Source organism: Acomys minous (assembly GCF_964271855.1).
Source record: "Acomys minous genome assembly, chromosome: 14".
Classification (NCBI taxonomy): Eukaryota; Metazoa; Chordata; class Mammalia; order Rodentia; family Muridae; genus Acomys; species Acomys minous.
In genome coordinates this window covers 3,332,326-3,403,945 of record NC_140496.1, presented here as the reverse complement: position 1 = coordinate 3,403,945, position 71,620 = coordinate 3,332,326, and the positions used below count along the sequence as shown (strand labels likewise).

The window sequence follows — 71,620 nt, the reverse complement described above, 5'->3', positions numbered from 1 at the left end:
TTGGGAGGGTGCGTCTCTCTTCTGCTTAGGGACTTTGCCTGTGCACTTTGTTGATGGAGGAAGATGCTGTTGTCTGGGCCGCATCTCTGTGGAGCTTCCTCTAGGATGGACGGAGTCACCGCTGCACCCAGGCATCTTCTGTTCTGCTCACTCTGGACAATCGTGGTCTACATTCTGGGCTTATGCTGACAACCCCTGCAGCCTCAGTGCTGCATTGCTCTTTCTGGCTGTCATTTCTCACTAAACTGTGAGGTGTTCTCGTTCTCTGACTGCATCTGCCCCACCCCCACCCCCTCTCATTTCCAAACACAGTGACTCACGTAATCCCAGGCAAGGACATATATTTTTGTTCTTTTTTGTTTTGTTTTTGATGGGCCTCATGCATCTCAGGCTGGCTTTGAGTAGGGCCTGAAAGTGAAGAAGACTGTGTGCTCCTGGTTCACCCCCTGCCTCACACCTGAGTGCTGGGAGCTCAGCTAAGCACCTTCACGCCTGGTTTATTTTGGTTATTTATTATTTATTTATTCATTTATTTATTTTGCTCCTTTCATTAACCTATTTTCTCCAAAGTCTCTCGGTTTCTCTGGGTGTTTGCAATCTTCTTTCTTTCTTGGCTTTTTGGACTATATCGTGACCCTTAGTCATCAGGCATCTGGTCCAGAAGTGTGACATTGATAAGTGGGTGGGCCTGCCTCTGGTGCCACGACTTCAGGGCGGAAACTCGGATGCCAAGGAGGCATTTGTGGATGTGAGAGCACCTGCACACAGGTCTCTTCTCCACTTCCTCCCCTTCAAGCCGGATCTCCCAGAAGCCACCAGAGGGAGGTGATGCCGAGCACCGAGCCAACTGCTTCCTCCATGAGCTTTCCTCAAGAGGTGAATCCGCTGGGGCGAGATGGGCAGGAGGACCAGGCCATGGCCGGGCAGGTTCCAGGGGAGGCCTGGGCTCCTACATAGGAAGGCTGTGACTTAACGCTTGCCCTCATCCAAAAGCAAAGAGCCTGAGCTTCGGAGCCATGGTGTGGCCCATCCTCCGCACACAAAGCTGTCCCGGCGGTGTCTCTGGGCACCGTGTGAAGACTGCGTATTACTCAGATGCTGGTTTCTGCGCTGCAGCGGATCTGGGCACAGGCCAGACTCTGGCAATACTATCCTTCGGTTGCGTCATATTTTATAAACGTACATTTCCCTCACCTTCTGATTGGTTAAGGAAAGAGCTGAGAGGGCAACAGCTGAGGCTAGAGAGGGAGGCAGGACTTCCGGCGGAGAGGGGGACTCTGGGAAGGAAGCGCAGATCGGGGTAGTCACCAGCCAGACGTGAGGAGTGACAGGAGATGGGAAGAGAATCTAAGATGGACAGGTAACGGGCCACGCAGCAGGCGTAGGCCAGGCCTAGAGAGCCAGGTTAAAATAGCTGAGGATCTGCCCAGCTGTAGCGCCATAAGCTTATAATGAATATCAAAGGTCTCCATGCCATTATTCCATCCACTGAAAGCCACAAAGAAACTCCTGTTTTACGTAGCTACAGGACCGCGTGTCCTGGGAGACTGGCTGTGTGCATGCGGCCACCTGCTTCTAATTTTTCTGACTTGAAAGATTCTTTCCCCCCTTCAAGTTATCACAAATAAGAACTGTAATTACAGTCAAACTAAGGCGGTAGGGCCGGTGGGGAGGGGACAGCAGCCAGCTGTCAAGGCACAAAGCTGACCAGGGCACTGCACTGACTATTGGTGGCTTCTGGTCTGTATGACCAAAAGCCAAGTGCGCTAAGGAGAACGCTCCTGTGCCATGACCGCCTGCTGGTACACGGGGCTTTACTCTTAAATAATATGTTTCATGAGTATGTTAGGAAGGTGGGTGAACCTGAAACCGTGCGAAGAAGTGCAGACTCACTCAGCTGCTGAGAGACGAGGGCACCGGGGCCCACACAGGGAGGAAGCTCGCACCGCTGGGGACACATAGCAAGACCCTATCTCAAAAGCTCCGAGAAAAAGAGGTTTGGGGGAGTCCCAAGAACACAATGCTTGAAGTGTCTGTCACATAATGTGTGACAGGGGCTGGAGAGATGGCTGAGCGGTAAGGATGCTTGCAGCTCTTGCACAGGCCCCAAGTTAGGACCCCAGAACTCCACCTCCAGGGGATTCAACACCCTCGGGACTTTGTGGGCATCTGTGTACACATACACACACACACACATACACACACACACACACACACACACACACACACATACACACACACTAGGAAACTCAAGGCAGTCCACCTCTTCCGGATCAGGCAGCCAGGCAGAGAAAGTCTGAATAACTGTATAACTGTATTGGTTACTTTTTTCATTAATACCTGACAAAAACAACTTATGAACAAAAGGTTTACTTTGGCTCGTAGTGCATGGACACAGTCCGTCACGGGGGCCGGGCAGGGGCCCCCAGCAGCAGGAGCGTGAGGCAGCTCATCGCATCCATAGACAGGAAGCTGGCAAAGCTGGCCCTCGGCTTGGCTCGCCCTCTCCCTGTTCTCCAGCCTGTGGGATGGTGACTTCTACGCTGAGAGTGGGCCTTCCCACCTCAATTAACCTAGTTGAGAGGCTGCAAAGGTGTGTCTCCACGAGATTCTAACTCCCGTTAAACTGGAGACCAAACTTAACTGTTGTCCTCCAACCCTTTTCTCTGTCAAATAGGATGCAAACGCAGGCTCTGGTCTAGAGGAACAAAACTGGGGAGCTTGGCAGACCCAGCTCCTGGGAGTCCGCCTCTGGGAGTGAGCACAGTGAAGCCGGGAACACCCATCCAACAAGTGTTCTTTTGTTTTCCACACTGGACATATTTAAACCATCAGAATCTTATCCCAGAGCCTCTGACAAGAAGCACTTACATGTACCAGAGAGCGTCCCTAAGGCGAAACCAATCGTCTTTTCATGTCTGCAGACCTAATTACACACACACACATGCACGAGTGCGCACACACACGTACACATGCAGGTGCGCACACACATGCACACACACACAACACACATGCACACACACGCTCATGCACAGCACAACACCGCACGCACGCACGCACGCACGCCTCCGTCCATATTGAAATGGTTTGCTGACTCCGGAAGTCAGCATGGCCCTGACTATCATGGCTTTCCTCGTCTTTCTTAGAAGAAACGTACAAGTGTCAAAATTAAGTAGAACCCCAGATGTTTTCAGTCAAACATAATCTAGGAAGTGCAGAGGTATGTTTCCATGGTGACTGAATCCAGCTGAATCCAGCCACCATCTTGTCACTCACATGTACCAACCCTGTCCTCCAACAAAGAGTGAAGCAGTCACAGAGATGAGGGACCCAGAGTCACCCAGACAGTGACAGATGTGGCGTCAAAGGCCAGGGGAAGGTGACCTTGAAAAGACCCAAGAACCAAAACTTTTGTGTTCCCCCGGGCAGCTTCCAGCTCTCGCAGGCACAAGTAAATGTGGGCAAAACTGTAAATGGAGCTGAAATAAAGAAATTTTTCTTCCACTTTTTTCTATAATGACCATTTTGATTCTTCCATTTGTTGCTTTTGTTGTGGTTTTCAATTACCAAATACTGAGAAATTTTGATCTTGATTTGAAAGTGAAGTCAGCCGGCCTAGAGACTGCCAAACACCAATCAAAAGCTATGTCCTTGGCCCTTGACTCAGTCGCTGCCACAAAGCTCTCCCACCCACAGGTGCGACACGCGCCCTGCCATATCCGCGGTTGTTCCAGCCTCAGCCTCGGATCTGACTATGGAGCATCCTGTGGTGGTGTTTCTTGCAGAAGAGGCCAGGCGCTGGTCACAGTTCAAAGCAACTGTCTTCAGGGTGAGCAGGCCAGGCCTCCTAACAAGCTACAACAGCACCTGAACTCTTCCAATGATTTGATTTGTTTTTTTGTTTTTTTTTTTTTTGTCCCCTAAGTTTCTTTATTGCTGTCCCTTTCATTGAGGGGGGACATCAGAGACCCTGGAGAAAGAGCTGGATTTCTCCGCCTGTTGAAACAATAGTGAACTAAGAGGGGTGTTCAAGCCAACCAGGCATCTGGACAGGAGAGTGTGACTAGCGCCGAATGCCAAGACTCCCCTGGGGCCGCACCAGCGGGGCCACAGCTGTGGGGAACAAAGCTAATCCACTCAGCACTGCCGTGACACTGAGAACCAGAGGGCGGCTTCTGAGAGGATGGTGCCCTTTAAGGAACCTTTCAAGTTTAAAGCTCAGGGGCTTCAGTGAGTGTGACAGAGGCAAAGAAGTAAATATCTTTAGCCACACACCAGCTGGGCTGGGTACCCCGCAGCTCTCCCAACCCCAGACCCCAACTTCAAAGTGTAAAACGCCAAGGAAATAACTAACACCCCTGCAGCCTCGCATGTGACTTCCAGACTCACTTTTGTCCCCGTGAGACGAAGGAACTACTGGACAGTCGAGCAAACAGCGTGCTGATAGTGCGGGGTCTCTCAAAGCAGCCTCTCCTCCTCTGCTCTTTCTAGAAGGCCAGCGGCCTCTGCCCAGGCGAGGAGGCGCCTTGTCTGGTAGAGTTTTTAAGCAATTAGCCACAGCAGTGAACCAGTGACTGCTGGGATGATCTTGGTGAGCCACATAACATTTCTGAGGTCCGCTGTCCTCCCACGGGAGCTGGGGGTGTAAGAGTGCTTGCCACAGGGCTTATTGAGGCTGGAAGAGGGGTGGGGGTGGGGTTCTGATGACAAACAGGGCCCAAATAAGCCTGGGGACTGATGTTAACACTGCCTTCTTCCCTTCCAATCCAGTGACACTGATTAAATCAGTGTCAACAAGATGACTTAACAACCTATCGATTTGGGCAAGTCTGCAAAAGCCATATATCAAGCTGGCTGCTTGACATTTAGTGGGTGAAAATTGACCTTTTCCTCCTCGAATTTCAGGCAATGATGTCACCCACCTAATCCCAAACCCGTGGCTTCTGCTGGGATCAGAAAGAATAATTTATGAGAGGCTCACTGTGGGTGGCAGTGGGGCGGGGTAGGGGGAGGTGGGTGGGGTGGGGGTGAGGGGGGGGCAGACGGCCAAGCACAGCCCAAGGCTCTGTGTGATCCAGCTTTGTCTGATAGAGATGCTTCAAGTGGCTCCTGTGTAAATACATGTGTTTCCTTACACACGTGTGTTTCCGGGCCACAGGTTCAGGGACTCCAAAGGCAGCACGTTGATACAGTCTATGTATTTTCCTTATCACGCTATCCACCTGCCCAGGTAACTAAGCCATGCTATCCTCCAGCCTGGAGCTGGCTGCCTGCATTAGGGTAAAATAGCTCTCCATGGATACCTAGCCACAGGCTATAAAAACCTCGCCCACCCGAGAGGGCTCTGGAGGGGGAGTAAGTCATAAGACTGTAAAGTGTTTCCAGCTGCAGAACCCTAGGAATCCTATGTGGAAGGGCTAAGCCAATGGCCTCCACACGGAAGGCTGCAATCGGTGTGAGCTTGGGATGGATGTCGGTGGCCTCAGACGAGGGAACATTCCAACCGGCCTTACTTCCTACAAGTGTTAAAGATGACTAGCAGCTGACTCAGGGAGGGTGTGTGAAGTCCCCTTAGGGGTGTCCCCGGCTTAGGTAGGACTGAGCCCTTACGAAAACATGACCCAAGACTCTGCTCTCCTGCATCTTCCCAGGAGCAGTCCGTGTCCTCTGAGAGGCACTGACGCGGCTAGGGGTGATGCCATGGAAGCAAAGCGGTGGTCAAAGAGGATCCAGAGGTTCTGGGGGGAGGGCGCATACATACGTTCTGAATAGGGTAGTCACAGTAAGTCCGGAGACAAAGGAACAGTTAGGCAAAGTGTGTGGGGCAGGCCATGCAGATGGGACCGGAGGAGCCATAGAGAGCAGCACTGACTGAGTGGATGGAGGCCCAGGCTGGACAGCAGATAGATGAGGGCAGGGAGAGGCGAGGTCAGAGGTCAAAGGTCAGAGTGTGAAGGGACAGGGCAGTGAGAGCTACAGATTTCGGGAGCCCTGGCTTCTGTTTTCACTCTAAGTTGAACCAGGCAGGAGCTGTTGGAACGCTCTGAACAGAAGCAAATGTGGTTTGAATTACATTTGAAAGCATCACACTGGCTTCTGACTGCAGGTCGGACAGAAGGAAGGCAGAGGATGAAAGGGGAGTTACTGCCAATGGCGCAGGCCAACGTTTCCTCCTCCTCCTAGACGCCTCCCATGAGCGCCCTCCCTTCAGCGCTGCCATGCAGATGGCTGAGCAGCACGGGCCTTGGGTCCCCTGCTTCTCCTCCTCCACCCTTTGCCAAGCCCTCAGAATGCTTTCCAATGTCCTCTTCTTCCCTCCCTGTTTAGCTTGAGTCAGCTCGGCTCCTTCACAAGCTCTGCTCCCAACTCTCCAGCCTTTATTCTCAGTCACCTTATTGTGGAGCGGGGAGTGGGTGGGAGCATCACCCAACGCGCGTGCCCCCACCCCACCCCACCCCCACCCCCGCCACATACAAAACCATCCCCTGCAGACAGCTACATCTGGGCGCCATATGGACTCAAATATCAACACCCAAGTTCAAGTCCAGCTGCAAGAAATGTGACACCAAGAAAACGTGGCCCCAGGGCCAGCCAGACGCAGCAACTACCTCCTCGCAGCAGCGACTTAAGGGGGGATGTGGGGTGCTGGGCCCTCGGACCTCAGCACCACCCTTGTCCTCCTAAGGCGAGAGCACCATGCTGGAAGCACCCAGCAGCTGCTGTGGATCGGGGTGACCGGTCCTACAACTCTGACTCCATGGCTTCTCTGAGGAGAGAGAATGCTGCCTTTGGCCTTCAGTGCTTACTGACAACGCTTGGAGTTCGTGGTAACCCTGCGGCAGGGAAGGAGGAGGAAGTGAAGAGGACCCTACGGAGACATTACCTCTTGGCCACCTAAGCAATCCGTCACCCTAGCTGTGAGTCACTGCAAAGCACCATGGGTAAAAAGCCAGCGCCCTGAAGGACTTGGGTGTGAGAAAGGCAAGCCTTACCCACGAGTGCCACGTGGTGCGTGGGCGCCTGGGCTGATGAAGAGTAGAGAGATTCCAAGTCCTCAAGGACCTGGGGGGGTTGGCTGCGGGGTTCCGGGAGGGCAGGAACTCATCCCATGCTTTCCGCTGACCCAGCACAAGACACTGAACATGGGTGGACACCGGGGAGATATTCAGTTTTCGATAAAGAGGTGCTAGGAAGCTGAACTCAGTCCTGAGAGGCCTGGCAGACAGGGTAACATACAGGGGCTGAGGGAGTGCGGTGTATGCGGCCTGGATAGCATGTTTGTCCAGCTCAGGGGGGTGGGGGTGGGGATGGGGATGTTCTGCCCATGGTACTCTACAGAGAGAAGACCCGGGCGCTCCGGAAGGGGGGCGGAGAGAGTAGCGCCCCCCCTCGGCGGAGGCGGCCGCAGCACGCTTTGCTTCAGTCCTGCGCATGCCTCGGACGCCAAACCTCGGTTCGGATCTTCCCATTTGTTGGGCATCAGGGAAGGGTGCTTCCGCGTTAATGCCTTCACGGGGTCACGTGGCGAGCAGTCACATATGTTCCAGGATTCATGGTCTCCCAGAAGCAAGCTCTGATTTCCTTTTTGACCTTGCAGAGTTTCTGGTGGGTTCCCTCTGTAGACTCAGCAGGGTGGAAGAACCCCGGAGAAGAACGTTGTCACCCATTCCACACGGAGACGCTCCTCCCAAGTCTTTGTGTGTCTCTCTTGGTGTGGGGTTGTTTACTGTCGCTTCAGGAGAGCAAGTCTCCAACCCTCCAGGCTGCCCGCTGGAGGCAGCCACCACTGCTAATGCAACTTACAAAGCCAGAGGCAGTTGATCTGGTAAAAGGTCTGCTCGTTTTCTAACCCTAATTGTCCCTAACTGCCACTATAAAGCTGGTCCTAGTGATGAGGAGGAGGCGGCTGTGGTTGAGCTGTGACATCCCAGGGAGATGTGACCCTCTTCGCCAAATATCTGCATCAACCACCAGCCATCAGGCCCAGTGTGGTGTAATTACATTTTGGAAGGGGACAGATGGATGACATGTTCCTGTTTATGATCAAATTCTACTCCATAAAGTGTGAATTTATTTGATATCACCCTAAGCATATTGAGATGAACGGCCTGTTTTTTCTTTCTTTCTTTCTTTCTTTCTTTCTTTCTTTCTTTCTTTTTCTTCTTTTTTTCTTTTAAAATTTCTCTCTGGGATGTTTCCCCCCTCTGATTTGTTACAAAAGCATCCTAAGAGGAAAGGCCAGAAAGCCAGCTTTTAAATCTGGCCGTAAATGCAATAAACGAACCAACATCAAGAGCGAGGACACCAGCGCTCTGTCAACAGGGACAAGATAACCCCTAGAAACAAACCCTGCCCTAGCGCACGTTCAGTGCAGACGGATTGTTATAAATAGCGTAGGGCTGGGAGCAGCTTTGTCGACCTAACTCCAAAGCAAGACACATGATCTGGCCCAAATTTTAAAAATAGAGGGCTGTCCAAGAATAATAGTACCTCGCTGGGAAAAGACTTTTTTATCTTAGAGAGTCATAAAAATATAGAGAGAAAATAGTATTTCTGCCAATTTCTCCAGTTGCATGCTGGGAGTGGCAGGGTTTTACTGGTCCATCTGTAAGCCATGAGCAGATAGGGACAGCCAAGGGTCAAGCAGACTCGGGGGAGCCGTGGGAAGGTGGAAAACAAAGAGGCAGAGAGGGCGGTCAGCCCTGGAGACTCAGGGGTCACTAGGCGCCATGTCTGTAGAACCCTTCCAGGACTCTTTTTTTCTGAGCAGCCCTGTGGTCCCTGCAGTGCCCTCTGATGAGCTATCCCTCCGACACCGTCTTCCCCAGCCATGATAAGATGTCCCTCAAGTGTCCCTCAGACTCAGCTTGGGGGATTGTGTGTCTTCCCCGGGACCGCACCGGTCTTTCTGGTCAAGCCAATGGCTTGGTGCTTTAATTGAAAATCCCTGATTGTTCTATTTTACCAATAAAGACTCAGGAGCCAGGCTATGGTGAGAAACCTGCCAGCTCAGAGAGGCAGAGAAAGCACCCAGCTGACCTTCCTCCTAAGCTCACGTCCCAATGCAGAAGGCCCCAAGTGCTCACTAGCTCAGCTGACAGCCCAGGAGGAACAGGCCAAAAAAAGCCAAGGCCAAAGGCTTGCTAGCTCAAGGCCCCAAAAGCCAAAGGCCGAGGAGCTGAGGAGCTCAAGAGCTAGAGAGCTAAGCGCCAAACTAAAATCCCAAGCTGAAGAATCAAAGTGTTGGGGCTGGAGCGACGGCTCAGAGGTTAAGAGCACTGTCTGCTCTTCCTTAGGTCCTTAGTTCAATTCCTAGCAACCACATGGTGGCTCACAGCCATCTATAATATGATCTGATGCCCTCTTCTGGCCTGCAGGTGTACATGCAGGTAGAGCATTGTATACAAAATAAATAAGTCTTTAAAAAAAAAAAATCAAAGCGTCAAAGACTAAAGACACAAGGAGCCCTTCTGCTTCTACACGCTGTCCTAAATACCCCTCAACTCAAAGTCCCTCCTACACTTTAATCCCTGTCAGCTGGTTTCTTGCTCGGCCTCTTGACCTAGGGTTAATTTTATCAAGTCCTGGGTACAGAAAGCTCCAGGATTAAAGAAGGGTGTGTGTACATCTGGCTGAACCACACCTTAATCACCTGTTTACAATAAACAGAAAGCTCTTGGATTAAAGGTGTGTTAGGGCTCAACCAGCACAAGAAACAGGAATTTACTCTTCACAATCCCAGGGATCACAACGGGATCAAAGGCTTGTACAGTGTCTCAGTCAATGTTTCACTGCTGTGAGGTGACACTGTGACCATGGCAACTCTTATAAAGGAAAACATTTAATAGGGACTGGCTTACAGTTTCAGAGGCTTAGTCCGTTATCCTCACAGTGGGAAGCAGGCGGTGCGCAGGCAGATACGGTGCTGGAGACGGAGCTGGAGAGTTCTACAGTTTTGATCCGCAAGCAGCAGGAGGAGACCGGATGAGTTGACACTGGGCGTGGCTTGAGCGTATATAACCTCAAAGCCTCACCTCCACAGTGACGCACTTCCTCTAACAAGGCCACACCTCCTCCAATAAGGCCACACCCCTCCAGTAAGGCCACACCCTCCAAGGCCACACCTCCAATAAGGCCACACCCCCTCCAATGAGGCAAGGCCAGGGTTCCTAATAGTGCCACTCACTGTGGTTAAACAGTCAAGCACATAAACGCATGGAGGCTGTTCCTAGTCAAACCACACATGCAGCGAGCAGTTTACCTGCTGAGCTACCTCCCCAGCCCCAGCATTCTGCTTCTTGAAAACCGGGTGCAGCAGACTAAGGGCCTTTCTCCATAGACAATTAGCACCCTCCGTTTTCATGCTACGAAGTTGAGAGAGAACAAACAAGAAGATGAAAACACTAACTCAGATATGGCGGCGCATTTCCCCAGCTTGGGGTACTTATCTTGAATTATTTTTGCATTCCCGGGTTACTAACTCAGACCTATAGATTTTAGAACACAGAGAATACGTGGTGACAGGTCTGCTGCCACACCAAATTACAGTGAGGATGATCAGAAAAACCAAATCGTCAACTGGGATCTCCAATGACGGCAGGAAAATCATACTCTCCAAATTTGTAACCAGATTCCACATTCGCTTGGTAGATGATGTTGACATTCGCCAGCTAACTGCAACTGTGTTTGTTTATTTGTTTGTTTTTTCCTTATTGATTGTATATACACAAATGTATGGCTTATTTTAAAACAGGCTATTGATGTAAAAAATAAAGTTAAATTTAACAAACTGAAAAAAAAATAAAACTAAGTGTCCCCACTAAACAAAAAACAAACAAATAAATAAAACGGGCTATTGGGAATGTTGTTGTTGTTGTTGTTGTTTGTCTCAAAAGATTATCTTTTGAGATAGAATTCATATAAAAATAGTCACTGGAAAGCAGGTGGTCCAGTGGCACCCCATACGTTCACAACATTGTGCCACCACCTACGTCTTATCATTAGGTCCCATGACTAACAAGCAATCTCCCGGCCAGCGGCTACAAACATCCGTGTTTCGTCTCTTTGAGTCTACCTCTTCTGGGCATCGTATGTATTTAATATGTGGGGTCATGTAAGGTGGGAACTTACGCACCTGGACACACTTAATTCATGCGCAGGTCACAGACCATAATTTCTTTATTGGTCCTTTGGTGCATAGCGAGCTGCCTCGGCTCTGTGCCTGCTGTGACAGACGGTGCTGATAGGGACACGTGCCAGCATGCACTTGCTTCGCTCCATTTTTAACTTCTCAGTCAGACGGCTACCCTGTGTTTGACTGTGTTGGAGGGATGTGTATAAATGTGCTGTGTGTGTGCATCAGTGTGTGTGTGTGTGTGTGTGTGTGTGTGTCATATGTACGAGTGTACATGTGCAAACACTCCCTTTCACTTGTGCATGCACTTGTGGAAACCAGAGGTCAACATTGGGTGTCTTCGTCTGTCACCATTTCATCTAGACTAGATGGTCGGGAAGCCCCAGGGTCACTCGTGTCTTGGCCCCCAGCACCTGGTCACGTATGCACGCTGCCATGCCTGGCTTCCTGTGCGGATGGAGGGTCATATATGCACAATGCCATGCCTGGCTTCCTATACATACATGCAGATGGTCTGAACACGGGTCCTCATGCATACACAGCACATACTTTACTAAGTGAGCCATCTCCCTGAGCCCTCTCTTTACATTTTGAGGCCAGTTGCTTCATTGTCTTCCATGGCAGATGCGCCATTTCGTGTCATCCTCGGGGGCATAGAAGCCTCCCTGTTTCTCCATGCATCCATGCCGACATCCTGGTTCTGTGTTGTTCGGCTTTAGTCACCCTAGCTTGTGTGACTCATGGTGGTTTTGATTTGCATATGCCCCGTGACCAACAGGGCTGAGGACTCTGCTGGCCTCCCCTGTACATCCTTTTTGGGAAATGTCTCTCAAGACTGTTACCCATTTTTAAAAATTAAGTCACTTTTTTTCTTTTTTAAGTTCTATCTGTTCTTCGTACGTCTGGCTACTAAGCTCAAATTTTACTACATTTATTTATTTATTGTGTGCATTGCATACACGTGGACACGTGTGTGTCACAGCGCGTGTGCAGCAGACAGAGAACAACCTTCAGGAGCTGGTTCTCGTCTTCCACTAGGTGGGTGCCAGGGATTGAACCCAGGTCCCCAGGCTTGGCAAAAGGCTCCTACAGCTGTTAGTCATCCCACTGGGCCCTGGATGCTAAACTCTTATCAGATAAAAGAATTTGCAAATATTTTTCCATTCTTTATGCCATTTTTTTCTTTCTCTTTCTTTCTTTCTTTCTTTCTTCCTTCCTTCCTTCCTTTCTTTCTTTCTTTCCTTTTCTTTCTTTCTAAACGTATTTGGTTATTTTGCCTGTGCTCCTAACGGCTGCACTGGAGTATTCAGCCCTTGCCAGGGATGGCAGGCCCTGTTTTGGTCACTAGGCTGCGGTCATTCCTTCCTAGAACACCATGGTTCTGTTCCCACACCAGCCTAGAATATGGGGCCTTCTGTCGTTCTCAGCCTCCTGGGGAGCCCAGCCCTGAGACAAGGCTGAGAAGGCAGCACAGGCAAAGCCCATCCCCCACAGGACCTGTTCAAACCCTGTGGAGGCCAGAGGGGTGCCTCCTCCTGCTGCGCCCCTCCCCCCACCTCCATACACAGTCTGCCTTCCACAGCCGACCGTGGATCCACGGGGCCCACTAGGCTAGCGTTAGGGGTGCCATGGGACCCATTTCCTTTGCAGATCACCGAGCTTGGGGCTTGCCCCTGTGAGGTAAAAGTGTGCTCCTACCATCTCAAGTCGTCTTCTCTCACCACTTTCCACAGAGGCCCCAGCTATAGTGCGCCCATGTATGTATGCATATAGATGTATGTGTACCCACACGCACACACATCTGCATGTGTGTATGCATATAGATGTATGTGTACCCACATGCACACACATCTGCATGTATGTATGCATATAGATGTATGTGTACCCACATGCACACACATCTGCATGTATGCACGCATATAGATGTATGTGTACCCACATGCACACACATCTGCATGTATGCACGCATATAGATGTATGTGTACCCACACACACACACATCTGCATGTATGTACGCATATAGATGTATGTGTACCCACACGCACACACATCTGCATGTATGCACGCATATAGATGTATGTGTACCCACACGCCCACACATCTACATGTATGCATGCATATAGATGTATGTGTACCCACATGCCCACACATCTGCATGTATATATGCATATAGATGTATGTGTACCCACATGCACACACATCTGCATGTATGTATGCATATAGATGTATGTGTACCCACATGCACACACATCTGCATGTATGTATGCATATAGATGTATGTGTACCCACATGCACACACATCTGCATGACCGTGAGCCACTCAACGTGACTGCTTCACTTCTCGGGACAGCGGGAGCTGCTCCAGAGTCAGAGGCAGGGGCCGCCATCACTAAATTGCTACAGAATGACTTGAGGGGACAGGCTGCTGAGCTTTTCTCCTCCAAGCACTGTGCTCTCCCCACTGGATCCTAACTGAGGACTCCAAGTCCTGCCTGCCCCTGCGTCCTGCGCCACTCCCCACCGGGTCCTGTCCCTTTGGCTAGTTTGACAGCAACATTACATTGTCACCTGTCCCTGTCTCCTTCATCCCTGGTGTTTGACAACCTCATTACCCAGACCTCTCTTCTTCCTGCCACAAGTTGGTGTCTCAAGACCCTTGTGGGCCTCAAACCAGAGTCATGATTTCTGGATTTATTTCCCACCCATGAGCCTAGATAAATACTTCTAATTTTAGACAGGAAGTTCTTAATTTCCCTTTTTAAAAAATATATTGTACTTTGCTCATTTCCCTGAAGGGAAGGCTCTGGTGCTTTGTAAGAAACTTTATAATAAAGGATTAAAACAGTATCTAGAGAACAAAGCAAAACAAACCAGGAAATCCTCCGAGGGAAATTCCACACTCCCTGAGGGTTCTGACGTGATGCCCTTCTGAGGAAGGCCCGACATGTTGAGCCCACGGCATGCTGGGAAGGCCGCCCTAGAAGCACCCTCTACAAGTTGGATTTGATGGAGTTGCCAGGCTGCCGCAGGACCTGTGGGGTAAAATGCACCTGCAGAAAAGGTCTAGACAGCAGCAGGATGAGGGAGTTTGTTGTTGAATCTGACTTTTATGAGTTTCGTTCTCGTTGCTAGAAAACACGTATCTAGCTCCTGTCAGGGCCATAGCTCATGCTGGGGCCTCATGAAGCATTCTGAGAAACCCACGTGAGCGTCAGGAAACTCCAGAGCCGGACTCAGCAAGAGTCAGCAAGTGCCCTGGCCTTGTCGAGTGTGGGAACCAGAGAGCAGGAACTTGAAAATTGTGCTGAAAGTGCCTGTGGGTGACGGTTGCCAAACAGCGTGAAGGCCACTGAGCTGTGCACACTGACGTGGCTGAGACAGAAGTTGGGGACAGTGGGGCATGTACCCACTGTAATGTACCCACTGTGATGTCCCACTGTAATGTACCCACTGTAATGTACCCACTGTGATGTACCCACTGTAATGTACCCACTGTGATGCACCCACTGTGATGTACCCACTGTGATGTACCCACTGTGATGTCCCACTGTGATGATGTACCCACTGTGATGTACCCACTGTGATGTACCCACTGTGATGTCCCACTGTGATGATGTACCCACTGTGATGCACCCACTGTGATGTACCTACTGTGATGCACCCACTGTGATGTACCCACTGTGATGTACCTACTGTGGTGCACCTACTGTGATGCACCCACTGTGATGCACCCACTGTGATGTACCCACTGTGATGCACCCACTGTGATGTACCCACTGTGATGTACCCACTGTGATGCACCCACTGTGATGTACCCACTGTGATGTACCTACTGTGGTGCACCTACTGTGATGCACCCACTGTGATGCACCCACTGTGATGTACCCACTGTGATGCACCCACTGTGATGTACCTACTGTGATGCACCCACTGTGATGCACCCACTGTGATGCACCCACTGTGATGTACCCACTGTGATGTACCCACTGTGATGTACCTACTGTGATGTACCCACTGTGATGTACCCACTATGATGCACCTACTGTGATGCACCCACTGTGATGTACCTACTGTGATGCACCCACTGTCATGTACCCACTGTGATGCACCCACTGTGATGTACCCACTGTGATGCACCCACTGTGATGCACCCACTGTGATGCACCCACTGTGATGTACCCACTGTGATGCACCCACTGTGATGTACCCACTGTGATGTACCCACTGTGATGTACCCACTGTGATGCACCCACTGTGATGTACCCACTGTGATGTACCCACTGTGATGTACCCACTGTGATGTACCCACTGTGATGTACCTACTGTGATGCACCCACTGTGATGCACCCACTGTGATGCACCCACTGTGATGTACCCACTGTGATGTACCCACTGTGATGTACCTACTGTGATGCACCCACTGTGATGTACCCACTGTGATGCACCCACTGTGATGCACCCACTGTGATGCACCCACTGTGATGTACCCACTGTGATGTACCCACTGTGATGTACCCATTGTGATGTACCTACTGTGATGTACCCACTGTGATGTACCCACTGTGATGCACCCACTGTGATGTACCTACTGTGGTGCACCCACTGTGATGTACCCACTGTGATGCACCCACTGTGATGTACCTACTGTGATGCACCCACTGTGATATACCCACTGTGATGCACCCACTGTGATGTGATGTACCCACTGTGATGCACCCACTGTGATGCACCCACTGTGATGTACCCACTGTGATGTACCCACTGTGATGTACCCACTGATGTACCCACTGTGATGTACCTACTGTGGTGCACCCACTGTGATGTACCCACTGTGATGTACCCACTGTGATGTACCCACTGTGATGTACCTACTGTGATGCACCCACTGTGATGTACCCACTGTGATGTACCCACTGTGATGTGATGTACCCACTGTGATGCACCCACTGTGATGCACCCACTGTGATGTGATGTACCCACTGTGATGCACCCACTGTGATGTACCCACTGTGATGTACCCACTGTGATGTGATGTACCCACTGTGATGCACCCACTGTGATGTGATGTACCCACTGTGATGTACCCACTGTGATGTGATGTACCCACTGTGATGCACCCACTGTGATGTACCCACTGTGATGCACCCACTGTGATGTACCCACTGTGATGTACCCACTGTGATGCACCCACTGTGATGCACCCACTGTGATGCACCCACTGTGATGTGATGTACCCACTGTGATGCACCCACTGTGATGTACCCACTGTGATGCACCCACTGTGATGTACCCACTGTGATGTACCCACTGTGATGTACCCACTGTGTTGTACCCACTGTGATGCACCCACTGTGATGCACCCACTGTGATGTACCCACTGTGATGTACCCACTGTGATGTACCCACTGTGATGGACCTACTGTGATGTCTACTGTGATGTACCCACTGTGATGTACCCACTGTGATGTACCCACTGTGATGTACCTACTGTGATGTACCCACTGTGATGTACCCACTGTGATGCACCCACTGTGATGCACCCACTGTGATGTACCTACTGTGACGTACCCACTGTGATGCACCCACTGTGATGTACCCACTGTGATGTACCCACTGTGATGTGATGTACCCACTGTGATGCACCCACTGTGATGTGATGTACCCACTGTGATGTACCCACTGTGATGTGATGTACCCACTGTGATGCACCCACTGTGATGTACCCACTGTGATGCACCCACTGTAATGTACCCACTGTGATGTACCCACTGTGATGCACCCACTGTGATGCACCCACTGTGATGCACCCACTGTGATGTGATGTACCCACTGTGATGCACCCACTGTGATGTACCCACTGTGATGCACCCACTGTGATGTACCCACTGTGATGTACCCACTGTGATGTACCCACTGTGTTGTACCCACTGTGATGCACCCACTGTGATGCACCCACTGTGATGTACCCACTGTGATGTACCCACTGTGATGTACCCACTGTGATGGACCTACTGTGATGTCTACTGTGATGTACCCACTGTGATGTACCCACTGTGATGTACCCACTGTGATGTACCTACTGTGATGTACCCACTGTGATGTACCCACTGTGATGTACCCACTGTGATGTCTACTGTGATGTACCCACTGTGATGTACTCACTGTGATGCACCCACTGTGATGCACCCACTGTGATGTACCTACTGTGACGTACCCACTGTGATGCACCCACTGTGATGTACCCACTGTGATGCACCCACTGTGATGTACCTACTGTGATGCACCCACTGTGATGTACCCACTGTGTTGTACCCACTGTGATGTACCCACTATGCCTGTAATCCCAGACTAGGAAAATAAAGGCAAGAGAATCAGAAGACCGAGATTCTCCACAGCTACATAACGAGGTTATCTTTTTCTGCAGGAAATCCTGTCTAAACACAATTTTTAAAATGCACAAAATACAATTGTCAATGCTCATGTAGACATCGGTGGGATTGAGGTGAAGCCATATCTGTTGTTCACAGGTGTTTCCATTAATAAGGGGCAACAAATCAATTCTCATGTTTCTCTCAAAGAAATCCTGCAGTTTGGTCATCAAGGTAACTGAGTCAAGGCAAAAAGAAATGTAAAGGGAAGCTAGCTAAGAGGAGACACAGGAGTTGGTGTCCATGCAATCACACGGAGAGCCGTATGCGAGACGACAGACACGCATGTGCATGTGAGAGCACACATGTGTTTGGAACTTTCTGGAAGCACGTCTAACAAAACGGCCCTCGTGGCTACCTTATCTGTCTTAAGATCTGTCATGACAAGTTCCTGTATTTAAAAGTGGGACCCGGGCAACTGGAGAGGTGGCTCAGCAACAAAGAACAGGTGCTGCTCTTCCAGAGGCTCCTCCTCCCCCCCTTCACTTCCCAGCACCCATGTAAGGCAGTTCACAAGCATCCCCACCCCACCCCCACCCGCGGTAGCCCCAGCTCCAGGGAGTCCGACACCCTCTTCTGGTTTCCACAGGCACCTTGCACTCATGTGAACACACACGTGAACACAATTAAAGGTAAAGTGTTTTAGAGTTTAAGTTATATAAGCTAGAGATGGAGTGCAGCTTGGTGGTGGTGGTTGCTTGCCCAGCATGCTCAAGGCCTCAGACCCTCTAACAGTCAGGCAAGTAAGACGAATGAACGCAGTGGAGGGCCCAGGAAATCAAGAGGCCCACACAGCTGCCTGCTGCTTCCCTCCTCCACATTTTACAGCTACTTCACTGTTTTCTAGAATGTTTCCATCAGAAGAGGAAAGAAAGTAATAGTAAAACCAGACGTGGAAGCTGGGACGTTCTAGGACTCATCTGCAAGGACCTGGCTAGGACTCAGCTGCAAGGACCTGGCTGTGGCCAGCAGGCTGGGGTCAGTCCCAAGACCTCAGGGCTTCAGGTCCGTTGCTCTGTCCGATTCCCACACTGGCAAGGCAAGAGCACTTGACCCACAACCAGCTGAATGCTGTCTCTTGTTTCCCACTGGCTGTGGAATCTGCAGACGCCTCTGGCTGCCCAGAGGGGCTGGGGAGCCTCCAGCATAAGCTGTGACATTTATAACTCCCGCTGGAATTTCCATGTCCCCAGGCCTTGCCTAGCCCAGGGATGAGTCACAGCTTCTTAGAATGGTGAGGCCATTTTGGAAACAGCTGCCAAGGAGCAAATGCATGTAAAAATAGCTCTCCCGCCCTGAAAAAAAAAATGAATTGCTTATTTTAAGAAGAAAGCGTGGCTTGGATCTGTCCTGCTTGCATCTTTATCTCCTGGGCACAGTGCCAGGACATCTGAGAAAGGCCTGCTTGTCACATGGGAATGCCATCTGCACTGACATAGTCGCGCCCATGGTGGGGCCCTTCACCAGGGTCAAAGGGTCCTGAGACCTGCATCCTAGGCGGCCTGGACTGTGGGGTGTGAAGTTCTGCTTTCTCAACAGACCTGGCATACGTTACTTTCTTCTTGTGACCAAACATCCAAGGAGACACTGTTGAGGCCAACACACCAGGGAGTAGCTGGCACTTGGGGCTACAGCAAAGGGCTAATCAGAGGCAAGAGGTGGGAAGCCTCAGACAGGAAGTGGGAAGCCTCAGGCAGGAAGTGCGACCAGGCTATTGCTCACAAGCCCAATGCTCGTGGTTGTATACCTACCAGCTAGTCCCCAAGTCTAGAAGGTTCCACGGTGTTCTTTAAATGGCACCACCAGGTGAGGACCAATGTTCAAACTCACGGGGACATGTCACATTCAAAGACTTCCGACCACTGATCCTCATCGTGTGCTTGTGGGGTGGGCACAGTGGCCCGGAAGCATGCAAGAGGAAGGCTCTGAACTTTATTTTCCTGCTACAGAAAAATGGGTGATGGTGTCTTGGCTCAACCTGTCAGGCAAGACACTCTACTTGGCGTTGGGGTGCCGGCCTCTCCCCACCCCCATTGTATTTGTTCTTCTGTTGTGAGGTCCTATAGTAAAGCCACAGTGCCAAAGATAGGAATGCAGGCCTGATGTCAGTCCTGCTGTGCACTATGTGAAGAGTGGTGATGATGATGATGGTGGTGGTGATGGTGATGATGATAATAGTGGTGATGATGATGATGATGGTGGTGGTGATGATGATGATGGTGGTGATGATGATAATAGTGGTGATGATGATGGTGGTGATGATGATGGTGGTGGTGGTGGTGGTGGTGATGATGATAATAGTGGTGATGATGATGATGATGATGGTGGTGATGATGATGATGGTGGTGATGATGATAATAGTGGTGATGATGATGGTGGTGATGATGATGGTGGTGGTGGTGATGGTGATGATGATAATAGTGGTGATGATGATGGTGGTGATGATGATGGTGATGATGGTGATGATGATGGTGATGATGATGATGATGGTGATGATGGTGGTGGTGGTGATGATGGTGATGATGATGATGGTGATGATGATGGTGGTGGTGATGATGATGGTGGTGGTGATGGTGATGATGGTGGTGATGATAACATTAATGATAATAATAACAACAACAACAATAATAATAAATGAAAAGAGATGGTTTGTTCCAGGTATGGTGGGCAAGGCAGGGATATCTGGGAGTGTCCAGAGTGCACATGCCAGACTGAGCTCAGCCATGTGAGGAGAGGGAGAGGGGAGAGAGGAGAAGTAGCAGCCAGAAGGCCAACAGTACCAAGAGGGCAGGTAACCAAAATGGTTGGATTATATTATACAGGAAAGAGCAGCCCATAGGGAGGGCTGAGAGATGCTGGGAGAACCTGGTGGCCAGGTCCACTGTGATGTGTTAAATAGGTACCTCCGCCTATTGTCCTGGGTCTGAGGCCTGACACTATGTAGTAGTGGGACGTCCAGCCTGGACAGAGCAGTGCAAAGAAACTGGTGTCCTAGGAGGACAGGGAGGGGACAGTGGAGCTCAGTGGGGTCAGGAAGTGAAAACTGACCAAGTGGGAAGGAGTCCCTGTGAATTCGGGGTGAGTATCACAGCCAGAATCCCGCCCAGAATCCCTTCTTCAGTGTGGGATGGAAAAAACAAAAGAAACCCACACGTTCTCCAGACAGCCGTGGTCCTCTTGGACAGGTGTATCTGGGGCCAGGGTCACCCTGAGCTGTGAGAACTGGTGTTAGCGCCATTGTTTGCTCATGACTCTAGAAGGCAGAACCAAACCCCAGTGGGCCAGGGCTTCGGCTAAGGAGGCCAGCTTGGTCTTTTTTCTTCCCTTCTTCTTTTTCTCCACTTTGAATTCTTCTTCCTTCTGTCTGTACTTCCACCTTCCCCCCTCCCTTCGCTCCCTCCTTCTCTTTTAAACAGAAGTTTCCGTATCCCAGGCTGGCGTCAAACTTCACTGTGTAGTGGATGATGGCCTCCCTTGAGTTCCTCCTGCCTCAGCCTCCCCAGGGCTGAGCTCACAGGCACCACCAGGACCATTTTATGCAACAGTTGGGAAGGGATCCAGAGCCTTGTGCACGCCAGACACGCTCACTCTCCCCAGCCTAGGCGTCTTCTTAGGCTCGTGTTAATTCTTTGTAAAGAGATGTGGATGTGACCTTGAAAATAGTCCAACCAAGGAGAGCTGTAAAGTTGCGTAGTTAGAAATGCTTCACACACAGGGCTGAGCACAGGCACCTGGAGAAATTGCTGGCTTCTTGGCATCAGCAGAGAGGTCTGGTGGTCTTGGAAACTGAAGCAAAGCTCACACAGCACCAGCCAGTACACACACCCACACCCAATGAGTTGAGAAGTCCCCAGAAGTTGTCAGAGCAGAGAAAGCACTGAGGGAGGGTGTCTGTGGCCGGGGGGCCGGAACCATCACCTGTAGGTTCCACACAGAGAGAAATGAGGTGGCAAACTGTGTCGTGATCCATTCTGTGTGACTTTGATGGGTTTTTAAAGTTTTTTTTTTTAAGATTTATTTTTTATTATGTATACAGCGCTCTTTCAGCATGTACACCTGCAGGCCAGAAGAGGACATCAGATCACATTATAGATGGTTGTGAGCCACCATGTGGTTGCTGGTGCTCTTAACTTCTGAGCCATCTCTTCAGCCTTTTAACTTTAATATCCTGTATGAAACGCCCCTACCCCACATCCCACACCCCAGCCCACATGCCACCCCCTCTCTGATCCACTGTAAGCACAACTCAAGCTGTCCTCGGTTTTAGAAGCGCACATTTTTTCTTTCCCTGCCAAGTAAGAGCCACAGCTGCCAGGGGCAGAGCAGGCCCCACTTTGGGCACCACATGTGTTCTGGATTGTGGCTTCTTCCTAGGCCAGGCATGGCTTGCTGCGACTGTGGCATCTTTCTTACCCTTGTGTGCTTCACTCTGTGGCTTGGCCTGGATACTCACTCACTAAGGCTCCATGGGGACAATACCAGGACACTGGGACGACCAGGGACTTGGTGATTGTTACCAGCTTCGGCCGACTGCATTGGCAAGGTACCCGTCCCATTGTATTTACAGACCCTGGCATGGCGACTGCTGTCTTCTTTCTCTTCATACTGAGACATGAACTAAAATTAAACCTAGATTGCTGAAGCCAGTAATTAATGAGTGAGATGCTAAGGAGTTACAGACAAATGTACCTGCCAGCCACCTCTTCCCTGACAACATGACTAGAACATGCTCCTCCACTGGGAAGTCCACTGCAGGAACTTTGCCACTGAGCGGGACTTGGGTAGAGAACACATCGCAGTTCGGGCCACAGAAAAAGAGAAACAATGACCCAGGGCTTAGCTGGTGGCTTCCCTAACAAGTACAAAGCACTGGGGTCCCTACCCCAGCACAGAAAGGAAAAGCAAAAGTCCCAAAAGAGAAGTACAGAAATATTGCACCTGGGGCTGGAGGGACAGACCAACAGTTAAGACTGAGTACTTGCAGAGGACCTGGGTACAGCCCCCAGTGTCCACGTGGTGGCTTTACCACCATTTACAATGACAGTTGCAGGAAATCCAATGCCCTCTTCTGGCCTCTGTAGGCACGAGGCACACACATATGGCACACAGACATATGTGAGGGCCAAATACTCATACACATAAATAAAAATGAAAAAAAAAAAAGGAAATATTGTACCCATGTGAATAACCCAGGGAGACACATAGAATTCAGGGCCCAACTCATGGCTCAGAGCGGCTCCATCCGAGTTGGCAGGGGGTGTCAGTCAGGGCCAGTGTTGTGGCTGGGGTTAGGAGACATGGCCTCTGGGTGGCTTCAGCTCTTTGCCAACTTGCTTATCTCACCAACACAGTGAACCCCCAACCCTCCTCCAGTGGGGATGGCCACGCCTTCTTACTTTGTGCCTAGGGCACCCTGACAGTCACACGAGGCATGCTCCCTAAGCTTCTCAGCTCCTTAGCTAAATGAACAGAAACCCAGAGAAATAAGATCCTGGACAGAGATGCCGGGGTGGGAGGAGGCAGCTGTCATCAACTCCTAGGCTTCGGTCGCGTGCTCAGCATCCTGCACATGTCACCCTTAGAGCAAGCATTCCCAAGTATGTCTCCTTTAGGGTTTCCTTGGTTTAAAGATGTCCCGCCTCCTCTATAAACCTTCTCAGGAGTAGAAGAAAAGGGGAGATAAAGAGCGTTTGGTGGTGGCAAGGGGAAGAGAAGAAGAAGAAGAAGAAGAGGAGGAGGAGGAGGAGGAGGAGAAAGAAGAAGAAGAAATAATCAAGGCTGTACCAAACTGCATCCTCATTAATTGATTCCTTTGAGACTACTTTGCCTCAAGGCTTGACCCCTCTGTGGAAGCTCTCATGTGACATCTTTAGAATCCTTAGAGTTTAAAAAAAAAAAAAAAGGCAGGTCCTGCAGGAAGATGCTTTAAAAAGTGAACTCATGACACTTCAAGGAAAGATGGCAGAGCAGAGCTTCACATGTGGGCGTGGGGAATGGAGAAACTACAGATTCAGCCACAAAGGATGTAAGAGCAAGGCCACAGCTGGGGAGGTATGCTGTGGGCCCGAGCTCTCACGGATCCTACCCATGGACACCCCTGACTCTGGACAACAATAGGACAGCCGAGATGAGCCTCAGAGATGGTCCAGTATTTATGGCGCTTCGGAAACCAGAAAGCTTGAATCAGACCAGTCACTTGTTATAATGAGTATTTGCATGTAAAGCTGTTTGGGGAATGTGTGTGTGTGTGTGTGTGTGTGTGTGTGTGTGTGTGTGTGTGTGTGTGTGTTCTGTGACACACTGCAGTTTGCAATGGCACTTCAGTGAACAAATACGCAATGAAGAAGTGGAAAGATGCAGGAACAGAGCACACGTGCGGTGGAGAGGGCCTGAACTGGAGACCCAGCGGTGGTGAGTGTGGGAGACAGCTGTGAGTGCCGGACTGGCAGGGTGGGTGCAGCCGCCTGGAGCTCGTGCAGGCTCTGCCCTGACCTCTCTGCCTCTGAACGCTCTGCGCCTGAACACACTGCCCAGCTTCAAGATTGCCCTATTCCCCAGGAGGCGCAGGAGTGTCCGAGGATGGCTCATTCTCTGGAAAGGCCCATGGTGCACTGGGAAGTGAATGTGATTGGTCCATGATGCCTCCCAGGGGGTGGTGCTGGTGTCCATGGTCTGTGTGGCCAGCCTGGCGCATCGATGCAAGGCCCATGGTGGTGTCTGTGGTACGTGCTGCAGCTGAGGGCCGTGTTGGTGTTCATGGGTCATGCTGCAGCAGGAGACCATGCTGGTGTCCGTGGCCTATGTTGCTCTTGAGGGTCATGATAGTGTCAGTGGTACATGCTACAGCCAAGGGTGTGTGGACGTACATATCTACATGCCCCTGGAAGCCATGGTGGTGTCCATGGTCCCTGTTGTCACCAGAAGCCATGTGGAAGTCTGTGCTGCTGCTGACTATGAAGGGCAAGCAAGCGTCTTTAGCAGTGGTATTGATATTTGCAGACCCACAGATGAGAAGAAGAGACAGGGAAGGCTTCTGTGACAATGACCCCCAAAAGAAACAGTCTAGGCAGGAAGTCAGAGAAGAGAACTCTCAAGTATAGCTCTTCACAGTTAATGGACAGCTTCTTCTTCTTCTTCTTCTTCTTCTTCTTCTTCTTCTTCTTCTTCTTCTTCTTTTCCTTCTGGTTTTTCGAGACAGGGTTTCTCTGTGTAGCTTTGGCTGTCCTAGACTCGCTTTGTAGACCAGGCTGGCCTGGAACTCACAGAGATCCACTTGCCTCTGCCTCCTGAGTGCTGGGATTAAAAGCATGCACCACCACACTCAGCTTTCTTTCTTTCTTTCTTAATAGGAAGAGGTCACAAAGGGTAGTGGGTGGACCTGGAAGGGCTGGGAAGTGAGTGTGGTTGGGTACATTATGTGAAATTCCCAAATAATCAATAAAAATGTTATATTGAAAACATTTTTAAATGATCAGAAATTTGGGGGGATATAAAGTGAGAAAGAGAGGAGGGGAGGACTGAAAGGGAGGAACAGAAAAAGAAACAAGAAGGGGGAGAAGAGAGGAAAGAAGGGAGGAGGGAGGAGGGGGGAGGGAGGAGGGAGGAGGGAGGAGGGGGGAAGGGAGGAGGGAGGAGGCCCCTTGGCAGCACTTCAGGCTGAGGGACGCTAATACGGAGCAGATTGGAAGGCTTTGTGCTGCTACATTTGTAGACGCTTGGTAATCACTTGTCAAACACAAGAGTCGCTCCCGAAGCCAAGTTCTGCACATTCCCTGAACACATTTCTTTTTCTGGAGATGAACTCTGGGCAGGTGTAGGGCTTTGATAACTCCATGGACTGTCCCGAAGCTTTTTATTTGTTGCCAAACATCAATCTGTCCAAGTTGGAGCTTTTTCCTTACAAAACCTGAAATCCAAGGTGAGCCTGTTTTCGACCTTGGGGTCGTCTCCCCTCAATTTTCCTCCACAAGACTCTCTTCTCTCTTCCTGTTTTTCTTTTGGTTATGTTTATTTGTTGGTCTGTTCTGTTTTGACACAGTGTCTCCTTGAGTGACTTCTAACTCGCTGGCTTCCAACTGGGAATCCTCCTGTCTCAGCGCTGCCTTTGCTTCCTCTTCTGGGTGTGTTCTGACAACACTGCTTGCTTTCTGTGCCACTCTTAGAGCCACTGTCCTGGGCTGCGGGACAGAGGTGGCCGAGGAGCCCCATGTGACTCAGCATCGCTCTGGAGGACATGCTTGTGGGCACAGGATTGGGGTCACATGTGCCAAGTCATTATAGGCGAGAGCGACATCCAGGAAGCCAGCGTGTGGACACAGAGGCCACTCCTGAGAGTAAATCATGGGCCTGGGGACCCCAAGCTGTCCACGCTAGGGGACATGGACTCGGGAACTTCCACCTGGACCAGGGTAACTCCCTCTGGGACTGCCAGGCAGCACCTTCCTGCTGGCTCATCCTGCGACTCCATGGGGGGCCTTGTTCCCTTCTTAATCTCCTTTCTTGATTTTTTTCCCTCCCGCCCCCTCCCCCACACGCCCCTCCCCGGCACACCCTTCCCCCATGCACCCCTCCCCCACACGCCCCTCCCCCACACGCCCTTCCCCCACCCACCCCCTCACAAATGCTTTTAACCCACACCTCTGCAGTTTCTCAACTCTAGGGTAACTTCCCAAATTGCTCTTTGCCACTTTCTATGTGGGTGTCGTGGGTCTTTATGAAATTTTGAGCAACGTCTCTCCCCTCACTAGAGTCTTAGTCTTAGAGGTAGATGCCTTCGGGTGACACAGTGACAGTGCATTTCACCACACGTTTTTTCGAATTCCACAGAGCGTACGATGCTAGGCGTGAACTCTGATGTACACTAGGGATGTGCATCACATCCTTGACCAGCGCTGCTTGGCTATGTGTACTTGTGCCCTTTACAAACCCAGACCTCTTGGACTCTAACAATGGACGTGTGTGTGTGTGTGTGTGTGTGTGTGTGTGTGTGTGTAGAAAGAGAGAGAGAGAGAGAGTGCGTTTTCCTTTTTTGTAGCCTTCCACTTCCAACGAGCTTAGTCTGTCACCCCTACATCCCACACATCATTTCACCTCGTGTTGGCTGGATCCCTGACTCCCATTTGCCTCGGCCTCTATCCCCACAGCCACCTCTGATCCTGCCTGTGGCCCGCTTTATGCTTCAGCTGCAGGGGGTTAACTTAAGCTAGAGGAGACAGAGCTACGCGTTAGGGGTGAGGATTTCCAGGAATGCCAGAGAAACACGCTCATCAGGAGAGAGGCTCCACACAGCACAGGACTGTCGAAGCCCAGTTGGTCCAGCCGCACAGCATGGCACCGGCTCCAGGGAATCCTGCTGTGCCTCCTGTGGAGGTGGGGGAAGCGAAGCATGGCCCCACTGAGGTGATTGGCTTGAGGTGCTCACAGCGTATTTTGTTTGTTGTTTGAAGAGAAGATCCTACAGACAGGGAAGCAGCAGTCATCTGCGCCTTTGTGGGAGGCTGAGTGCTTAAGCTATCCCGGCTGTTAGGACAGGCCACCTGGAACCCACGGGGCGGCGCTTTGGGTGGAACTTGACAAAGAGAAACTTGACAAAGTTTCTTTCTGACTCTTACTGCAGGAACACAGAGAAGCCTTCGAGGGTAGCCACTTGTCCCCGTTCTCCTAATGGGGTCAATCACCCATCTCTCACCTGACTGACTGTCATCCCGACAATGCGACAATGCATGCCCAAGGCCACCAAGAATAATGAAAGACGCAAATCCAGTCAGCTCCGAGGTCTTGTTCTGTACGTGACTTCACCGGAAAGTTAGCAGCTTGGCTCTGCTAAAGTGACAATCTGCTTAAGCCCTAATTAAGTTTCAGATTGCTAATTACAGCACTCCAGGACACAAAAGAAATTCACACCAGGCTTGCCTAGGTGTGCGAATGGGGGGAGGGGGCCCTCCAGGACTGTCCCTCAAAGCTGTGTCTCAGGGCAATCTCCCCAGAGCTGTGTCTTCGGGTGCTGCCTCAGGGCTATGTCTCAGGGTGACCCCAGAGTTTTATATGGGGTGACCTTTTAGTGTTGTGTACTGAGGTGATCCCTCAGAGCTTGGTTGTAGAGTTTGAGGCACCTCCTAACTGAGGCACCACATGCAGAGTGCATAGACCTGAGCTATCCAACTCTATCCTGGCCACAGGAGTGTGTGTGGCCACACAGAGACACAGAGACGTCCTTTTACGTGAAAGTTGAGTAAAAGTCATCTTCCGTTGTAGTTCAGATGTGAAATGTCCCCTACAGTCTCACGTCCCCCGCCTGGTGGCATTGTTTTGGGAGCCTGTGTGACCTTCCTTGAGGAAGAAGAGCCTTGCTAAAGGAAGTGGGTCACTGAGGGTGGACCCTGAGGTTTTGTAACACAGACCTACGTCCCGCTCTCTCTCTCTGTTTCCTGACTACTGATGCAATGTGACCAGCCACCTCTGTTCCTGTCATAATGACTAACAACCATAATGGACTATGTCTTCCTGATGCGGGGTTTTATGATGGATATATATAAGGCAGTAAGATATAAGGCAGCAGATGCCAGATATTATGTTGTAAAGGAGTTTATTAAATGAGCATGGGCGGGGGGGGGGGGAAGGAAAGGGGGGAGGGGTATCCCCAGAGAGAGACAGAGTAGAGAGAGCCCACAAGGAGGGTCTATTCTTTTATACGGCCTTGGGCAGGGCCACGCCCCCATGGCAGGTAAGCAATGACGTCACAAGCAGGCGACTGAAGCAGAATCCTAACACCAGGACCAAATTAAGCCTTCCTGTCCTTAAGAGGTAACGTGACTAATACAGCCTCACTAATGATTGCCTTGACTCCTCATGATATATACACCGATAAAGTTAGTCCAGTTTTTTGACATAGTTTTCCTTAAATGTGTCACATTGCTATGCCTCTCAGTTTTGAACTTGACTCATCCCATAGCTCCCTGAGGAAGTCTCAGCTGGGAGAGTGCCTTGATCAGAACGGCCTGTGGGGCAGGTCTGTGGAGAATTCTCTTGATTGCTAATTGACGTAGGGGGGCCTGGTCCACTGAGGGCGGTGCCACTCCTGGGCAAACGGTTCTGCTTTGTATAAGAAAGCAGGCAGAGCAAGCCAGGGGAAGCAAGCCAGTCCTGTCCCCCACCCCACCCCCCACCCCCGACTTCCGACTTCCCCCAGTGCTGGATTGTAACCTGAAGGGTGACCCAAACGTTTCTCCTCAGCTTGGTGTTGGTCATAGTGTTCAAAGTAGGCCCTTCCCTAGCTCCCCCTGACTTCCTTGCGTGGGTATGTCATAACCGTTCCTTCTGCCTCCTCATCTGCAACAGCTGTGGGACAGGTGACCACTAACGGCTCCCTCTATTTCAGAGCATCTAGGGATTCACACGGAAGCTTAGGCACACCAGCCACGTCCTGAAACCGGAGACAGAACTGTGGTTTTCAGAGTGGACCTAGGGTCTCGAATTGAAGTTAACTTTAATGAGAACCGATGATGTCTTGAGGAAGGCATGGGAACCTTCTGGAAGCCTTCATACTTTGCTGCGACTTCCTCCCTGGACAGTGTGAAGGATTATAGGCTCTCTCATCCCGCCTCGGTGATGTCATTATTCATTGTGAGTTTAGCATCTAAATTAAATGAATGCGTTATCACTGGCGAACGCGTTTGTTTTACATCTCGGGCAACACACTGTGGCATTAGCATTTACAAAACATAAACAGCAGTCTTGTTGAGTTCAGGAAGGAGGCAGAGGAAATGAAATGGGGTTGTCAGGCACAGCCTGGCTCCCTAGCTGCCTGGCTGCCGGCGGCAGGACTATCCGCCACGCTGGGAGTGCTGGGATCCTGGTATCATGGATCCTACGGTGAAGTTTAGTGAGGGGGCAGGAACATTAGCAGTCGAGAACCTTCACACTGGCTAGGGAGGGGGCCAGGGGTGACCTCCGCTTGCACGCATGCTTACTCACACAATACAAGGAAAAGGGAAACTGCAGCACATGGATTTAAGCCCCTACACGCCTTTGTGTGGAAAGTCGACTCTTAGTCCCTCTTCCAAGTAAATGAACATTGTATTTAAGATGGGAGGAATATTTTTTTTCCTCCCAACTGCCATTGCCTGGAATCTGTATTCTGACTATCAATGCAGCTGGGTCTCCACTGAGGCTGGGAGAGGCAAGGTTAGGGACACTTGCAAATTACAGCTGCCTCAGCCATTCCTTCAGGCTCACTCACTGGGGCCTTGGTATTCAAGCCAACAATGAGAAGCAGGTGTCCAGGAGTGCAGCCACGCCCACCGTGGGCTTCTCCCCGGCCCTGCAGCCATACGGTCCCCTCCTGGAGTGGGGATAAAGCGGTGGACGCAGTGGACGCGGTGGACGCGGTGGACGAGGGAGGCAGGTGTAAAAGTCAGAATAACCTCACGGATGGTCACGGAGCCACAGCTCCAGCAACCTTGCCTCTTCGCTGGCATGAATCTGGTGATGGGTTAGGCAGGCTGCCTACATCACCTGCTCTGAGGGCTGCATAGGCTGGGCTGGGCAGCCTCACATTCCAGACATCACGTGGAGAGTAAACATCTATGAGGGAATCATAAACAGATAGGGGACCCTCCAGGGCGGACTGTGGGAGAAATCTCCCCAGCCCCAGGGAGCACTGTGGGAAATCTCCCCAGCCCCAGGGAGCACTGTGGGAAATCTCCCAGCCCTAGGGAGCACTGTGGGAAATCTCCCAGCCCCAGGGAGCACTGTGGGAAATCTCCCAGCCCCAGGGAGCACTGTGGGAAATCTCCCAGCCCATGTTTTGAGGTCGGTTGCAACACACTTCCCCTAGCCACCTACCAAGTCTTCAGCTTCTGTAACCATCATGCATGGGCTGGGACTGTTAGGATTCTGCTTCAGTCTGCCTACCTGTGACGTCATTGCTTACCTGCCACGGGGGCGAGGTCCTGCCCAGGGCCATATAAAAGAATAGACCCTTCCCATGGACTCTCTCTCTCTCTCTTATTACTATTCTTCCTCTCTCTCTGTCTCTGTCTCTGTCTCTGTCTCTGTCTCTGTCTCTGTCTCTCTCTCTGGGGTGCCCCTCCCCCTTTACTTCTCCCCCCCATGCTCATTTAATTAACTCCTCTATAACACACTATCCGGCATCTGGTACCTTTATTATCTTATTATCTTATTACCTTATCTTGCTGCCTTATATATTAACTATAACAGGGATGCTTCGTCCCTGAGAGAAGGATGCCTTCTTGTGTTGGCAAGGAAAGGAAAGGGGACACGGATGACAAAAGAAACCCCAGCTCCAACATTATTGTCTGCTTTCTGCTTTGCCAGCATCTTCTGTGAAGCCTTGGCAGCTAACTACCCAAATGAAAGATACATCTGCCCCCGGGGGCAGGGACTATAGGATGCTGGGAGCTGTGGATGCCTTCCTACCTCACTGGACGCATCTATGGTGGGGAACATCATTCTGAAAGTGAGATGGCATTGCTTGCTGAGCAATTTTACCTGAAGCCTAACCCTGTAGCATAACGTTCTATTCTCTGCACTTGCTAAGCCAGAACGCAGAGGAGGTTAGAATGACAGACTGCGATTCCCCCTCAGCCCCACACTACGGGCACCAAGGGCATTTGACCCCTGATTCAGGGCCATTGCAACTTAGCCTGAACCTTGACTCCTGAAACGGTTCATCACTCAGTCCTCTGAGACTCTCTGCAAGGGGAAGAGAGGCAAGGGTCCTAGATGCCGAGGGCAGGGAGGTGAGGTAGGAAGAAAGAGACATCAAGGTAAATGGCGTTCCTCCTGAGTCCACAGGGCTCTGGTATGGCCACAGTGGAAAACTATGTCAGCACCTCAAAAGGTGGAACAGAAGTTCCACAGGATCCTACAGATCTACATCCGGGTCTCCATACCCAAGGTAGGAAGCAGGGATGCAAACAGTGTAGACTATGTTCACAGCAGCATGGTTCCCAGGGGGACCCTTGTAGAAGCGACACACCAGTCCAACAGATGACAACACAGTGTAAGTGAAAGTCATAGGTATACAGGATGGGACAGTATTCCACCATAAAGAGCTCGGCAGGTAGATGATGCTAAGTGATATAAACCAGACATTATAAGAGTTTCTTGCTCCAGTCTCTTTTAAGAATAAAATAAAATTGGTTGTTAGATCAAAGCTAGAGAACACAGGTAATCAAAAGGAATAAAGCCAATACCACCCGAAATCAGATTAAGCATTCATAACCATTGTGATACTTGGAAATATTCTCAACTCTGTCTTCTATTTATGTATCTAGAAAATAAAACCATAATTTGTATTGCTTTACAATTGATTTTTTTTTCCAGTTAGCTCCTTCATTCGGCAATCGTTTATTGAGCAGTTGCCATGTCAAGTTCTCCAGGCAGAAAGAACTGAAAACGCGAAGGCCCTGAGGCAAATGCCGGCGTGATAAATATCTTTTCACATTTCAGTGCGTTTAGAAGGCTTTTCTATTTCAGCCCTTTGGAGTCAGCACTCTACTCCCCTTTACAATTGTAGTGTGCTTTATTTAACTAGTCTCTTACTTGGAGACATCCGGGTTGTTCCCAAGTTAATCTTGTCACAAGCAATATGGCTGGAAACCCTTGTTTACAAACCCCGAGTCACACCGCTGTTCTGCCTGTTTACTGAGTGTGGAGCAGCACGCCCCGGCAGATGGCCAGAGCTCCCAGCATGCTTGTCGAGGGAGTAAATAAACCAGTGAACAGCGCCTTACTTCTAGAACACACTAAGAGAGGGGTCGCTCACAGCACCTTCTCTGCTCCAACCTCTGTGCAAATATAGCAATACGCGTTGCCCACCGCCCACACCTGTGGTGTGAGTGGGGGCCAGAGGTGCAGAGTGAGTGAGCACCTTGCTCAAAGTCACACGGCTAGTATGTCACAGAGGGCTTCAGACTCCAATTGTCCACCCTGGAGGCTGTGTTCATACATTCAACCTGCCACCTGCATGGCGCAGGGGCCTGGGACCGTCTCGCCCCTAAGGACTTACCCCCCGTGGCTAGCACTAGTCTCACCTCCCTATGGTACTTTCCAATTGTGACTTCTTAGGGGATGAGTCCATTGATTAGGTCAGAGCCTCACAAGCCAATCACGTATCAATGATTGGACCCACCAGCTGGGGACCAGAAGAGCATAAGAGCCTTTGGGGGACTCTTCCCAGTTGTGGAAGTCCTGGGGCTCTGGATGGTGCGAACCTATCGCTTCCAAGGCTCTCTGTGTTCCTCAGGGCCCAGGTTATGATGCCCAATGCAAGCTGTCTGCTGCCGCCTGTGAAAACTGCAGTGCGGATGACACTCAGCATAACCTGACAAACCTTCCATTCACAGCAAATCTCCAGGCTGGAGCTGCAGTGTGAGAGGTTCCTGGACCAGCCATGTGCCCTAGCCGAGTTCTATTACTGTGACAGGATACCTGAGGCTGGTTAATGTCTAAAGAAAGGTTTAGTTAATAAGGAAGAATTAAAGATGGGCTTGTGCCCGTGATCACAGCACTCAGGGAGGCAGAGGCAGGCGGATCTCTGAGTCCGAGGCCAGCCTGGTCTACAAAATGGGTTCAGGACAGCCAAGGCTACATAGAGAAACCCTGTCTGGCACAGAGTGGGGGGGTGGGGAGAAAGGAAAAAAGAAAGAAAGAAAGAAGAGCTTGCAAATGGACATCAGCCTCTGTGAGCTGTCCGTTCTCTTCAGGTTTAGCTAACCCGGAAGAGGTGGTCCCTCTACAGTCATCAAGGCCCCTAGATATGAAATCTTCAGAGTATAGAAGACATGAACACCACATGCCCAGATTTTGTTGTCTACTCAGATTTGGGGACAAAGGTGTCATGTCTTTCCTCACAAACCAAAGGCCCCTGTTCTGAACTTCTTGTTCCTGTGATGGAATACTTCTCTCAAACAGGAGGCAGTTTCTTACTGACTTCCTCCTGTCAGCCCCATGCTGAGCAGCCTCGCCAAAGGCCTCTCCTAGCAGGGAGGACCACCAGGCCCCTCTCACTGCCACAGTGCTTAGATGCAAGTCTGAAAACCTGGTGACTGGATCTGAACCACAAGGCAAATCTCTATCTCAAGGCTAAGCAGCCATTGCTCGGCTTATTGCCCATTATCCGGAGTTCCTAACTTTCTTCTTCTTCTTTTTTTAACAAATAAAATAAATATTCATAAGTTATTTGCAAAGTATACATTATGCAAATCCAGTGGCCGTGTTTCAAGAAATACATTTAGAAGCAGAATAAGCCCTTCAATTGGCAGTTTTGCTGTGCACAGGACTGTTAACTCTGCTGGAAAATCCAAATTCTATCATTGTCCAAACACCATGCCGTCAAGGCAGCAGCGTTTTCAGGACTGAATATTAACTGTGAGAGGAATGTAAAAAGAAAGAGACGGGGCACCCAGACCTCAGACACAGACTGCTGCTTACACGTTGCCTCAGTGTTTGACTTAGTGTGCAGCCTCCCACTGTGCACCTCTGAGGTCTTTCTTTTGAGGGCTTTCTCCTTCTGTCTAGCCAGCTGTTAACAGAGCCCCTCCCCCACTTATGTCCCACAACTGCTCTTCCTGGAGCTGGGACAAAGAAAGCATGTCTTCACCAAATGTCTGCCATGACTGCAGAACTCAATAACCAACCAGCCACAACCCTGATTAACATTAACCCTAACCCTGGCCTCCCAGCCACTGAGCCACTCAGCTACCGAGCCACCCAGCCACTGAGCCACCCAGCCACTGAGCCACCCAGCCACCACACACTCAACTACTGAGCCATTGTCCCATTGTTTTGCCCCTCACAGCAACATTCATTTCCAAGTACTAGTTCTCAGGACCTCTCACAGCTAATGCTCGCTAGCTGACTGGCAGATAAGGCAACATCCTTGGTGGTTTAAGATCTTTTTTTTTTTTTTTTTTTTTTTGTCCATGAAGAATACATACATGGGGGAGAGAGAGAATCAAAATTCATAGTCTATAAAATAGAAATGAGGTTATTTATATATCCACAACAGGCCACCTATTTTGAATATCATTAGCATTTTAACTCCATCACACAAATACATGTATCAACTCAACAGTTGCTGAAGAAAAGTCTGATCAGACTGCTATCCTCCTGCTTGGAACACTGGGTTAGAAGCCAGTGGGGAATCAGCAGAATAACTTCTACTCCTGCTCTGGGACTTATGAAATGGCAGGCTTGGTCCCAGTGTCCATTTGAGAGTGGGCAGGAGCTGGTCACTGAGGACCACTGTCTTGAGTAGCTACTGACCAGCTGCAGAGAAAGCTGATGTCATGTACCAAGTGCTACGGGGGGGATGGATGTGTCTCTTTGCTAGGGATGGAGATGCACCTCTCACTTCGGGTGCGGTTTTGAGCTTCTTTGCTAAGTAGCCTCCTCCCAGCTGTTATACCCTCAATGGGTCTTAGGAGATGCTAAAAGCTGAGATAGCCAATGTGAGGAGAAGACACAGAAAGATGGGGGAAAAAAGCAAGAAGGACTGTGGGTCAGCACAGAGGGGCTTGTAGTAGACAGTTTTCTCATGACTGTGAAAATACATGGCAAAAACAGCTTAAGGAAAGATGGGGCTATTTGGACGTGTGGTTTGAGCGTACCATCAGGGCAGGAAACGCAGGAGACAGAGGTATGAGGCAGTGATCGCACGCAGTGAGTCTGCAGGGGTAGATGGATCTAGTGTCTGGCTTGCTCTCCACCCAGGACAGCTCATGGGCGGCGCTGCCTACCTGTAGGATGAGCCTTCTAATCCTCTTAGGAAACACCAGCACCCTCATGGCACACCAAGCAGCGTGTCGCCGAGGTGGCTCTAAAGCCTGTCAGGCTGACAACAGAGGCTAACCGCCACCGAGCCTTCTTTGGTAACTAAGAGACGGTGTGGAAGGCACGAGCTTCACTTTGTAGAAAGATAACGCTTTGTAAACACTGGGCGAGGGGAAACATGCCCGCAGTGCCAGGATTCAGACGGCAGATGTGGAAGGATTAGTCAGGTCCAGAGTTCTAGGGTAATCTGGGCAACTTACAGGAGGGAAGGAGGGAGGGAGAGAGAGAGAGAGATTGGTTAGGAATGGGCACAGGGCAGGCCTGCTCAACAACCCATTCCTCTTGTTCGGCCCACGTCCCAGAACAGCAGCGCCAACTGGAGACAAATACACGAACCTACCGGGCTGGCGCACGTTCCAATCACAGTCCCAAGACGTTAGTATTAAGTCAAAAAGGAACTCAAAGGCAGCTTCTAAGATACCCGGATGCTTCCCTTTCCGCCGACATCCGTCATCACCACACACAGTGAGTTCTGCAAAGTCCACGTCTTGATTCTATGTTATGTTAATCCCAAACTCAGATTCCTGTAGGGCAGTTACAACCAGCCCAGAAGTTACAAACATGACTTTTCCATACTCTTAAGACTGGAAAGTCTCCGAACTTGCTTATAAAGATGGCGTGTAGCCAGTGGCCTCTAGAAAAGTCCAGTTGGGGAAGTAAGGAATTAGGCCAAAGGGCTGTACGGGCTCAGGTTGCTGCAGGGGCTGCAGTTCTCCCGACGCCGCAGAGCCACCAATGCTGTCTTCCCAGGCCTCCCCAGTGCGGGGCAAAACAAGGTTAAAAGAAGAAAGGCCTCTTGCGGAGGAAAGAGCGCACGCTGGTCTGGTGGCCTCTCAAAGATTTCCCTTCCCCGTCCTTTTCCGGTGCTAATGACAGCAGATCCTGGCTTGAAGAATGAGTCTGGCATCTCAGCCATTTCACACCCACCATTAATTTCCTGTCCAGACTGATTAGTGGCCCTGCCTTCGCGCCCCCTGTCCCTCTGCCCTGGTGCGCTGGTGAAGACTCTTCCATTCTTCTTCCTCCCCTTACCAGCTTTATCTTGACAAGGGCCATGTGTCTCGTTGTTCAGCTCACCGGTCTGTCCTCTGCCCTGGGGCGTCAGCACGCATCTTCCTTACCAGGAAACTCACACAAAATCACCCCCAAATCTATTGTGTGGCTCTTCCTGGGGAGATGTGGGGGAAGAAAAAACATCTATTCACTCCCTGACAACAGACCAAACAAGCCATTTTATCGTCGTCTAGCTTTGGGAAGAAATAGTTTATCGTGGGTGCTCACAGCAGTGCGGCTGACAGATTACAGGAGCACGGGTGGGCAGAGGCAGGGGCATCATGGAAAAGCCCACCCCAGAAGGGTGACAGTGTGCGCACTCTGCATCCCAGGAGCTCCCTAACCTGCTCTCAGCTCCCCTAGGGTCTCCCTTTCCCTAGCAATCATTGGCTGCTTTTGTAGCACAGGGGCGGGGGAGGTGGGGGCTCTCTGAGCTTCCCAGACTTTGTAAATGGCTCTGGTTTCCTGAGGTTTCCAGGCCTGTGTCCCTTCTTCTGGGAGAGCATGTTCTGATTTGGGAGCAATGGCTACACAGCAGCACTTCCCAAGGTCTGAGTTTTTTCTGGCTAGAAAGGCTGTAGAGCTTCTAGTCTAGTAGAGCTGCGCTGGTCTTCCCCACCGGCCTTGACTTCTTCCGCTGCCTTCAGAGTAGCTTCCACAGGAAGTGGTTGGTGTTCCTTCCAAAATGGCTGCCCAGGGAGGGAGGACTTCTGGAGCAATGGGCTGTGGACAGGGCACAGGCAGGGGCTTGGCCGAGTTAAGGCAAAGCTGTCTTCCCTGTATTCCACAGGCCAGCAGGCCCCAGCCAGCGAGGGTACACGAGAGACACTGGTATTCCTCCAGAGCAAACTCTAACGAGATTCAGAGGGTGAGAAAGATGCCAGGGTAGGGAGGTGGGGAGTTGGGGGGCATTGGGATGACAGGTGGGTGAAGAAGAGCCATGCTGAAGACTCCCTGAGCTCAGGGTCAATGTGGGGCCTTCAGCTTCGCCCTGGGCAAGGCATTGGCACACCACAGCAACGGGAGGACGGCTGGCATTTGTGCAAGGCTTCCATGTTGGGCACTGCACAGCCTGGCTCTGTTCTCTCGGCAGCCTCCTGAGGGAGGGCCTTCAGTCCAGGCCAGTCTGTGGTGGAGGATCTGAGCACCTTGCTCTAGGACCCAGGACCAGAGAGAGCAGCAGAGGCAGCTCCAGTAGACCTCCTGACTCCAGAGCCCTGCACCCCGCCGCCGCTAGCTGCCAGCCACCTTGAACTGTGTGCCCACTCCATCAAAGAAACAGCAAAGCAATGCCATAGGTCTGACACATGTGCCGCTGTGACCTTGTACCCAGTATCAGCAACACCACTGAGCTGTAGTGACTCACTCTATGCCTACAGAGGATAAGAGCTGCTGATTCTGAGGCTGGGGGATAGCTTAGTTGGTAAACACAAGGACTTGAGTTCAATCTGCAAAATCCAAGTAAAATAGATCTGTGTGATGGTATATTTATATCCTCAGTGCTGGGGGGGATGAAGACAGGATCCCTGTAGTGTGCGTGTGACAGACACACACAGACCCACAGACACAGACATACGGGTGGGGGGGCAATTTCTGATACATCTCCCTGACTAATAGATGTGTGTGACTGACTGTGTGTGACCCTCTCTTTGGGGATGCTACATCTAGATGACATGTGTTTCAGAGGCCCTTCTGGGAGTGCAGTGCCCTCCAGGGAGGCCTTGGCACAGGGGGAGGCAGGACCCCAAGACCCCTGCCTTGTCCTCGTCAGGTGCCTATCCGTGTCCTCGTCAGGTGCCTATGGTCCTAGCGCTCTGTGGTTTCAGGGCCCGGAGAGATTCAGATGTGCACTAGAAGGCAGGCTGTCCTCTGAACTAGTTAGGACTGAGAGGGGAGGAGTCCTTCCAAGGATGGAAAGCGCTGGAAAGGTGAGGAAAGCCAAGGCCCCAGCTGGCATGCCAACAGCAGAGGTTGGCAATGACCAGATAGGGCCACGTATGGGTTCACAGGGAGATAAAAACACAGAGCTGTCCTACTTCTGTGAGGTCAAAAGGCTGTGTTTGTCTGGCTTGGCAAGGTAGGGGGGGTTGATGAAGGGAGCCAAGGCCATCTGGACGGGCTCAGTGTGCGGTGCCTGTCCCCGAGAGTACATCAGGATGTCAGGGAGGCAGGCGGTCACAGAGTGTGCCAGCAAATCTTGGAAGGTGTCATTCATAAAATATTGAATGACCAAGGAGGTGGCACATAGGCCACATGGCAGTGACAGGTTCTAGGGAGAACGGGGTGGGGAAGGGACCTCCATTCATTCCTGATTCATCCGGCTTGGGCTGGATGCCCATGGGCTCTAGTCAGTGTGGACCTGAGCCATGAAGCTGATCCAACAATTCAGACAGCAGAAGCAAGCTTTGGCCAGAAATGGTCACTATGTGAAGTGAGTCACATGCCAAGCTCTGGCCTGGGATGGTCACTCTGTTGGACCATAGGCAGTCTTTACTGCACTGTTCTGTGTCACTTCAGGACAGAACTCAGGAGAATCTCACCCAAAAGGAGGGAGGGAGAGAGGGAGAAAGGGAGAGAGGGAGGGAGGGAGAGAGAGAGAGGGGGGGGGGGAGAGAGAGAGAGAGAGAGAGAGAGAGAGAGAGAGAGAGAGAGAGAGAGAGTGATCCTACAAATATTTTCAGGAATTTCCTAACTTATTGAAGACATCAGGCTCACAGCATAGTCTTACAGCGAGAGCCGAGAGGGAGGGGCAAGTGACAGGCAGGAGATGAAAGCTGATATCCATTCTATGAAGGAAGGCAACTCCTCCTGTTTGTGAGAACCACAGTGCAGAGCCTCCAGCAGTGGAGATACCACGCAGAACCACAGCCCCATGTGAACATCCTTGAGGTGCCCCTGCCCTGCCCTGCGGACTCTCTTCCTCTAGAACCTTCCAGAGTACTTCCCAGTGTGTCCTCTGCAGCTCCAGGCAGAGGAACACAGGTCAGAGACACCTAGACCCATAAGTCCCTTGACTTCCTTGACGATAACTCCCCCTTTGACATCTGTCTTGCAGCCTGACATTAGGAGCAAAGGAGTTGTGTGACTCCCTCTAGTGTCTTCACACCTGCATAGATTTATTAGCCACGTGGGAACCACACACAGAGAAACAGGGGTGGATGGCAGAGAGGGAGGTGGGTAAAAAAGATAGCCAGGGACACCGTGGACAGTTAAGCGGCTCACGAGAGTGTGTCAGGCTCCCCTATTCCTGAATGGCCAGCCTCTGGTCCCCATCCCTGTAGCTGTGTTAGGCCTTGCCTCTGGGGTCTGTGAAGCATCTTGGCAGCTGCTGCTAAACGCACTGTGATGTTCATGCATAAGAACATTTCTCAAGCTAAGTGGTCCCAGATGGAGATGGAGGCTGGACCTGCACATCCTGTGGGTGGCTGTGAGGATCTAGTCATCCAAGCACGCCTCCCTCCCACCTTCACCTCACACATTTTTCAAGTCCTTCTATTATCACACACCAGGATGGGCCCTGGGACATCTGATCATTCTTTAGCACACACATGCACCAGCAAGCTCCACCTCAGTTTCCCCGGGGACACAATTCCATCAGCCATGATCCTGTCATTAGAAGTTTTACAACCTCCCCCAAACTACCAACACCCGCAAACCAAGTGCTCGAACACACGAGCACATGGGGGACATTTCACACCAAACTATGAGAAAAAAAACAACAACAACACAAAAAACACTACTTAATGTTCTACTACTGTAACCCTCAAATTGAGGGAGGGAGGGAGGCAGCACCTGGATTAGTAACTCACACTTGAACCACGCACTACTTGGGGTTGTGCTCCACAAACTCTGTGAACCACTGCAGGCTGAACAGTGCTCAGAATGTACAGGCAAGGAGGTCAGCACAGAGCAGACAGCACAGCACAGCCGAAGCAGTGAGGTCAGCACAGCACAGCCGGAGGAGTGAGGTCAGCACAGCACAGCCAGAGGAGTGAGGTCAGCACAGCACAGTCAGAGCAGTGAGGTCGGCGCAGCATGGCCAGTGGGGAGAGCGTTACATCATCAACCTCCCAGATGGGTGAGTGATGGGATACCTCAAGGGACCACCAAACAATGGAAGGACAAGGTTGTGAGGAGAAATCCTGTCAGGGGAGGCTGTGGGGCCAGAGAGAAGGCCCAACACTTAAAGAAACTCGCTGCTCTTTCCGAGGAACTGAGTTTGGTTCCAGTTGGGTGGCTCCCGACTGCCTGAACCACCAACTACAAGGTCCCTGGTGCCCTCTTCTGGCCTCCTGGGGCACCTGAACTCATGGGCGCCCGCTCACACAGAGACATGTGATCTAAAATAACCTTAAGAAGAGGCTGTGACCCCAGGCTGACAGAACAAGCCCACACAAGCTAGTTTCTAGGGGACAGCAATCCACACCCTTCCCAAACCGAGTTCCAGATCATGAGTGGGTCAGCAAAGCCGTAGTCCAAGCTAAGACTATTAATTCGCAAAGCAAAGGGCTCACGTTTGCTCCCCGGAGTTCCCCACTTAGGCCCAGCATTTCAAGGGTCTTGGTCTTCAGTGGCAAAGCTAATATTTTTGGCCAGGCAGATAGTATCCTCTCTGTTTGAGGCCAATTTGCCCACAGCCGGTACAAAAGTAGGCGTGTTAATACAGCCATCAGTGCTACTTTGATTTCTTAAAGTGTAGAAAGTGGCAGCAGGCAGCAGCACTTTGCCAGGGGGCAGCTATTAAGCAGGCGGAGGGGAGACTCGGGTAAAGTGAAGGGAACGGGGCCTGTGGGGACCGTGGTTTGTGCAGAGATTTGAGACGGAAACTGCTGGAGCTCCATTCCTTAAGCACCATGCTGAGCGACTGATAAGAAGAAGCCCTGGGCATCTTGTTGGCATCACCAGTTTTCAAGCTCTTAGCAACAAATGTGAACCTGGGCTCGAGGTCTAGAAGTTTCCGTGTAATGGAGAATTTTCACTTTCTATTGTCCACATACTGAATGCATGTGTACATGTCCCTAGATTCAAGTGAGACACAAACTGTTTCCTCTTTGTCATGGAGGGATGGCCCTAGGGGTGTGGAATCTCCAAAGAGGTGCTCTCCAGACCTGGGTTATGGAGGCACTGCCTTAAAGACCAGTGTGTAGCCTCAAAAGCAAAGAATGAGCTCTGTCCCTGTCCCCTTTCCCTGGCACCCCCACCTCCCCATGCCCAGTGTCTGTGGCACGACACGTGCCATCCATGCTGTGGGTGTGGAAGGCAAAGAATTCTTTCAGGGATGAGTCTCTCGCTACCATGTGGGTCTTGGGGACAGAAGTCTGCTCACCAGGCTTGGTGACGAGAGCCCCTACCCAACCCGTCATCTTGCTAGCCCTCAAGATAAAAGTCTTTAATAAAATATCAGTTGAGGTACTAAGGAGGAGGCAGCAGGAGGACCAGGAAGCTGAGGCCAGCCTGGGCTGCACGAGACCATAACACAAGAAGTCGTTAGCTGGTCAACTGATATGTTCCTAGTTATCTTTCTGTCAAAGGATTAAAAGAAAAGGAAACTAATTGTGAAGGGCTCCGTTAGGGAGCTTTCTTACAGTGGAGATGTGGTGGTCTGTTAGGGAAGGGGGACTCAGGCCTCAAGCTGTCACCGTGTTTCCACCACTTGCACCCCTGACTTGTAAACCCAGCAGGTAGTGACACGTGCCCAGAGCTATAAGGCTCGCTCTAAGGACACTTCTGCTGCATGGACGCTCACACAGTTACACTGCACTTGAGCTTTCTCCCCTCCGGCTGACTTTCTCCCTCTGGAGGCGGTAGCGAGCATGGTGACACAGAGCTTGGTCAAGCACCAGAGCTTGGTCAAGCACCCGTTTTCTCTGCTCCGTTTGGAGCTGGAGCATCTGAACCAGTGTCCCCAGCATCCCCCGCCCGCCCCCCATCGCGGTTTCTAAGGGCGCGGAAAGGCTCCTGAACAGTTTCTGAGTTTGCGTAGAGTTGAGATCCACCAAGAAAGTTTCCCCCTCCGTCCTTTGCTCGGTGCTGCTCTCTGGCTGCGGCCTGACCTTCCTTTTCCCACGGTCTCTTCTTCCCAGATAATGGCTCAGAAGAACTAACATGAAGAGAAATGCCCAGTTATAATTGCTACTGTTATGAATTTTGTGTCCTTCCTGAGCCGAGGTGGTAAGCACATCACGGCTCCGCCCAGTGTCTGAGGCCCTCTGGGAGCCTGTAGGATGTAACAATGGCCTGCATTTAAAGCCAAGAGCAGCAGTGTTGTTCTTTGTTTGGTTTTCTATAATAATTCACTAATTAGGGGAGACTGTTTTAACATTTAGAAGGAAAACCTTTCCCTGCTGATAATAGTCACAATCTGACTTTCAGCAGCCCATTGTACACAGGCCTAATTGTCCCCTCAAAAGAAATCAGATGCTGAGAAGCTGCTTTTCAAGCGAATTCAATAGTTCTCATTATAAAATAAATAGTGTGGTCAAATGCTATTAACAAAGTGCTATTTATCTATAAAAGCAAACCAGATCCAGACTGTACCGAGAGAATTGTGCCTTTCCTGCAGATCAGGCAGAACGGCAGGGCTCTTGTTGTAGAGTGGGCTGGGAGGCAAGAGGAGGGAAGACTTCATGCCAGGATGGCAAACACCACAAGAGCCAGAGAACACGCACTTCCGCTGGCCCCCTCTACAGCGGAAACCTTATCCCCAGCAGTCCGGGGCACACAGTGTGGCCACAAGCCAAGAAGATTGTTTGGAGAACATAAAAGTTGAATTCCGTAGAATTCCCAAGCACTACTGTTCTTCCCTGGTTTTCCCTCAACCCTTTAGAAATGTTCACGGGCCCTTTAACGGTGAGCGGCAGGCTGGACTTAGGCGGGGCTGTGGGTGGTCACTGAAGCCGTGCACCTTAAGAAAGGTTGTCAGCCCTTTTCAGAGAGCAGATGAGAGGTTGTTCTAGCTTCCTTCTGCCGCTGTCCTTAAACATCCTGACCACAAGGCACACAGGGAAGAAAGGGTTTATGTGCCTGGCAGTTTCCAGTTACAGTCCATTATTGGGGGCTGGGGGGCGGGGTCAAGGCAAAAACTTAAGCCACCAGGCCCATCATATTCACAGCAAAGAAAGATGAGTGTGCCCCAGCTGCCGGCATCATGGCTGCTCCTGTGCAGCGGACTTTCTGCACTCTTACACAGTTCAGGACCCAGCCCATCAAGTGACGTCACCAAATAACCAAAGCAACCCCGCCCCCAGGCTTGCCTGTAGGCCAACCTGTATCTCTGTAATACCCCAGACGGGCTGAAAGTTGACATTTAAAATTAACCACCCCAGGGATTAACTGTTATAACTATCATAAAATGTGTTGGTCACAGAAAAATATATTGCAGTAACCCCCTAAAACCTGGGAATAACACAGTGCACAGAGTTGTGTATACAGTGCATACAGTGGAGTTGTGCATACAGTAAAGTTGTGTATACAGTGGAGTTGTGTATACAGTGGAGTTGTGTATACAGTGGAGTTGTGCATACAGTAAAGTTGTGTATACAGTGGAGTTGTGTATACAGTGGAGTTGTGTATACAGTGGAGTTGTGTATACAGTGGAGTTGTGCATACAGTAAAGTTGTGTATACAGTGGAGTTGTGTATACAGTAAAGTTGTGTATACAGTGGAGTTGTGTATACAGTGGAGTTGTGTATACAGTGGAGTTGTGCATACAGTAAAGTTGTGTATACAGTGGAGTTGTGTATACAGTAAAGTTGTGTATACAGTGGAGTTGTGTATACAGTGGAGTTGTGTATACAGTAAAGTTGTGTATACAGTGGAGTTGTGCATACGGTGGAGTTGTGCATACAGTGGAGTTGTGTTCAACCAAAGGAAATAAAATTATGTCATTTGCAAGAAAATGGATGAAATCAGAGACTATCATACTAAGTGAAATAAGCCAGGAAGACAAACACCGTTTTAGATATTTAGCTATCCTATGTGTGAAACCCAATACACACACACACACACATACACACATACGTATACACACATAGATACAGACACAGACACACACACATATACACACATACGTACACACGTACACACACATAGATACAGACACATACACACATATACACATATGTACACACAGACACACACGTTAGACGAACACTCCTTAAATGGTCAACATATCTTCCTAAAACAGAGCTGGAACCTGAGCAAAGCTGACAGGCAGTGTGATGACTGTGACGCTAAGTGGCCCTGTGTTCAGAGACTCACTGACACCTGCAGAGTGAAGAGGAGGCGGAGCTGTCAGCCAGGGCCACACTGAATCCTGCTGCTGCTGTCCCCACACTGTGACACTCCTCCCCCTCCCCTTCCCTCTCTTTGTGAGTCTGTCTGTCTGTCTCTGTGTGTGCTCGTGTGTAAGTACACGTGCATGTGAGCGCTTACCCATGAGTGCATGTATGGAGACCAAGAGTGAGTTGGCATGTCTTGTATTATGTTCCACCTCATTTACTGAGCCTGGATCCGTCACTAACTCAGAATTTCACTGATTTTGCCATGTTAGCTTACCAGTGAGCTCTAGGACTTGTCTCTGCCGCTTCTCCAGTGCTGAGATCACACACGTGTGTCACCATGCCCAGCCTTCTGATGTAGGGTCTGAGATCACACACACGTGTGTCACCATGCCCAGCCTTCTGATGTAGGGTCTGAGATCACACACGTATGTCACCACGCCCAGCCTTCTGATGTAGGGTCTGAGATCACACACACGTGTCACCACGCCCAGCCTTCTGCTGTAGGGTCTGAGATCACACACGTGTGTCACCACGCCCAGCCTTCTGCTGTAGGGTCTGAGATCACACACGTGTGTCACCACGCCCAGCCTTCTGCTGTAGGGTCTGAGATCACACACGTGTGTCACCACGCCCGGCCTTCTGCTGTAGGTTCCGCCTCTCCAAACCTGGCCTCTCGGGATTGCTCTCACAGAATCCACTTCCCTCTTCCAGGGCCTCTCACCACATCTCTACAGTTATGGCACACAGTTCTCCCGTGTCCTAAATGAGAGTGGCCAGACACTCAACATGGACTCGGGGAGCGCTCTGCACCAGCACGACAGAATGACAAGTGGCTCTGAAGACTATCAGAGGCTTTCTCTTAAGTTAAAATCACCGGTGTTTCTTGACAACTCTCAGGCGGGGCTTTGACACATCCCAGAAGAGGTGAGCCGCTGTAATCTCTGAGCCTCTAATGATGCCCAAACTTTGCTTAAAAGGAACCGGATAAACAGCTCCTTCAAACAGCCAGGACCCCCCAGGGACTGACAGGATGGTGGGGCCAGTGAAGCCCATGACTGCTCCCTGGAATCTCACCGACCCAATTACAGCCTCGCTGGGAGCCGCCTGCTGACAGCCCCGAGGAGGCCAGGACTCGCATCTCACTTGCAGGAGCAGCAAGATGGATGGGAGCTAATTTACCATCTTCCCCCACTGCCGGGACAACAGGTGTGCTCTGTATGCCACGACATCTGTTTTATGCACTGTATACACAGCTCCACTGTATACACTGTGTACACAACTCTACTGTATGCACTATATTTACAACTCCACTGTATGCACTGTATACACAACTCTACTGTATGCACTGTATACATAGCTCCACTGTATGCACTGTATACACAGCTCTGCTCTATATACTGTATACACAACTCCACTGTGTGCACTGTATTTACAACTCCACTGTATGCACTGTATATACAACTCCACTGTATGCACTGTATACACAGCTCCACTGTATATACTGTATATACAGCTCCACTGCATGCACTGTATACACAGCTCCACTGTATATACTGTATACACAACTCTACTGTATGCACTGTATACACAAATTCACTGTTTGCATTGTATACACAACTCCACTGTATGCACTGTATACACAACTCTACTGTACACACTGTATATACAACTTTCTGTGATGCATCTGGCTGTTCCCAGGTCTTGGCTCTTGTGAGCAGCGCAGCACTGAAGGTGGATGTGCAGGCATCTCTGCGGTGTGCAGGCATCTCTGTGGTGTGCAGGCATCTCTGTAGTGTGCAGGCATCTCTGTGGTGTGCTCCATGAGATGCCTTTCTCTTCACTGGTGAGGCTGGGACAGCTATCCTGAGGTAATCTGTACCAGACCTTGGCCTGCCAAGACCCCCAGCTATGTGAACCCTGATCTTTGTCTTTGTCTCCCTTGTAGAACCACAAGCTTTCGTCAGCACTCCTAAGACAGGGCTTGAGGCCTCAGGCCTATGTTCCTTCTTAGCATGGCCACACAGAGTCATCCCTTTCCTGTTTCCACCACCACTTGTCTCGAGTGACACCCGTGGGTGAGTGGCTGACCCTGCCTCACGGAACTGACCTGCCAGCTCAGCAGCTGACAACACATGGCCAAGTCTTCTTGAGGCTTCATTCCAGGCTTTGTTTTCGCCTTCTCTCCTCAGCCTCTCACTGTTTTCTGCATGGCAGCAATAGACAGGAATTCTGAACATGGTCTCCATGAGTAGAAAGCAGATACGCTTGGGCTGGGAAGATGCTCAGCTGGTAAATGGGCTTGTCAGAGAAGCACGAATGAGGGGCTGAGTTCTTGCGGGTCTAACCCAGGCTCCCACTGCTGCCACCGTCCTAAGTCACAGAATGGGCTTAGCTCAAGCTGGACCCTGACTGGGTAAAAAGAAGGATTGCTATCAGATAAACAAAAGTCCAACTCCAACCTTCCTCAGAAACTTTTTCTATTTGTGAGGAAAGGCCAGCCCCTTATCTGCCCCTACGGCCAACTCCTGCGTCATCTGGTTTCCTACCAATTCAAACAAGCCCAGACGAGCAAAGTCGCCACACTGTGTCCCAGGCTAGCCCTCTGGCCCCTCCCACTACCTTAACCTCCAGACTGTCTGGCTTACATGCTCTCTCCCACCACAACCTGCTCCCGTAAAACTGGCAACTCTTCCCACCCTTTGCTGTTCTCTCTGCACCTGGCCCCAGAAAGCCCCTGCAATTTGATCTTTCCAGATACACCTTTCTTTCCACCCATGGAGAGGTCTACTTCAGTGGTTTCACTGTGCCCACACAAATTTACTTCTCTGAACCTACATTAAAATAAAAACTTTTTTAAAAAAAATCCCAGGAGAGCAGGGTGTGGTGGTGCACGTCTTTAATCCCAGCACTCAGGAGGCAGAGGCAGGTGGATCACTGTGAGTTCGAGGCCAGCCTGGTCTACAAAGTGAGTCCAGGACAGCCAAGGCTATACAGAGAAACCCTGTCTCAAAAAACAAAACAAAACAAACAAACAAACAAAAATCCCAGGAGCAGGCGTGCACACTTGTATTCACCATGCCGGAAAGGCACAGACAGGTGCCTGTCTCACTTGCAAGTCTGCCTTTCCATCACGGAGAGCTCCAAGCCAGTGAGACATGCTGTGTCCAAGCACAAAGTGAGGAGCGACACCTGAGTGTCTAGCTACTACAGGCATGGTCACTCACACCCACACATATGGACCCTACACACACACACACACACAGGCATAGAAAGTAGACAGGCTTCATCAAAACCCACAGGCCTCATCTTCCTCTAAGACTGTCCCTCCTGCTCTAACATGGAGGTTTGCAGCCCGGAGGGAGCCCCACAGCAGCGCATGCGCGTTCCGTTGCAGCCCGCTGGCGCAGCCTCCCATTCCTAGCAGCGGCCCAGCTGAGTGTGGGCTGTACCGGAATGAGGAATAGTAGGTATACACCACGTTCTTCCTTGAGGGTTTCTTACCGGCCACTGTCAGAACACAAGGACAAAACAAATGCCTGCCTCGTTACAAGATCCTTATCAGGGCCCCGAGAACCCAGAACACTGTCATCAGGCTTCTGGAGGCAACTGGACTTCACTTGTGCATGTCCAACAGAGTCCTGGAGGGCCTCGGTCAGGCTGGGAAGCCTCACACTGTGGCTGGCCTCCCAGCAAGTCCCAAGCGCAGCGGGCCAGTCACCTTTACCCCACTTCCATGTTAACTCAGCATGCACGGCTTGTCTTGTGTTTGAGCAGAAACCAAGTCTAGGAAGCCTTAGTAGGACGTGGTAATCCCATGAAGACAGCCACTGTCTTCCGCAGATCAGCTGTGTCGGCTTGAGAGTCAGCCATTGTAAGGCAGTGCTTGCCAGCCTTCCTAACGCTGCGACCCTTTAATACAGCTCATGTTGTGGTGACCCCCACCCCAACCACGATATTATTTTGTTGCTACTTCATAACTGCAACTCTGCTACCGTTATGAATCGTAATGTGAATACATCACATGCAGGAGATCTGACGTGCGACCCTGGGGAAACGGTTGCTTGATCCCGAAGGGTTTCCGACCTCCGTGTTGGGAACCACTGCCATAGTGGACTGTTGATGGGTTCCCTCGTAGAAGGGGTCAGGAGGGTCATGGGACCTCCACCTAGGTATGTAGCCACGCCTCCCATCCACCCGTACAGAACTGTTCTAGCAGCACGGAGAAGCCTCAGGTGCTCAGGGAAAGGCTAGGGTATGTAGTGTGGGGGAGCCTAGAGGAAGAGGGCCCCATCAGTGTGGTTATGGGGAGCTCATCATGCGTGCTCCACAGAGACTTTACACTGCTGCGCTCTTAACACTACCTGTGTTCTTGCTGGTAATCCCTCACCTGCACTCTGTAAATAAGCCTACTACACTTATCGGTTCCGGGGACTCTGAGCTAAGCCATGCAACTTGCAGGAAGGAGCCACGAAGCCCAAGTGAACACAGCTGGCCCACACGGGGAGTCCAGTCTCATACAGAACTTCTGGGCCAGAGCAGTTTTCACACCCAGACTCCATACTCACACCAGAAACAGCCTTGCAACATGGCGCTGTGTTCCAGTGTGCTCAGTACGGACCTTTCTGGTGCCTCCCTGACTGACACATGGCGACCTCCTCAGGAGTTCATTCATCAGGAAGAGGCAAGCATTCTGAGAGGTGTTGGACAGTAGAGTCGAGTAGCGCAGTATGAAGGGACCGAGGAAAACCATCCCGCCAATACAGTGGACTTGGGGCTGATGATCAATGAGGTTCGGCCCAGACCATTCTCCTAACACTTGTTGCTGGAGGACTGCGCCATCGTGGTCTTGTAGAAGGCCGAGTCGTGTCGTCAGGCCACGCACAACCACTTCTCAGGTGGTGAGATGCAAGCGTACATTCCTGGGGATAATGGCACAGATCATCTTTACACTAATGACCTGGCATGGAGCAGATGCTGGGGGGGCCATTAGTCCACAGCCGACTCTGGCTGGTCTCTGTGAATACCCTCTAAGTGGTTACCCTGGAGACCTTCCTAATTAACTGAAACCCTCCCCACAGCCAGTCTGTCACTGGCTGACAGAAGCAGCCTTTTCTGAATGTTTTGGCCCAAGGTCTTTCTCTATCCAGAGGACTTCTCTTTCTAGATGGTTCTCTGGTCGTATTGAACAGTATCTGTGTGCCTTTGAGTGCCGGGCAAACTAGGTCCTGTGAGCCTCATCTCTGCCCGGAGACTTTCGGTTCACCACAACCCCAGGATGACCAACACCAAGTGCCCTCTTCTGTCACAAGCATGGCTAGCTGTGTGTGACTTTCTTCTCTGATTAGAACCTTGCACACATTTTGTTGCACAAGCCAGAAGTCTAAGGGTTGCCATGAGCCCCCACTCTGCCTTACTCACCTCCAGTCACCTCTGGAACCTGCCTTCTTAAATTAATTATTTCTTCACTCCATCCACCTCTCCTGAGCCACGGTCATCTCGGCAGCCTTGGGAGGCAGCAAGCAGCGGCCTCTCAACCAATCTCTTCCATCTACACATGGTCTGTCAGTCTATCTTCATCACCTCAGCAAGAGGAGTGGCTTTGAAAAGGCAGTTTCGATCACTTCATCCCACTATAGCCAAAGTGACCCCGTGGATGATCCCACCCTGTGGCAGTCATACCCATGGCCATCCCCTCCCACACTTAACTGTGTGGGCAGCAGAGAAGGCCACCTCCAGGGCTGACGAACACACTGGGTACCACCCGGGGGGTGCTCAGAACTGAGAACACCCAAACAGAGGCCCTTTGCCCGTGTGATTTTAGACATGGATGTCAGCTGCAGTCGAGCCTGAAGTGGTGACGGTCCCCCTGTAGGCAGCTTCACTGTGGCTTCAGGAGGACCGGATGCCTGAAACGCCCTTTCCCTCACACCCAGGTTCTGACTTGCCAGCCATGGAGATGCTGTCTGTGCTTATGTTGGCTACCAGGCTTGAGGGGATATTTGTTACACAGCAATGGATGGCTGACTAGTCCATAGGTGTTTCGGCCTAACAGTGAAATGTCTCCAGAGTCTGAGGTGTCTCCAGGTCTGTTTGGGAAGGTTATAAAACCTTGAGGAGGTAGAATTTTGCTAGAGAGGGTGAGGAGATGAACCAGGAAGTCGGAGAGTCGAAGTGAGTGAGTGAGTGAGTGAGTGAGTGAGGAAGGGAGGGAGGAAGGAACAAAAAAGGGGAGGGAGGGAGACAGACTGAGAGGGGGCACCATTTGCAGGCTGTTTTAATAATTCATGAGTGAAGACAGAAGGAAGGGACGGCAACTGGCGTGAGTAGGCTGCCCTTGTCTTTTGACTCCTGCAGCCGGCCACCCCTCGTTTCTGACTGCAACTCCCTGCCTTCCCCAGCCTCACGCCAGGTCTCTTGGACTTTGAGTCTGCCGTTTCTGTCTGTCTGTCCCTACTTGGCCTTTCACTTTTGCCCCTCCCTCCCCCCCCCCTTTTTTTAAACTTATTTTTCCCTCATCTGTCATTGCATTTAAGCCCAACCCATTCTCGAAAAGCTTGAACTCCTCTTGGAGTCACTGGTCTCAGGACCTTGCCGCTGGTGTAGCCTGGATGAAGGGAGCACCAGGAGCCTGAGGGAAGGAAGGGAGGGTCCCATCCTGGGCCTTCTCTCTCCTCACTTTGGGCTCTCCCTGCCTGGATGGCTGGACAGCAACAGGCTTTGCAAACTACTTCAAGTGAGATGTGAGCTGGAGCAGGTTCAGGGCCAGGGGGCAGGGCCAGGGGCGGGGCCAGGGGCGGGGCCAGGTCAGGGCGGGGCCGTGGCCAGGGCGGGGCCGGGCCGGGGCCAGGGGCGGGGTGGGGGGGCAGGGCCGGGGGGCAGGGCCAGAGAGAGCTGCCCTTCTCAGAGCTGTGTCACATCTGTGCACTGAGATGTGGCCCTTTTCAGATGGCCTAGCAGCAGGGGTCTGAGAGATGATGCACCCACTGTCCAGATACAGCTGCCTCTAGCCACCTGGGCTTGGTAGAAGGCCATTTCCCGGTTAGGAGTATCTTAGTGGGTGCCTGACACCATGTAGGGAACATGTAAAACAAAGAGGAGAAAATGTGTAAAAGAACATACGTTGGTAGTGATAAGTGAAACAGTGCGCTTGTTATGATAAGAAAGGCATGGGGCTGGAGCGATGGCTCAGAGGTTAACAGCACTGACTGTTCTTCCAAAGGTCCTGAGTTCAATTCCCAGCAACCACAAGGTGGCTCACAACCAATCTATAATGAGATCTGCTGCCCCCTTCTGGTGGGCAGGCATACATGCAGGCAGAGCACTGTATACTTAATAAATAAATAAATTTTTTAAAAAAGACATAAGTTGTCCACCTGAACATAACAATAAACATAATATAAAATGAGTGACAAAACCCAGTCCCTCATTGACTACAAGGGGGTACAACTCCTCCCAACATAGACGGGTATATAAGCTGGGTACAAGACCAGTCCAGGCTGGAGGTGATGTTTACCAACTAAGACCTCCCCACCGTGCTGATCAAGTTGGACACACGTCCCCAAGTCTCCATAGGAGACCAGACCAGACCAGACTGGGGCCCAGACCTAGAGAAGGAAGCCTGCTGTGGACTGCTCAGTGCACCGGGACGGACAGCGAGCCTTGCCTGTGAAGCCATCGGCCAGGCTACAGCTGCACTCAGCGGACCAGGAGGGGTGTCGGGATGTCTGAGTGACGCAGGATGAGTGTGTGGCTGACAAAGCACCTGTAAAACCTCAGTACTCCTCTCCTTAAGGTTCTTCCTGCCCTGGACTCCCGACAGACCCTTTGAAAGGCAGTGGCTGTGATTTCCAGCTGACAGCAAAACCCCCACCAGCACGGGGCCAGGAAGACCTGCTTCTAGCCACGCAAGTCTGATGACCTGAGTTCAGGCTCCCAGAGCCCACTTCTACAAGCTGGATGAGGCAGCACAAGTGTCAGAAACCCACAGGTGGAGAGATGGGGGGTGGAAACAGGGGCACCCCAGAAGCTTAAGGGCCAGCTAGCCCGGTGTATCCAGCGTCAAAGAGACTGTTGCAAACAACATGGAAAGGCAAAACCCTGAGTCAAAATTTAGTCTGCGATTGGCGTGTGGCTCCACCCACAAGCAAGAACAAACACAAACACATGTACACGCACACATCAAACACACACAGCCACCAAAAAATACCCAAACTTCCCCACCAACATACATGTGTGTGCACACACACGTGTATCAGCTCGAATAAATCTTTCTCTTCACCTTTGCTCTGCATTTCTACCCTTGAGTGATTTTTAAGATAAAACATGAAGCTTCTGTTACCTTTCTCTTGTTGGGATTCCAGGTGGGGGTGGGGCAGCTGAGCGTTAAACTCCAAGTGGGGTTTCTTCATTGAAAACCAGAGACCGAACCAGGCATGGGCGTGGTGGGGCACGCCTTTAATCCCAGCGCTGTGAGTTCGAGGCCAGCCTGGTCTACAAAGCGAGTCCAAGACAGCCAGGGATACACAAAGAAACCCTGTCTGGAGAAACCTAAGAAAGAAAAAGAGAAAACCAGATACTGAGGCAACAGTCTGAGTGAACCATAGTGCTTTAAAGACAAGGCAGGGAAGAGGCCAGGCTGGGGGGGGGGGGGAGTGCAGGCTCAGAGAGGGCGCATTCCTGTTTCTGTGCCTACCTGGCACCTCAAGAAGATTTCTCCTGGCTCTTCAGATCCCTGGCAGGCTGAGGCTGTGGCTGGGTTGGTCAAGTGCCTAATGTGCACAAATCCCTGCCAGGGGTAGTGCTGCAGGTGGAGACCAAAGGGTTGGATGGGGGGGGGGCAGTTTAAGGGATTTAAGGTCGTCCTCAGCTGCACAGTGGTGTGCACAGACAGGAGTGTGCTGCACAGAAGCTGGTCTGTGGACTCGCCCTCAGTTTTCTTTCTAGGAAAGCACTTGGGTTGTATGTAGACTTGTCCATCTGAGGTTTTTTGTTTTGGTTTGGCTTGGTTTTGGTTTTGGTTTGTTTGTTTGTTTTTCTTTCTTTCTTTCTTTCTTTTTTTTTTTTTCTCTCGGGAGAGTCAGAGCCTGAGACTCCACACTCCCTGCCTGGAGGGGAAGGGAGCTGCCTCTCCTCAGCCCACCACACAGGCAGGAGGAAGATCCAGTGAGGAACTAATTGACACTCCCCAGCCCGCTCCTGTTTGGATACCTCTCCCTCTGATGTTTGAAAGCATCTCAAAAACCACTTCTGTGGATGATTCTCAAGGACCCTCGCAGGGAGAGACGAGTCCTTAACTATAATGGGAGTGGGCGCCGGTCCAGATTGTTAACCAGCCTGCCTCCCACGTGGACCACCGAATGCAGGCAGGGGCGCAGCTCTGATTTCTCACAGTTAAGATCTAGGAGCCAAGGAGGGTGAGGAAAGGGAACATTTTGTTGCATGCTGTCAGCTGCGGGGGGGGTGGGGGGCTTGTAGCACATGCTTGTAGCCCCAACACCTGGGACGCTGAGGCAGGAGGATTGGGAGCTTAAAGTCAGCCCGGGCTGTACAATGACACTGTCTCAAAACAAACGAACGTGTTTGTCCCCCTGGAACTTGGCCCGTGTTCTGAAGAGAGCCTGTGGTATTTGCCGGGCACGAGAACACGGAGCACTGAAACTGCTTTCTTTGAGAAGCTCGGTACTTCATTTTAGCTAACTCTAATTCAATAATGAATAATTTATTATTTAATTTCATCTTAAGTAGCCACACGTGGCGTCGCTGTATGCACTGCAGCACGAGCTACGCGTTTATAGAGGTGATTCGTTACGAAGAGGGAGGAAAAAGAGGAGCTTATAGTGCGAGCGCGATGCCAAGATTGGCATCTTTCCTTAGCAACCTTAATGAGATTTCTGGGGAAGCGATAGTCGCTCGCTCATGAAAGAGCGCATGCGCGGCCGCGGACGGCGGCGGCACCGAGGCCTCGCCTACCGGATTCCTGCACGACTCTTATTTTACAAGGGGCCGTATTTCATTTTAGTCAATTTGCAGCACAGAAAAGGGTAATCAGTCTGGCTTTTCGCTCTCTCCCCTCACCTTCCGTGCGTCTGTGTCTAGGCTGTCAGGTTAAGCCTTTGGGGACCTACCGGCTTCCACCAACCTGAAAGCTAGGACGCCCGCCCTCAGGCAGCATCTCGTCCTCGGTCTATAACCAGCCTACCTGATGTTTTCACTAACACATCTTAATTTTATTTTTTCCTTTTTCTTTTTTTTTCCGAGACAGGGTTTCTCTGTTGTAGCCTTGGCTGTCCTGGACTTGCTGTGTAGACCAGACAGCGATCCACCTGCCTCCGCCTTCTGAGTGCTGAGATTAAAGGTGTGGGCCCCCACCACCTGGCACTAATGTATTTTTAAAACTGCCTTGACTTACAACTTTGTTTTGCTCTGTAACTTCCTCACACTTTCCACATTGAGGTGACCAGAATCTCAAGTTTTCCTGGACTGTGTTCCACGTGGACGGCTAAGCAGGTTCCGGCCTTGACTGCCTTTGATGGTGGACTTTATTATCTGTAAACCAAACAAGCCTTTGCCTTACCCAAGTAACTTTTGGTTACACTGTTAACCACAGCAGCAGAAAGCAAGCCAGGACAGTCACCCATATTTGGCTCAGTTTTTACCTGTCTCTTACTCTTCCTGAAGAGAGAGCTACGTTTTGGGGTCCATAGCTGTGTAGTGAGATAAAATGAAGGAACAAACAAACAAACAATCTGAACAGAAAGGATGGGCTCATACAGACTCACATTCGAACTTGTCACATTACACTTGTGCTTCCTGCAGAGAAGCGGGAGACAGTCTGGCCTGGTGAGCAAACACTGCGGGGGTGGGATGGGGGGAGCTGCCCCCTCGACTTGGCCTGTGATGCAGAAATCTCCATCCGTTATCTGAGCCCCTGAACGTACTGATAAACTGTGATGTGAGGAAAACCGGATGCTAGGAAGGACACACTGCAATGTTTGTGTTTCTTTAGCTGCGGTACAAAAACCTCCTCAGGGGCTCCAGACATGCTCTGGGGGGCTGAGGCTTCTGGCGGTTCAGAGTGCCTGGAGTCACTCCTCTTCCATCAGGGGGAGTCCTTCCCGTAGCTTTTGGAAAGCTGTCAGTTTTGCAAAGCACAGTCTACAAAGTGTAGAGAGGCTAGGATCTTACAGTGACAGGCAGTGAGGAAGAGCTGAGTCATCGGCGGTGGACAGCGTGGGCGCTGCTCCCATTCCGTTTAGACACCTGCTTCTCACTGCTGGCTTTATTTATGGGCTCATACGCAGGCAAAGAATAGCTATTAGGGCTGTAAATTGCAACCGATACGGAGATTGATAGCCTTAAAAATAGTCCTTGAGGGAATTTGGGGTCTTGTTTAACCATCTCCGAAACGTCGCTCCTCCAGAATTCATGGGTGTTATAAAATTTATAACCCTGTGCTCACACTGCCCATGTGGTTCCCAGAGGCAGGACTGCAGGGTTGTCCCAGAATTCCACATCCTAAGGAGCTTCTCTGTGACAGTCTGGGTGTCACCATAGCACAGAAGCCAGACTCAGAGCTGGGTCCTGGGGTTCAAACCATTGCAAACAGGAAGTACTTCAGGAAATACGGGCTGAGAGGGGAGAGGATTCTGGTCATTGGCTTCATGCGGGCAGGAGGAGGGCAGGGAAGGACCCACGCGCCTCCTGAGGCAGGGGTGGGCCTCTCCTACATGCAGGGAGGTTCCACGGGCTGCCAGGAGCTTCATGTTAGATTTCAAGGAACTTTGCAATTTGGTTTTCATACACAATTGCTATCAATCCAGCTGAGTGCACACCCGTGACTCCAACACTCAGGGGTTCAAGGCCAGCTTTGGCTACCTAGCAAGTCAAAAGCCAGCCTGGGCCACATGAAAGCCTGTCCTGAAAACAAAGTCAGCAACTTCAATCGTGAAGTGACATCACAGGGAAACATTTTGAAAATAAAGTTAACTCTTGCTGCATATCCTGGTTGTGGGGCCGGGACCGAGGTGATGAACGCAGGGCACCGAGGGCAGGCCTTTGAAAAGTCCTAGCCAGCCGCTCATCCCAGGTACTCTCTATGCACAGTCCACCACGGCGTGAGGACACCATGTGCTCCCTCTGCTGTGCTCCCCACTGGCACTGGCTGAGACCCTGAGCTCAGACAGCAGGTTCCTCTCTTCAGTTGTTCCTGTCACAGGGACACAAAAGTAGGTAACACGGGGTCAGGCAGCTTTGCAAACCTGAGTATTCTCTTGCAGTGGTTTGCAGAGCGTGACTTTCAAAATGCCCTGTGTGTCCTGCATGCCTGTTTCCCTGTGTGTGTGTCCTGCATGCCCGTTTCCCTGTGTGTGTGTCCTGCGTGCCTATTTCCCTGTGTGTGTGTCCTGCGTGCCTGTTTCCCTGTGTGTGTGTCCTGCGTGCCTGTTTCCCTGTGTGTGTGTCCTGCGTGTCTGTTTCCCTGTGTGTGTGTCCTGCGTGCCTGTTTCCCTGTGTGTGTGTCCTGCGTGCCTGTTTCCCTGTGTGTGTGTCCTGCGTGCCTGTTTCCTTGTGTGTGTGTCCTGCGTGCCTGTTTCCTTGTGTGTGTGTCCTGCATGCCTGTTTCCCTGTGTTTGTGTGTCCTGTATGCTCGTTTCCCTGTGTGTGTGTGGCCTTCATACCTGTTTCCCTGTGTGTGTGTGTCCTGCATGCCTGTTTCCCTGTGTGTGTGTGTGTCCTGCGTGCCTGTTTCCCTGTGTGTGTGTCCTGCGTGCCTGTTTCCCTGTGTGTGTGTCCTGCATGCCTGTTTCCCTGTGTGTGTGTCCTGCATGCCTGTTTCCCTGTGTGTGTGGCCTTCATGCCCACTGGGTAGAGGAGTCAGGGGTCAAGGAAGCCTGAATACTTTTCCTGGAACTCTTTGTGGCAGATAGAACACTAGGTCCGGTGACGTCCCTCTCACCTGTACACTGGAGTCAGGCTCTTACCCAAAAGAGTTGTTTGAGAGTCCTCCATAGTGGAAGTTAACAGGTGAATAAGCACTTTCTTCCTTTATCTTCCTGTCCTTCTATGGTATCCCAAAGGCAGAATTCAGACAGGCGTAAGTCACTGAGCATTAGCAGACTTCCCTGAGAGCAGGAGCTAGCAGGGACAGGAAATGAAGCCGTGCTTAGCATGACAGGCCCTGCCTTCCAGAGTTGAGGCCGTCTAATGAGGCGGTTGCTGGAGTCCGTTAGCGCAGCCGCCTATGGTGGGCGTCATGGAACCGAAGCATGAAGCTATGGCACTTGCTGCAGCAGATTTCCAACTGGTCTTAAGGATGAAACAGCCTTGACACCCACACAGCTCTATCCCCCGTGGACATGCGTGGATAGGCTTAAATATGAAATATAACTATTCTGTTTTCTGTTCTCTGATGACCTAGGACCAGCTGACCTACAGAACTCTCAGCCAACCCTAATCCAAATTAGACTCAAGTCATACTGGCTCTTCCCTTTCTGTCTGGTCTGATGACCTGGACTGCCCACTTTCCCTGCAGGCTTAATAACAAACACAGAATAGCCAAATGGCTGCAGTTGCATCAGTTCCAGTGAAGACGGCTTGCCCATTTGACCCAATGTCTTTTCATGTTTGATATACTATCTTAATTAAAAAGCACGCCATGATCAGAATTGCAGCATTAGAAGAGAGAGAGAGAGAGAGAGAGAGAGAGAGAGAGAGAGAGAGAGAGAAATAAAAAGGAAAGAAAGGGAGGTTGGGGCACAACTTTTTGTTGCATTTAAGTTTAGAGAGTCAAGCTTATTTTCAGCACACTGAGCCACAGGCAGAGGGTCTTATAGTACTAACACTGACCTTGGCATCTGCCGTCAGGACTTCTGACATTGCTGAGGGGAGCCTGAAGGTCAAGTCTTCTTTACAAGCAGATAAGATCTCTCTTCTTCCTGTCCAGCGTCCTGTCGTTGCACAGAGAAGAAGCTCATGCTACAGCTTTGCCCATGGGCCGTACAGTGAGAAATCATGCCTCGCTCAGTGGTGTAGCTGTCAGTCCCTGGAAAATGAAACCATCCCACCTCAAAGCCCGCTCTCTCGTTTGTAGAAACATCTTGCTCAGCTGTGTTTAGAGCTGCTGGCTCCACAGGCTCTGTTGCACTGTCTCTGAGGACAGTCTCCCCGACGTCTGTCTCCTTGGACCTCTCCTCAGGCACTTCAGGACTCGCCCTCATCACCCCCTTCACCACACACAACACTGTCAGGAGTCAACTGCTGTATCTGCCACCTACTCACTCAATGTCTGCTTCTCCTGACTTAAACACAAGCTCACGGAGGGCAGGACGATCCCTCGATCCCACTTTGGATCCCAGGACCTCACACAGGAGCTACACTTAACATGTTCATGATAGACTTTTATCTGACAAACAAGAACATCTGTGAGCTTCAGTGTAAACACGGAGTCAAACCAGACTTACCTGGGCTGTGCCGCAGGGAGGGAACTACGTCGTAAAGCGTCCCCAGAACTGCCTGTCTGGAAACCGTAGGCCAGTGCTCCGTGAACCAGAGCCCATCTGAATATGCAGCTTAGACAACAGCAGAGTCCCCTCTGGGGTCCACTGAGGTGGGAATGGTCCTTTTTCTCTTACTCTTTTATTGTGTATATGCACACATGGATGGATGGTGTCATGCACGTGTATGTTGATATATGATGTGTGCATGTGGGTGGTCATGTGTGTGGGTGATGATGAGTGTGTGTGTATGTGTGTGTGTGTGTGTGTGTGTGTGTGTGTGTGTGCGCCCCAGAGTGTGGGGTTAGAGGACAGCTTTGGGTGTCAGGCCTTGCTTTCTGCTGTGTTGGGGCAGGATGGTCACCATTACATGCACCACCCCAGAGAAGCCAGAGAGTTACCTCAGCATTCCAACCTGCCATGGGAGCGCAGGACTTGCAAGTGCGGGCTGCTGAGTCTGGCTGTGCGTGAGCTCTGAGCATGGACTGAGATTGTCACACTCACGCAGTAAACACTACGTGGCTGTTGACAGAAACGGTCTGACACTCAGACCTTAAAACAAGGCTGTAGCTGGGTGTGGTGACACACGCGAAAGAACCGGATGGCAGAGGAGCCCATGGGGCAAGACCTAGTGAACATTAGTGACCAGAACACCCTGGACTGGGGTTTCAAAGGGACTCTCAGCACGAGATTTAGGCTGACACCTTGTAACACAGACAGCCATCTTCCTGAGTCCTGAGGACCACTGATTGTGCTGATTAAAATCTATAGATCAGTGATTTTCTGTCCTGACCGGTGTTTATGATAGCCTGACTGCTACAGAAAGGACGCTGTTGCTGCAAGAGGTTACAATAGTTTGTTTCACAGAGTTGGCTCATGGAGGCCTCAGTGAGGAGAAGGAAGCTTTGGACATCTTACCCTCTTGTCTATATCCTTGCCTTCCTGGGGCTGTCCCTTAACTCTTAAATCCAACCTTCGCTCTCTTGACCCGCAGGAAATGCCCCTCTGCATTGAACCACAACCTGTGGAAACCACTCTCCTCGTGCCTGAGCCTGGCGACCTCCATACCAACGTCCCTGGCCTGCTCCCTTCACTGGGTGGCACAGGACTCTGTGGTACAGGTGAGCTAGTGCTCAGCTGTGCCTGCAGCTGCCTGCCTTCCCATTAGGGCTCATCAGGGTGGGAGCGGCCACATCTTTGGAATTCCTTTCCATTTTGAGTCAGAGGAACCTGCACCTGTTGGCTCCTTGGGCATGGAGCCAGAGTTACTGAGGAGCTTTGATCAGGCTTTTGTGATGCCTCCTGCTGGAGAAGGCATCTGAGGGCAGCCGGCTTGCTGCGGACCACCCACCCACCCACCCTATGTGTGTTTGTTATGGGACTTTCCTGGGGGGACATATGACGTCAGTTCATGCCAGGTAGAGAGGACATCAACAAGCCAAAGAGAAGTGTTCATTCAAGGAGTGAACTGAATGCTGAGTTCGTGGAGATTGTTTACAGGAGCAAGGGCTACGTAGAGGCAGCCACACCGCCATAGAGTCCCAGCCCAGTCAACTGTTTATCTAATGCGTAATAGTGATTGACATCTTCGGGAGAGGAGGGACCTGTGTCTCCTAAGCCTAGTGAATTCTTCCTGGTCCTCCATGCAGGAAAGTTAACAGGGCAGATCTCATGAGGGTCTTTGTAGGTGAGTTCAGCTCCTCTACTTCAAGATGGCAAGAGTCCTGCCCCGCCTACAGAAAACATATACATTACATCATACAGTGTTATTGTATTGCATATATACATGCACATATACACATGTATTACACAATATGTATTATATGTATAAAATATACATATATTACACACACATGTATATTAGAGTAATATGCACCCTACCATATAGTCCCCAACCTTTAAGCCTTAGAAGCCTGGTCCCCAGGGCTGCAGTGCTGAGAGGTGAAGACTAAAACACAGTCTCTTTTATTCTGGTGTAAACCAAGTGACAGGTCGTCTCAGGACTAGCTTGGTTAGGACCCCCACTTCCTCTGGTTGGCTTGCTGTGTATCACCACGTGACATCTTTTGCTGCGTCATGATAGATCTTGCCTGAGCAGAGTAGACGTCAACCTCATCCTCTCAGACTTGCTAGTCTCCAGAACCAAGTGCCAAAACACATCTCTTCCCCCATACAAGTTAATAAATTGCCCTTTTCAGTTACTCAGCCATAGCCACAGACATACTCATCCTTGTAAACAAATGTCTGTCGTACATCTATGTTCCAGTCCGAATACTGAATGTTCCGGAAAGGTAGCAGATGAACAGATACCTAAGGGGATCATACACGTCTGTCGGTGTGAAAGGCTGTTACCATGGCAGCTCAGCACCCTTGGGCAGCTTCCTAATGAAGAGTTATTGCTTTTTAGCTAAAACACGTCGCAGGAAGTGGATTACTCATCACCTTGTGGAGAGATACGACAGTTTTTTTTTCTTTCGATTGCTTTTGGGTGTAAACACAGTGATCTATGTGTGACAACTCATGCCCACGTCTGACTCACTCACCCCAACTCTTTCGTCACTGAGCTAGCAAACAAAGGGATGAGAGGTCTCCATTGCCCCAGGGACCCCTCAGACAGAAGCTGTGGGTAGCAACTCAGATGCATCTTGAAGGAGGGTTCAAGCAAGAACGTCCCTACGAAGCTCACAGACCCAGCTGCCTGGTCGCCGCACTGTGCCTGACAGGAACATACCCTGGGCTCCTCTGAGCTCCACAATAGAGCCGGCCACTCTCCTCCTGGGCCTCCGGTACTTGGGGCCGGGGGAGGGCAGTAAGGAGACTGTTTCAGGCTTTCTGTCTTGGGGCCAGGAGATGTGTCTCATAGCTGAGAAGTCTACACCCCTGGCTTCACTGCTGCTTCTAAATTGCTGAGATGTCTTTGCCCTCCTGCATCCTGGTCCTCAGGCCAGTCCCCACACGTGGACGAGCATCGCCTGGTCCTCAGGCCAGTCCCCACATGTGGACGAGCATCGCCTGGTCCTCAGGCCCAGTCCCCACACGTGGACGAGCATCGCCTGGTCCTCAGGCCCAGTCCCCACACGTGGACGAGCATCGCGCAGCAGCCTCCACAGAGGAAACCCGCAGAGACGCGCCACATGCCCACGGGCTCCTGTGGGAACAAAAACTTGAACTCCACAAATCCACACAGGCCATCTTTGATTTGTGGGGGAGAATTTCAGACCACATATTTGTCAGGCATAAAATATGTAAAGTAATAAACAATAGGGACCATTATAATAAATAATTAAGAGCGCTTTCTTCCTCTGTCCTTTAACCACAAGACACGTGGATGATACAGTGGGTACATGGGCACCTCAGCTGTTTCTCAGCCACCCTGTCCTAGCGCTGTTCTTCCTGTTGTTGTGGTAAGAACAGTTTGACCGAGGGGCGGGGAGAGATGGCTCAGCAGCTAAGACGACAAGGGTTCAGCTCCCAGGACCACACGGTGGCTCACAGATCCGGGGCTTCTGACCCCCTCTTCTGGCCTCCACAGGCACCAGGCGCGCACAGAGCACAGACATACCAGCTGGCCAGCCTCACTCACATAAAACAGCTAAAGTGGATACTGAAAGGACCCCGAAGTCAGCACAAGATACCCAAGACCAAGGTCTCAGCATAAAGATTCATTTGTCCCAGAGAGACAAAGGACAGGGATAAGAGACAAAGATGGGGGACAGAGGAAGGGAACAAGGGAGGGGGAGGAGGAGGGAACAATGGAGGGGGAGGGAACAAGGGAGGGGGAAGGGAGCAAGGGGAAGGGGTGGGAACAAGGAAGGGGGAGGAGGAGGGAACAAGGAAGGGGAAGGGGGAGGGAACAAGGGAGGGGGAGGGAACAAGGGAGGGGGAGGGGGAGGAGGAGGGAGCAAGGGAAGGAGGGAGGGGGGAAGGAAGAAGGGAGGGGGGAGAGGGGTGGGGGAGCGATGACCTTAGATTGAGAGGAGACAGACGTGGCCTACAAACAAATGACAGTTTATAAAAGTAGAAGGGGAAACCCCGTGTTAGGATGAGGTGTTTAATTTCAGTTGGCATGTTAATTAGGTGAGCCAAATGGGGCCTTTGATGGCTGGACCTCAATACTTTGATAACTGGACCTTGGTGGTCATCCTCAGGAAGTGGCCAAATAAGGGAATAGACCTTGGGGGCCAGCTTTAGGGATGTGATTTAACAGTTTTTAGTAAGAAAGAGCCTGCCTGCCATGCTCCCGCCTGCTAGAACTGCTTCAGATATAATCTCGTGTGTGTGTGTGTGTGTGTGTGTGTGTGTGTGTGTGTGTGTGTGTGTATGAGTATGTGTGTATGTGTGTGCATGTTTGTGTGCATGTATGTATGTGGGTATATGAGTGTATGTGTGTGTGCGTGCATGTGTGTGGGTATGTGTGTGTGTATGTTTGTGTGTGACTGCATATGTGAATGTGCATGCATGTGCATGTATTTGTGTGTGTGTGTGTGTTTATTTATTTGGCTTATACTTTCTTTTTTTATTTATTAAATTTTATTATTGGCGTATACTTTCAGGTCACAATCTGTCCCTGAGAGAAATCAGGGAAGAACTCAATCAGGATCCCGAAGCAGAAGCCTTTGGGGAGCCTGGTGGCTGGCTCTCTCTCCGTCTCTGGCTTGCTCACTCAGGCAGTCAGCCAGCTTGCTCATACCACCCAGAATCCCCTGCCTAGGGATGCTTCACAGTGGGCTGGCCCCGCCCACATCAGCTCTCAATCAAGACGACCCTCCATGCCAGACTCGCAGACCCATTCCATACAGCATTCAGCAATGCACTCATGTCCCAGCACTCAAAGGGTCGACTCTCGATCCTGGCCTCTGTAGGTACCTGAGCACACACAGACATACCTATATGCACATCCACACACAATTAATTTTTTTTTTTTTTAAGATTCCCTTTTCCTGGGCACGGAAAAGGAAAAACTTAACTATTGTACAGAAGGAAAGAGCACAGGAACTGAGGCTGCTGGCCGGCCAAAAGTGGAAGCAGCACAGTTAACAGGCAGTCACATCCTCTGGCGGCCTTGGGGAAAGGGTTGCCGGATGAGATCATTTAGAAAAAGCCTTACAAGGGGCAGTGGCGCTGCCACTTGCTCTCTGTCTACTCTCTAGCTGTAAACTTCGCCTGATAAGAGCTTTCAGGGAAGGGGCCCTCGATTCAGTCCTTGGCTCACACTCAACTAACAAATCGTGTGGAAGATAAGGAAATCAGTTGATTCCTTAAAGTTAAAAGAAGAGAAGATTAAAAATGCCATTTGGTGGATAGCTTTCCCACAATCAGGCACCCCAAATAAACCATAATATTTATCAAGTGTCCACAGGGAGACAACTAAGCAGACGTTTAGAGAGTGAAGAAAAAGCTAAAGACGCCTGAAACATAAAGAATTCAAGCCTAGGAAGAAGGAGGGGAAAAAAAAAAATGGCTCTGCGGATGACCAGGGATTTCAGTGTGGAAAAGAAACATTTTGAGAACTCACAGACTCACAATGGAAATCACAGGTGTGCCAAGTCCAGGGCAGGTGTGGAAAAGAGTACATCAGAGGAAGAAATCCTCCCTGACTATAAAGCGGACAGGGCAATGGTCCCCGCCCCACGCCCCCCCACCCCCTCCCCCCCACGCCCCATGCCCCCCCACCCCCTCCCCCCCACGCCCCACGCCCCCCCACCCCCTCCCCCCCACGCCCCACGCCCCCCCACCCCCTCCCCCCCACGCCCCACGCCCCCCCACCCCCTCCCCCCCACGCCCCACGCCCCCCACCCCCTCCCCCCCACGCCCCACGCCCCCCCACCCCCTCCCCCAGTCTGCTGTCTCATCTTCCCCAAACAGCACTGCACGCGTTTGCAAATCACTAAGAGCTATGTTTGGCTCTGAGACCAGGCAGCCCAGCCCCTCCCAGGTAGAAATGGTCCCTGAGGTCAGATCCGACTGTATAAAGTAGAAAAAGAATTGCAAGAGCAATGTTTAAATTGGATTTGTTATTTGCTCGAGCAAATACCTTGTGCGTTTTTCTTTTTTTTAAGCTTCATTTCCGTTTTGTTTATCTCCAGAAGAAAAGATAATGAGCCGCACAGGTCTGCATCTGAGCCCGGGTAGGGGATGCTCCAATCAGAATCCTATCTGCCTGCCTGGCCCCTGGGTGACTTCGGCTCCCTCTGCAAACTTCCCTCTGGACGGCACTCAGCTTCTGGGAAGGCCAAGGTCTGGGGAAGAGAGTGTGTGCCTCCCAGCTACACTCTGGGCCTGGGGAAAGTCTTCCTCTAAAATATTAACGCAGACACAGTCCTGTTGGTCATATTCGGGTACAGCTCTCTGTAGTGGGGACGCAGGGGACACTCAAGGGAGAGTAACCGGGTGCATTTGAATATGACAAGTGAGTGTGTCCCATCCGTACTGAAAAGTGTCGCTGTAACAGGGACTCCAGGTTTGTGAGCAGAGCCGCCCAGGAGAACCTGTGCTGTAGGTCAAAGCCAGTGGCATTTCCAGCGACCGAGGAGTGGGCCTTCCCCACGCACCACGTCAGACTCTTGGAGCCTCCCCACAGGCCAGCACACATTTTGCTCAGAGCCTGGAGAGGCTGAGGGGTCATCAGACCCAGAGCTGCAGCAGGTCGTGCTGCCTTGGCAGCCTGTGCGGGAGTTCTTCAATGCATTGGTGGGGGATGTGCTTTGGTCTGCACTGTGTCCCCTTGGTACTGTTCCATCCTGTCTGGGTGTCACAAGCCATAATTGTTCTCTGATTCCTTTTGGCTTTTCCAGGAGAACCGGAGGGAAACTCTGCCACAGTTGACTGGGAATGCCGTGGCTTCTGGGAGGGAGAAGTCTGAAGGATCTGAGCTAAGTCCAGGTGAAGTCTGTTCCTGGGTTTGTTTTCTCACTGTGTAGCCTTGGCTAGCCTAGTCTTGAACTTGCTTTAGACCAGGCTGGCCTCATAAAAATTTGCCTTCCTTTGCCTCCCAAGTGCTGGGACTAAGGTCATACACCTGGATGCCTTTTTTTTTTTTTTTTAATTAAAAAATACCAAATTTGCTCAGAGCTCTTTCTTATTTCTTCTCTTTTTTGCCCTGCTCCTCCATCCTTCCTGCTGTTAGTGTGCAGGCGATTCAGGGGCCTGCCTTCAGGGACCTGCGGGGGTCCTAGTAACTGCTCACGTCATCACTCGCTTCTCATCCTTGAGGTGGATTTCAGTCCGACACTTGCTCGCGTACACTGTGGATGCGGAGGGCACCATCACTTTACCTTCAGCCTGGGCCCTCATGGGAACAGGGTTCTGAGCTCCCACAAGGCCAGGGAGAAGGCAATCCAGTCACACAGCAGCTGCTACTGCAGTCAGGCCATGTCCCTAAGTGGTCAGCTGAGTTCTTGCCCTAGCCCTGCTAGCCTAGCGAGGAGTAGACGAACAACCATGTCCAGCTCATCTGTTTATGTGGATCTCGTGTGCTGGAGGAGTGAACGTCATGCTGCTTACAGCTGAGGGATTGTCTTCTGCCTCCGTCAGTTTTGGAGATACTTTTCCCTTTCTGGTCCCCAAGGCCAAAGGCTTGTTTGTGCCTGGCTATGTCTTATAAGTACTTTTTATATTTAAAAATGCTCAGTGTGAGTGGGGGGGAGGGGGTGGACAGTGAGCACTCACCTCACCATCAGAGGCCCAGTGTGTCTTGGACCTTCTTTTCAAGACTGGCGCGTACTCTGGGACAATGGCAGATTGGCTTGAGCCCTCGTGGCATTAGGATGGGGATGGGTCCTTGGACAGCAACTAAAGAGGAACAAGAAAAGTCAGGGCCACCGGCAGAGCCACAGTAAGATGAGGGTCACCAGAGCTACATGCGCTGAGGTCGAGCCTTCCCTTGCCCTGGGTGAGGTTTGCCAGTGTTTGCCCAGAACCACCTCTCGGCATCACTTCATGCCATAACACGTGTGTGTGGAACACGAGACTCATGGAACACAGGGCTGTTTCCTACGTGTTTGGTAACATGGCTATTCTATTCTTTCCCTGCCCGCCTTCACCATAGATCAAATGCAAGCAGCAAGGGTTGGGGGGGGGGAGGGCTTGGGTGGGAGGAAGCAGTGGGACTGTTTTCTGTTCCCAGCTATAGTGCGGGAACCTCTACAGAACGCAGGCCTGATCCTTGCTGCAGTGATGGAACCTCTACAGAACGCAGGCCTGATCCTGGGCCTAACAACCTTCTCTCAGGGTTGCTGAGTCACACGGATCTTTCTCTTAACCAGAGTGCAAGTGTTTGGAGCTCATCATTCATAGCAAAGTTAATCCCCGAGGAGAGGAGCCTGGCTGAGCGCCCAGAGCCTGTTGACCGGGGAGCTCCGGAATGCTGGCTAGGAGGGGCCAGCCTTGAGGGCCGAGCTGCTCGCCCAGCGTGGTCTTCGCGCATTTCTAGATCTGGTTCTGGAGTCTCCAGAAGAAGAACCTGAGAGGATGGATGCTGGGGGAGCAGGACCCCAAAAGGTGAGTCCACCTGGGACCTCAGAGGCTTCTCAGAGGCTGTCACTCAACACCAAGCAGGCATGAGTTAAGCTGCACTTAAGCCAGAGGTCAGTGTCCTCACAAAGAAAGAGCACTAGGAGGCAGGAGGCAGGGGCAGAGGGAGGGAAGCCAGTGACCATGGAGACAGGCCCAGGGCTGCTGGCCATCACTGGGGCTGAGGAGCGATGGGGAGGGAAGGGACCCTGCCAGCAGCTGCCTCGTGAAGAATCTCTTTCTGACCTGCACAATCGCTTTGACTCCTTCCTGCTCTTCAGGCTTGCACAAGCTTCATCCTTGAACGAGAGGCCAAGAGCCCAGAAATGGACAGACGAGGCATCCTTTGAAGAAGGAAAAACAGAAACTATCAATATTCCAGACCGAAGCTCCACTTGTGCATAATACATAACAGAAACACACAAACCTTAAGTCTCCAGGGTTTTTTTTTTAAAATAAGATTTATTGATTATTATGTATACAGTGCTATGCCTGCATGTACTCCTGCAAGCCAGAAGAGGGCACCATATCACATTACAGATGGTTGTGAACTACCATGTGGTTGCTGGGAATTGAACTCATGAAGTCTGGAAAAGCAGTCAGTGCCCTTAACCGCTGACTCATCTCTCCAGCCCAAGTCTCCAGAGTTTTTAATTTTTCTTTTTTAGGTTTTGGGGCTAGAGCCCAGGGTCTCCACACCCTCGGCAGGCACTCCACTACTGAGCTACCTCAGCCTCCTCTCACTTCTCACCCCAGGTTGCCTTGAGCTCACTCTGTGGTGGGTCTGGAGCGGCACCTGACCTAACTCTAATGCCCCCAAACTCCCACAACTCCCCAGCAGCCCACTTCCTCCGGTTCATGAAGGTTTCACAGCCTTTCAAAATGTTTGCCGCCGGGGCGTGGTGGCGCACACCTTTAATCCCAGCACTCAGGAAGCAGAGGCAGGCGGATCGCTGTGAGTTCGAGGCCAGCCTGGTCTACAAAGTGAGTCCAGGACAGCCAAGGCTACACAGAGAAACCCTGTCTCCAAAAACCAAAAAAACAAAACAAAACAAAAATACTGTTTGCCATCTGGGGACCAAGTGTTAAAAGATGCAAGCCTGTGGGGGACACTTTACACTCAAAGCGTAGTGTCTGCCTGTCTGTCTGTCTGTATACTGCTGTGGCGTCCTGCAGGATCTGCAGTGGAGGGCAAGGCGCCTGCCGCAGGAGGCTCATGCTCATGTGGGAGCTGTAAAATGGCCAGCACGTGTGTGGCTGCTGTCACCTTTGGAGTGGACAGAGGTCAGAGTGGAGACAGTGTGGGGGGAGGGTGGTGTTTAGGGAGCAGGGTGGCAGAGCACCTGTTCTCAGGGCTGACTCTACACCACCCCAAGGCCCAGCCTCATACCTCACAGTGCCTTCAAGTCTGGGAACAGCTGAGGTTGGGCATGGCGGAACCTGAGGCATCTGCCCTGTGCCCAGAGCCTACAGATGGAAATGAGTTGGGATGGCACTGAGGCTTCTGGGAGAGTCTGGGTCTACTTCTGCATCTTTAAGAAAACGGTCTTCAGCTGGGCGTGGTGGTGCACGCCTTTAATCCCAGCACTTGGGAGGCAGAGGCAGGTGGATCACTGTGAGTTCGAGGCCAGCCTGGTCTACAAAGCAAGTCCAGGACAGCCAAGGCTACACAGAGAGACCCTGTCTCGAAAGAAAAAAGAAAACGGTCTTTGCTGCAGCGCAGCACCTGGCAGGAAGGCTTGAGCTCCGTCAGATGACCTAGCCTGCTAGAGCTCAGTGCGGCAACTGCCATGACACTCCGTGGTTAGAAGGGAGTAATGTGGGGAAGTATGGGATGAGACTAAAACATCTGCATGACAGGGCAGTTTCCACTCTGTCAGGTGGGTGGTGAACCTGGCAGAAGATGCCGTCCAGGATTGTTGGCCAGCATGATAGCAAAGCCCCTGGGACAAAGCCTGTGTCCTCCTGGGTTTGACAAAGCTGAGTCAGAAAACATCCGCAAGCCCAAACATCTCGGGCTTTCTTGGCTGTGGGGCACACAGTGGCTCGTTGTCTGGGCTTCTCCTGGCTGTCTGCTCACAACGTCGTAGTGCATGGTAGATGCGCTGTAAGAAAGATGGTGGCACAGACAGCAGACACAAGGCAACAGTGGGGTGTGAGCAAGAGGCATGGCAGCCGCTGACTTACTGCACTGTCTAAAGATAGAAATGAAAAAAAAAAAAGATAGAAATGAAACCAACACAGAGTCAGGAAGAGACACGGTGAAAAACAGAGAAGAGACAGATAACAGGACAGACAGACAGACAGATAGACAAGACAGAGATTAAGAAACACACAGGTGCCGGGCGTGGTGGCGCACGCCTTTAATCCCAGCACTTGAGAGGCAGAGGCAGGCAGATTGCTGTGAGTTCAAGGCCAGCCTGGTCTACAAAGGGAGTCCAGGACAGCCAAGGCTAACATAGAGACCCTGTCTCAAAAAATAAAAACAAAAAACAAAAAGAAAGAAACACACAGGCAGGCAGCAGGAAGGGTGCAGTGTCTTCACAGTGGAAAACAACAGTCACAAAAGCGGACAAGGGTGACAGCTCTTAGCCAGCAGTGACTAGGTGCAGTCTGTCATGTTTCAGATAAGAGAACTGAGACAGATGAGCGTGATCTATTTGTAGCTGGTGTCATAGCTAAGGAGAACTGTCGCTTGATTTGGAATCCAGTTCTGAATCTTAGAGGTAAAAACATGTCAGCTTGTGAAATGTTTTTAATTTGCTTGCAAGTGTTTACTGTTTGTTGGAATTAGAGAATTCACAGACTATATTTGGTTTTGTTGTTTTGTTTTGTTTTAATTTTTCAAGACAGAGTCTCTCTGTGTAGCTTTGGCTGTCCTGGACTCCCTGTGTAGACCAGGCTGGCCTCGAACTCATAGCGATCCGCCTGCCTCTGCCTCCTGAGTGCTGGGATTAAAGGCGTGGGCCACCACACCTGGCTATATTTGTTTTTAATAGTTTATGTTTTGTTGTAGAATAGAGTCTATTGATCTGTGGCCACATGACTAAAGACCCAGGGTGAGGAGGATGAATGTCCAAACTCCAGCTGAGAGAGAGAGAAAGGAGGGGAAAGAAAGTCAGAGCCTACAGAGTGACAAGCCACAGGCACCAGCAAGCACCGCAGGGGAGGCCTTAGAAATGAGCCTTCCCAAAGCCGAGGGAAGACAGACACTCTAGTCCAGGCCAGAGCAAAGCCCTGGAAGGAAAATAATGAGAACAGAAAAGGCAAAGCCAGACAAAAGGAAAGCTCTAAGGCTCAGGCCTTAGAGGGGCCCAGCAGGCAGGTGATGTGGAGGCAGCTGAGAAAGGGTGGACAGCCATCAAGAGGACACTTGCAGGGCCAGGGCTGCAGAGGGGAGAGGCATGGAGCCTCGGGGCCAGGGCTGTAGAAGGGGGAGGCATGGAGCCTCGGGGCTGGGGCTGCAGAGAGGGAAGGCATGGAGGTCCCCCAGCCTCAGATGCGGCATGCAGCACTGGTAGTGCATGCAGATGATAGCGAGTGGGTGTGGTCTAGCTTGGCATTCACTACTCCTGGCTGGCCCGGGCATTGCTTGCCCACTGTGAGGCGAGAAGGGCGGGTCAGGTACATGAGACTATGAGAGTAAGAAAGTAAACTCCGTGAGGCTGGGAAGGCAGGTGTTTTAGTGGTTAAAAGCACTTGCTGTTCTTGCAGAGGACCGGGGTTCGATTCCCAGCACCTACATGGTGACTTACAACCGTCTATAACTCTTAAGTCCAGCTGATCCAACACCCTTGTCTGGCTTCTACAAATATTGCACACTTGTGGTGCACCAACATACATGTGGACAAAACACCCACACACAAA

General features: G+C 51.1%; 3 long non-coding RNA genes across 4 annotated transcripts; 1 reads left to right on the top strand and 2 right to left on the bottom strand.

Annotated features, from left to right (window-relative positions):
• Nucleotides 1–42,959: 42,959 nt before the first annotated feature.
• LOC311583250 lies at nucleotides 42,960–53,290 on the bottom strand. Its single transcript, XR_014774439.1, has 2 exons — nucleotides 53,092–53,290; nucleotides 42,960–47,162 (listed from the first exon to the last, which is right to left on the bottom strand). It is a non-coding gene; the product is annotated as an uncharacterized lncRNA (long non-coding RNA).
• Nucleotides 53,291–55,641: 2,351 nt separating this feature from the next.
• Nucleotides 55,642–68,097, bottom strand: LOC311583246. 2 transcript variants are annotated; one of them, XR_014774432.1, is made up of 5 exons: nucleotides 68,000–68,097; nucleotides 66,911–67,033; nucleotides 60,602–60,975; nucleotides 58,596–58,791; nucleotides 55,642–56,958 (listed from the first exon to the last, which is right to left on the bottom strand). It is a non-coding gene; the product is annotated as an uncharacterized lncRNA (long non-coding RNA). The 2 variants fall into 2 exon arrangements; XR_014774433.1 differs by lacking the exon at nucleotides 60,602–60,975.
• Nucleotides 65,339–68,158, top strand: LOC311583247. Its single transcript, XR_014774434.1, has 4 exons — nucleotides 65,339–65,479; nucleotides 66,037–66,141; nucleotides 67,507–67,741; nucleotides 68,035–68,158. It is a non-coding gene; the product is annotated as an uncharacterized lncRNA (long non-coding RNA).
• Nucleotides 68,159–71,620: the final 3,462 nt, after the last annotated feature.